We start from the raw sequence: 72,089 nt of genomic DNA, 5'->3' as shown, positions 1-72,089 counted from the left end.
GAGGCACCATTGAAAGCCTGCTGACTGGCTGCTTCACCACCTGGTACGGGAACTGTACCACCATGGACCGCAGGGCGCTACGGAGAGTGAGACGCGCGGCCCAGCGCGTAACAGGATGTGAGTTGCCAGAACTGCATGAACTGTATAAACAGCGGTGCCTCAGGAGGTCCCTGAAGATCATCAAAGACACAAACCATCCCCACAACAGCCTGTTCTCCCTGTTACCTTCAGGGAAAAGATACAGGGTTCCGAAAGCACGCACAAATCGCTTGAGGAACAGTTTCTTCCCGCAGGCCACGAGACTCCTTAACATACACAAATAGTGTAGTAGCCGTACTGTACCGCACTGTAGCTGCTACCATTACGTATGTCTAATGTTTAACTGTATGTTTAATAAGGAATATGCTATCTGCACCTGTATGTCAAATACGCCGAATTTAAAATGTTTAAGCACGTCTAAAGTATGCTCATGACATGTGCACCTATGTGCAGTGAATATGCCACTGTCTCTGACTTGTCGTATCACTATACTGCCTTATTGCTTGTTGTGTCTCTTGTTGTTTTTGCACTCATATGCCCTGTTATATTTGTACTATGTTGTAAACGGAGTCCACAGCACAAGAATTTCACACGTGATACTTGTACCATGGAGTGACAATAAAAATCTTGAATCTTGAAAAAAAAATCTTGACTCTTGAATCTTGATATATCACTGATGATGTCATAATCTGGGCTGCGTATCCACCTTATTTTTGAATGCCCTGCTGTACAAATAATTATGGGTACAAGGTCCGGTTTAACGTGACTTATTGTTGCAGCTTGCCATTTCCTAAAACGGTATTCTACTTGATTTGAAAAGATGGCCGCCTATACTCCCTTGTACCCTGGCTGAATTGAACATAACTTGGCCAAGTATGTAACATACCAAATAAAACAAACAGTAATGTTTTTTTATGTAGAATGCAGAGGACATGTAACTGTTTCGTTAAACTCGCTCGCGTTCCAGGAATATTGTATTTACTTCACTGCTCTAAAATAACGTTAGTGGCGTGCGACTCAGAGAGCCTGTTCGTCCTGGAAGCCACTCGCTTTGCGCCAGAACACAATCGATTTGGGGGTGGAACACGCCAGGATTGGCCAACGCCAACGCCCAACTGTCAAATCAAATCATCGACAGAGACGCTATGGCCCGCCTCCCAGTATTTTCAGTGTATCAGAGTTAGATAGAGAACGTGACAAATATAGCCACATTATGGTTATAAACAACAAACGCTGGTGATCCGTATGGAAACAGTGTTACTCGAAATGGTTAAGTTATATCAATTTGGTCATTCAGTGGCATTTTACTGCCATGTAAGTTATGTAACATAGCTAGCTAGCCGCTAACATTAGCCACAGTAGGCGATTACACACATGATGCACTGCGCTCTTAAAGGGATATTTATCCACGAGATTTTTGCCAAGCTGTGATTTGCTCCGTTCGCTCAGACGGGTGTCAAGCTGTCAGCAACAAGGCTGGGAGGATCACACCGGAAGAAAAACCCATAGGCATCATGGCCGCTATAAATAAGGTGGATATTACGCTCACACTCGAGCAATTGTGATGTCACCAGTGATGTCCACTTGAGCAATTGCGATGTCATCAGTGATGTCACTCAAGGAATTGGTGATAATGTCATCGGCGCATCATTTAGTAGACTATGCGGCTTGTTTATCGTCTTCTTTTGACTTTAGCCTTTTTGAGTAAAGCATTTTCTTTCATTCGTTTTTTAGCAAGGTGGATCGCCTTGCGTTCCTTCTCGGCTTTCTTCTCAAGCTCTTTGATTTTATCTTTTTTGACCTGTGTGACATGTTCTAGGATGGTCATTTCTCTATTCATAGCTGCAAAGTCCCAACGGGTCTGAAACTCATAGAGTCTGAGACACTGGTATTTGTTCATGTCAGTTTGGCTTGGTGTGTGGCTTGCCTTTGCAGCTTTCTTCATCTCTTCTATGGGTTTTCCACTGGTCTTCTGTCTACACGAGAAGGTGCTCTTCATATGAACATGGAGGCTTCTTTGGCGTTTCATCTCCTCCTTCCTCTCCTCATCTTGTTTCCCGATGAGATCCAGGACTTGGGAATCCGTGGGAATAACAAATGGTGTGACACCTTGGCCAGATGGTTTCGCAGCGTTCTGCGACTTCGGAGCTGTTTTCACTCCGGTGCTGCGAGCAGATCTGTCCAGGAGAGAGCTTGGTTTGGGTTGCAGCAGCGGTGGATCATCAACAGTCATTTTGTCCTCTGAAGTCTGAAGTCCTACTTATAGCCTCTCCAGGGAATACTTTACGACATCATGATGATGTCACAATGTCTATGACATCATCAGTGTCTGTCATAAATCACTGATGTCACTGACATCACATCGCGAAGGACATCTATGATTACATCGGCTGCTCAAGTTTATTGTGCTCAAGGATTGATGGTAGAATGGATCGGCTGGAGGGACCTAACCCCGCCTCTGACCCTAAATCCAACCAATAACTCCCCATGCCTAAACCCAACCGGGGTCCACCCCAGTATGCCGACCACCTGCAGTGCAGACAGCCCAACACATTTCTCACTCCCAACTCGTCAAACGTCCGGCGCTGCCCAGGGCGGTGTCCTCTCTCCCTACTTCTTCGGTCTGTACACCAACAGCTGCACCTCCAGTCACCAGTCCGTCAAGCTCCTGAAGTTCGCAGACGATACCACCCTCATAGGGCTCGTCACAGACGGAGATGAGGCGGAATACAGACAGGAAGTTGACCATCTGGTGACTTGGTGCAGTCAAAACAACCTGGTGTTAAATGCTCAAAAAACAATGGAGATGATTGTGGATTACAGGAGGCACAAATCCCCACCTTCCCCCATCACCCTGGGTGACTCCCCAGTCAACACTGTGAAGAGTCTTTCCGCTTCCTGAGGACCATCATCAGCCAGGACCTAAAATGGGAGCTGAACATCAGAGCTCTCACCAAGAAGGCACAGCAGAGGATGTACTTTGTGCGGCAGCTGAAGAAATTCAAAGTGCCAAAGGCCATGATGGTGCACTTCTACACCTCCATCGTTGAGTCCATCCTCACCTCCTCCATCACCGTCTGGTATGCTGCTGCCACTCTAAAAGACATCAACAGACTTCAGCGCATCATCCGCTGCGCTGAGAGGATAATCGGATGCAACCTGCCATCAGTCCAGGACCTACATGCAGCAAGGACACTGAAGCGGTCTCGCAAGGTCATGGCTGACCCCTCCCACCCTGGCCACAAACTCTTTAAGACACTCCCCCACGACAAGAGACTGAGGTCTGCCAAGACCAGAACCACCCGCCACAAGACCAGCTTCTTCCCAACCGCCATCAGCCTCACCAACAAGGCCCGGAAACCCCTTCCGCCAAGGGCCTCACCAACAACCCCCCCTCACACACACACACAAACACAAACTCACTACCTCCTCCTAAACTCAACTGAACCCCCCCCCCCCCCCATAAAACTGGAACTCATACTGTATCTAATGCCTGTCTAACTGGGACTGTAAATTCCCTGCACATTAATGCCTATTTAACTTAGCCTGTAAATTTCATGTACATTCAATGTAAACTCTTATTTAACTCCGACTGTAAATTCATGTAAATCCACTGCCTATTTAACGTCTATTTAACTCAGTCTGTAAATCTCATGTAAATCCAACGTAAATTCATATTTATCATCCACAGAACACTTCACCACTCATGTACATATTGTATATATTTACTCGATTTGATTAGATTTGATTGCACTTGGAACTTTGCGTCTTTAGTTATCTTCCTACTTCTTATCTCTGTATATTGATGCGACCGCTACGCTGCATACAGACACTAAGACAAATTCCTTGTATGTAACTTGCATACTGTGGCAATAAAAGTGATTCTGATTCTGATTCTGGTTTAGGCGTGGGGGGTGGGAGAGGTTAGGTTTAGGCGTGAGGGGTGGCGTGGGAGAGGTTAGGTTTAGGCGTTGGGGGTGGGAGAGGTTAGGTTTTTTAGGGTCTGGGGGAGGTTAGGTTTAGGCGTAGGGGGTGAGAGAGCTTAGGTTTAGGCATGGGGGGTGGGAGAGGTTAGGTTTAGGGTCTGGGGGAGGTTAGGTTTAAGCGTGGGGGCTGGGAGAGGTTAGCTCCAACCGGTCCACCGACACGCTGCACGCCGCCTCGCTCAGCTGGTTCTGCTTTTGGGCAGAACCAGCAATCGGCATTGCGGGCTGTCGGCACATAGACAGCACGGCACTTTGTAAAAATGGCGCTCTCTTACCCACCTATTCTCTCCCCCTCCCTCTAATATAAGATTGGTCAATTCTGTTTATTGATTGTGCTTAGCTAGACTTAGCGCGACATATTCAAGCCCTTTGAGACATCCTTGTGAAAATTAGGGCTACAGTACAAATAAACTTGACTTGAGAGGAGAGCAGAGGTGAGGTGTTTGTCTGTGTAGCTGGCTAGTAGCCTGTGTTTCTAAAATAATAATAATTCGTACAGAGAGCACGCTCTACTTCAAGTGTAGAGCGTCCGATTGGATTAACGAGCGCACACCAATCATTCCTCATCGGTCATGTCCCTCCGGCCGATCCATTCTAGCATCGACCCTTTGTATTGTGAAGGGCTGTGATGTTGCTGCAGAACACAACGCCTCCCATGATGCACCATGCCGTAGGACTGGAACTGAAGCTGCAGCTGAGCGGAGCGCCAGCCAATCATGGCCTGAGCGGTCTGGGGAACCGGAGGGGAGGGGCCCACATGGATGTATTTCTCTATGGGGGTCGGTGGTCGTATCACTTCCTTCACTCCCTTCAGCTTGGCACTCAGCTTGGCACTCTGGCTCTGGTGCTCCTTGTAGGCCTCAGTCAGGAAGCCCCACTTGTTGGGCCAAGTTGTGGCCAAATCCTTCTCCGACTCCACATGTGCCTTCCAGAAGTTGTCCTGTTCCACGTGGTTTTTGGGTTCAGATGCTCGCTGTGGAGCTGCCATCTGCCCTGACCAGCCTGCGTGTGTCTTTAGTGTGTTCACCTGATGATGTCACAATGTCAACAGTGACATCATCAGTGAGGGAAATCATGCTGATGTTGCTTGACACTGTTTAGTCAGTGATTATGACAGGCACTGTGACATCACCAGTGATGGATAGGTATTAGTGATGTGCGGGCCGCAGTTATAACCGTGCTGACCCCGCGGGTGGGCCGGATCATAAAAATAAACATTCTGATTAATAGCGGATGGGTTGCGGGCGGGTTGAAACAATGTATCATTATTGAGGAAAAATAATATTAATTACGTTCTCTAGTCTATGAACGTATTTTAAGCTACATTTTTCATCAGGCACATGCTTAGTCGCCTATTAACAAAACAATAGCCATGTGCTAGGTTGCTAGGCTCCACTTTTGGTCCATATATGGTCAATGATGTCACCCTCAAAGAGGAGACTCCGTTGAAGACGTGTTTGAAGAGAAGATGCGTTCGTATTTTCCCATACAATGAGGCAATCCAGTAAACTAAACTTAAAGCTATAGCGTTAGCCGAGTAAGCTACATGAGGGCAAGTGGTGGACTGGACATAATACAGCATGGAGGTTTGAGAAAAAAGTTCAAGTTGGATCCTTGTAAGTTGTAAAAGTAAAAAAAGAGAGTAGAATACAGGAAAAACTTGAAGAAAATCCAAGGCCACTCTGTTTCAGGTAGAACAGTTAAAAAGCCTTTATTGTGGCATGGCTAAATCTAACAATTAAAAAGACCAACGCGTTTCAGCTATAGCCTACAGCCTTCATCTTTTTTTACTTTTACAAGGATCCAACTTGAACTTTTTTTGAAGTTATCATAATGTCAACATTGACATAATCAAGTCAAGTCAAGTTTATTTATATAGCCCTAATTCACAAGCATCAGTGATGTCCATCACTGATGATGTCACTGTTGACATTGTGACGTCAGTAAACACACTAAAGGCACACAAGTGACTGATGACGTCATCCCTCACCTGGCTGCCTTGCAAAGACCGGCCACTGATGATGTCAGGCCTCAGGGCTGTGATCCATCCGAGTGATGTCACGAGGGGGAGAGGAGGTGAATGTAGGGATAAATCCATGGATGTATTAAAAGAACTGGATAGGGGACGAGCCACGCCCACCCATGCATTCGGACGGAGGCTGCTCACTGGCGCATGAAGCCATCATGGGGGGGTTTTCTTCCTGGTTTTACTTCCTGACCATGAGGCGAAGTGCGCATGTGTGCCATGACGTATTCCATGACGTCTCCCACCCCTCCCACCATGGATGTATTCAAAGAAAATACACCCGTATATATATGGCTCTTAGTGGCTTCTGAAGAAGAAATGCCCCATAAAAAATGATTTGATAATTAAAAGAGTCGTTTTATACTTTGAGTGACACCTGGAAAAAATTCCCCTGGGTTTACCAGCTGGCGGGGTCCCCATGCAAGTGGATGGGAATTTTCCTTTCTGGGCTGCATGGCGTCACGTGAGTTGCAATACAGAGCTTCGCCACCATGTTCAGATGGCTTCACAGCCCAGCGCTATTCCTGGGGGCTTGGATAAATCCAGAAGAAGGCAGTAATGCAACATAAAGGATGCCAACTGCCATAAAACACCATAGAAGAAGAACAAGACTTATTAACACATTGACTGCCAGCTGTTTTTTTTTGCTGTAGGTAGCTTCTGCCAAGCCGTTTTTTGAGGATTCTGGCTCATTTTACAAGAGCCGAGGATTCTTTTCTGCTTGGAGTTTGTGAACATACAATATCTCAAAAGTACTAATAGAATGTGTACTTTCTCTGTCTAAAAGAGTTCGTTTGTAGAGTTAGTAGTTATGTAAGCATTAGCAATTGAATACAGCATGGTTTCAGCATCAGAAAAAATATTCAGAGATAAACGGCTTTTTGTGAAATTCGATAGAACAGTCACTTTAACCATTCATTTTTGGCATCAGTAAGACCTAAACAATAGTTTTGAACAGTAATTTCCTCCATAACAGCAGGAAACTCCCCTCTGCTCAACTCCTCCCTCCGTGGGTGTTCTTCTTGGCTGCAGCGCCGTGTCACAAGCACTTTCCTACCTGTGCAAATGCACTTTCTCATACTCTCGACCTCTCAAATAAATTTCTGAATAGAAATTAAATTACTCTAAATTAGAGCGAAAAAGAAACAAAAAAGAACGGGTTGAAAATCCCATTCTAAAAGCCTTTTATGGCTGTTTCCAATTTGCAAAATAGCCTGCTGCACCACAAGCGTGTCACCAGTCTCACTGCCCCGCTGCCGCTGTGCGGCTGTGCCTGGCTGTGCCTGTCTGCGTGGCCGCTCCCCGAGGAAGCCCGGCTGGACTCGCCCGCCTCCCGGAGCCCTGGCCGAGAGCTCCGATGAAGCCCCTGCGACTCTGGTCATATTTACGCTGCGTGCCTCAAAGTGTGCTCCATCCGCAATCCACCATGCAAGTTTGCAATCCCGCACCGCCAGCAATCAGCACGAAACAGCAAACGAAAGCGCCTCCGCCAATCCATTTTCATGAGAATGGAAATGGATCACACTGCTTTTTGCTTGCCTTCCTACTTCCTTGTCGCCACTTAGTGGGTCGGTGGAATGGGTTGTACACGTTGTACACGTCCAATACTTATATAAGAGATGTAAAAGGGTTAGATGCACAACCCACCGTCAAAAAAAAAAAATCGATGCCAACGACGTGTTTACACGTCGCTGGCAGTCAACAGCTGGATTCTGAAAACGTGTTAACACGTCGTTGGCAGTCAACGTGTTAAGTGATGTCACACAAGCAATTGTGATGTCATCAGTGAGTGATGTCATCAGTGATGTCACTTGAGCATTATGAGGGTTGTCAGTCAGCTTCCTACCTTGACATCATCATTCCTTTATGTCACTCGAGCATCTATCTATCATCATCAGTATATAAATGGGAGCTAGGGCTCTGTCTGTTTGTTTCTCTGTTTCTCTGTCCCACTGTGATTGTCCCACTGTGATGTCATAAATCCCACTGTGACATCATCAGTGATGTCATAAATCTCAGTGATGTCATAAATCCCACTGTGACATCATCAGTGACAACATACATCCCACTGTGACATCATCAGTGATGTCATAAACCACTGTGACATCATCACACTGATGTCATAAACCACCAATGACATCAGTCTTACTGATGACATCAAAGCCACGCAACGGCCGAGCTGCAAATGCGAGCTGCAGGGCCAGCTTGACGAGCTGCAGGACGGGCGAGCAAGCCCGCGCAGTGGGCGAGCCTAGGAATCGAGCGCGCGAGATGCCTCGTTTTGGATAATTGCTCAGGGTTGTCAGTCAGCCTCAGACATAGCCAGATGTCGGCCGGCAGCCAACTGCAAAAACCACGTGGAACACAACCACTGGAAGGCATGTTGCGTCGTTAATCAAGTGATAGTGTTCCAGTGGAACACAACCGCTGGAAGGCATGTGGCATCGTTAAACAAGTGACAGAGTGTTCCAGTGGAACAAAACAACTGGAAGGCATGTGGAGTCGTTAATCAAGTGACAGAGTTTTCCGAGTGGAACAAAACAACTGGAAAGCATGTGGAGTCGTTAATCAAGTGACAGAGTTTTCCGAGTGGAACAAAACAACTGGAAGGCATGTGGAGTCATTAATCAAGTGACAGAGTGTTCCAGTGGAACAAAACAACTGGAAAGCATGTGGAGTCGTTAATCAAGTGACAGAGTGTTCCAGTGGAACAAAACAACTGGAAGGCATGTGGAGTCGTTAATCATGTGACAGAGTGTTCCAGTGGAACAAAACAACTGGAAGGCATGTGGAGTCGTTAATCATGTGACAGAGTGTTCCAGTGGAACAAAACAACTGGAAGGCATGTGGAGTCGTTAATCAAGTGACAGAGTGTTCCAGTGGAACAAAACAACTGGAAGGCATGTGGCGTCGTTAATCAAGTGACAGAGTGTTCCAGTGGAACAAAACAACTGGAAAGCATGTGGAGTCGTTAATCAAGTGACAGTGTTCCAGTGGAACACAACAACTGGAAGGCATGTGGAGTCGTTAAACAAGTGACAGAGTGTTCCAGTGGAACAAAACAACTGGAAAGCATGTGGAGTCGTTAACTCATTCACCGCCAGTTTAGGACTGCCAATATTTAGCACAGGCCAAAGATTTTCATAATTGTTGGTCATCTTTCAAGACCCACAGTAAATTATCTATTAGCACCAGAGTGATTTGCAATACCTCAAAATGAAGATGTACGTCTCTGGGTTCACCAGGAAAAAAAAAGGTGAGCTTTTAGCATGTTCTGTACTCTACTTATAGCCATTTATATACACCCTGTTTTCCCCCAAAATGTCTCTCTGAGAAAAGAAATTGCAGAAAATGGCATTTATGTATTTATGCACACAATCTCATGCAGAACTCGCTCTCAATTCTTTTATTTTGAACTGTATTGACATCAGACATGTAAATATTATTCGTTAGGACACAAATGACAAAAAAATATATATATATATATATATATACACATGAAGTGCTTTTTTTTTACATTCAACAATACAGTTTACTCGGTGTGAGTGAGTGTGCAGACAGACAGACAGACAGACAGACAGACAGACAGACAGACAGACAGACAGACACACCGACAGACAGACAGACAGACACACACACACACACACACACACACACACACACACACACACACACACGATCCCCCTTTTAGATTTCTAACCCCACATAGGATAAGCAATAACCACGCCCTGTGGCGCTGGGATTGGCCAGGAGCAACACTGGAGGGCACGCAGCCCAGCGATTACATGAACCAACTGAATAGCTCTTGAGAAAGGACAGCGGGCTGCTCTGACTCCCGCTTCTGCCTTGTGCCTTGCTGTTGTGTGTTTATTTTGCACCCGTCCTCGTCCATGTCTCCCTGTCATATCCTGCCTGCTATCTGATCGTTCCCGTTTTCCCCTCGGCTATTCAACACGTCCTCACCGCCCTCGCAAACTGATCGATCATTTCCTCATTCCTCCGATGATCAAACACATCTCTTGATTACTTTCTCCCGGCTGGCACAGAGGAAGGCGACTCCAGCTCGTGCAGCGCGCCGAGGCGCGTTTCAATGGCGTTTCTCCTGTCTGCACAAGGAAGCGTTACCAGTTTTCTGCTTTTCCTCCTGCTCAATTTCAAAACAACAGCTGTGGTATGTGTTTGTTCACGTGTTGTCTTAGATGATAGGGACCTGATACCATGTGACAGGCTGGGGAAGTGTTTAAACTACGCCCTGCAGTAATAAAAACAAAAACACGTCAAACACGTCATTGGCGGGGAGGGCTATTTCTGATAACACGTCAAAGACGTCATTGGCGGTGAATGAGTTAATCATGTGACAGAATGTTCCAGTGGAACAAAACAACTGGAAAGCATGTGGCGTCGTTAATCAAGTGACAGAGTGTTCCAGTGGAACAAAACAACTGGAAGGCATGTGGCGTCATTAATCAAGTGACAGAGTGTTCCAGTGGAACAAAACAACTGGAAGGCATGTGGCGTCGTTAATCAAGTGACAGAGTGTTCCAGTGGAACAAAACAACTGGAAGGCATGTGGAGTCGTTAAACAAGTGACAGAATGTTCCAGTGGAACAAAACAACTGGAAAGCATGTGGAGTCGTTAATCATGTGACAGAATGTTCCAGTGGAACAAAACAACTGGAAAGCATGTGGCGTCGTTAATCAAGTGACAGAGTGTTCCAGTGGAACAAAACAACTGGAAGGCATGTGGCGTCATTAATCAAGTGACAGAGTGTTCCAGTGGAACAAAACAACTGGAAGGCATGTGGCGTCGTTAATCAAGTGACAGAGTGTTCCAGTGGAACAAAACAACTGGAAAGCATGTGGAGTCGTTAATCATGTGACAGAGTGTTCCAGTGGAACAAAACAACTGGAAGGCATGTGGAGTCGTTAATCAAGTGACAGAGTGTTCCAGTGGAACAAAACAACTGGAAGGCATGTGGAGTCGTTAAACAAGTGACAGAGTGTTCCAGTGGAACAAAACAACTGGAAGGCATGTGGAGTCGTTAATCAAGTGACAGATTGTTCCAGTGGAACAAAACAACTGGAAGGCATGTGGAGTCGTTAATCATGTGACAGAGTGTTCCAGTGGAACAAAACAACTGGAAGGCATGTGGAGTCGTTAAACAAGTGACAGAGTGTTCCAGTGGAACAAAACAACTGGAAAGCATGTGGAGTCGTTAATCATGTGACAGAGTGTTCCAGTGGAACAAAACAACTGGAAGGCATGTGGAGTCGTTAAACAAGTGACAGAATGTTCCAGTGGAACAAAACAACTGGAAAGCATGTGGCGTCGTTAATCATGTGACAGAGTGTTCCAGTGGAACAAAACAACTGGAAGGCATGTGGAGTCGTTAAACAAGTGACAGAGTGTTCCAGTGGAACAAAACAACTGGAAGGCATGTGGAGTCGTTAATCAAGTGACAGAGTGTTCCAGTGGAACAAAACAACTGGAAGGCATGTGGAGTCGTTAAACAAGTGACAGAGTGTTCCAGTGGAACAAAACAACTGGAAAGCATGTGGAGTCGTTAATCATGTGACAGAGTGTTCCAGTGGAACAAAACAACTGGAAGGCATGTGGAGTTGTTAAACAAGTGACAGAGTGTTCCAGTGGAACAAAACAACTGGAAGGCATGTGGAGTCGTTAATCAAGTGACAGAGTGTTCCAGTGGAACACAACAACTGGAAAGCATGTGGAGTCGTTAATCAAGTGACAGAGTGTTCCAGTGGAACACAACAACTGGAAAGCATGTGGAGTCGTTAATCAAGTGACAGAGTGTTCCAGTGGAACAAAACAACTGGAAAGCATGTGGAGTCGTTAATCAAGTGACAGAGTGTTCCAGTGGAACACAACAACTGGAAGGCATGTGGAGTCGTTAATCAAGTGACAGTGTTCCAGTGGAACACAACAACTGGAAAGCATGTGGAGTCGTTAATCATGTGACAGAGTGTTCCAGTGGAACAAAACAACTGGAAGGCATGTGGAGTCGTTAATCAAGTGACAGAGTGTTCCAGTGGAACACAACAACTGGAAAGCATGTGGAGTCGTTAATCAAGTGACAGAGTGTTCCAGTGGAACAAAACAACTGGAAAGCATGTGGAGTCGTTAATCAAGTGACAGAGTGTTCCAGTGGAACACAACAACTGGAAAGCATGTGGAGTCGTTAATCAAGTGACAGAGTGTTCCAGTGGAACACAACAACTGGAAAGCATGTGGAGTCGTTAATCAAGTGACAGAGTGTTCCAGTGGAACAAAACAACTGGAAGGCATGTGGAGTCGTTAAACAAGTGACAGAATGTTCCAGTGGAACAAAACAACTGGAAGGCATGTGGAGTCGTTAATCAAGTGACAGTGTTCCAGTGGAACAAAACAACTGGAAAGCATGTGGAGTCGTTAATCATGTGACAGAGTGTTCCAGTGGAACAAAACAACTGGAAAGCATGTGGAGTCGTTAATCAAGTGACAGAGTGTTCCAGTGGAACAAAACAACTGGAAAGCATGTGGAGTCGTTAAACAAGTGACAGAGTGTTCCAGTGGAACAAAACAACTGGAAAGCATGTGGAGTCGTTAATCAAGTGACAGAGTGTTCCAGTGGAACAAAACAACTGGAAGGCATGTGGCGTCGTTAAACAAGTGACAGAGTGTTCCAGTGGAACAAAACAACTGGAAAGCATGTGGAGTCGTTAATCAAGTGACAGAGTGTTCAAACTCTCTGCACAAGAGCTAAAGGCTGGAGCTACTGTTGTGCGTGCATGTCTCATGTCTGGCTCAATCGTAAAGCGAAAGTGCTGAAAAAAAACACGTCGTGCATGCCCACTTCCTTCTCTCAATTACGCCACCAGAAGGCGCAAATGGGACCATAATATTCTAATCAGTCGCACCTGTCTGATTGACTTCTTTCTTTAGAAGACTGCTCAGACTACCATGGTTTACACAAACAAAACAATATTTTAAATGACATTACATTTTAAGGCATGCATTCAGTCATCTCTATACTGGAATACGTCTTAAAAGTAACCTTCCCAACACTGGAAAGCAGACAGGGGGGGCATGTGATGGAGGACACAGCCGCTGGCCAGCACCATAGAGGCCAGGAGGCCAACAAGGACCACGAGGCTGATGACTCCTCCTGCCCTCAGCAGGCGCTCGGCACACTGACGGCACCAGCTTTTGCCCGCGGGGACTTTGGACGTTAGCGTCACCACAGCTGAAGAGCCCAGTGGCTCCTCTTCCTTGTTGCTCTCCAACTGGCTTCTCGTTCTCAGATCTCGACGTGTCTGTCCGAGATGCGTTAGGACGTCGGCGCGATTTTGCAACTCACCGCAACCCAGAGCGATGCTCGATTTGTGCTTCACTATGACCTCGTTCTGATCGTTCAGGACTCGCTTGGCCTCGCCCATTTCACACCGAAGAGGCTGCAGCCGCGGCGTGGTCCTCAGGTGGTTCATCTCCACCTCCGCCTTCTCTGCCTGGACGCGGAGGCTTGCCCACTGGGCACTGAGCCTCCCCTGCTCTATTAGGATCCTCTGCAACTTTTCCAGCCTCCTCTTGTGGATGTCTTTTGTCTTGCTGATGCTCAGCTCCTCAGACAGAAGCTTCCAGCGCTTGGTCAGTTCAATCTCAGCCTGATTGCTTTTTCTGATTGACTGCCGGAGACTTTCCGCTTTTTCCGCTTTGCAGGCTTTTTCCATGCAGAGTTTCTGGATGTACAGATCCTGTGACATTTTGTTTTCCACAATTTGGGCATTTTCTTTGTTCAGCTGACTGATGCTTTTTTCCAGATGGATTTTATTATGGAGCTGCGCTTGGATTGTGATCCTTCGCTGCTCTGACGCGTACATATGGCGGCTTCATCATTTGGTTCATCTATATATATATAGAGCTATAAATTGTTTTAAAGAGTCGTAAAGAGTTTGTGTAACCGCACGTCACTCATCACCACTACTCAAGCACTTGATAATGATGTCATCGGTGATGTCACTCAAGCAATTGTGATGTCATCAGTGAGTGATGTCATTACAATGTCATCTGTGCTCACTAAAAGTGTGCTTACAATAATTGAACTAACTGTTAAAGTGACCTCAAAACACACAACACGGGCTCGTGCTTTACAGCTCTAATCAATGTCTGCCATGTCATAGACTCGAGAGTATAAAAACCAATAACTCACTAAAGAACAAGGGTCTTGATGTTTTTATTATTATTATTATTATTATTATTAATTAATTATTCACTTTATTTAATGATTCAATTGTTAACATTTAACCATTTAATATTTAACCGTTAAATGGAGCAGAAAACAGGAAAACACAAACAAAAAATAAAAGACTACTAAATTACTTACCAATCAGTCTTCTGTGCTTCTTTAAAATCTCAAGATGACATCACAATTGTTCAAGTGACATCGGAATGCTGATTGACTCACTAGGGGCCAGGGGCGTTTCTAGGGTCTGAAGACATTGGGGGCTTACCCCAGGGGCCCAGACATGCGCGCTGCAGAACGAATTTCAGGCCAAAAATTCAGGCCAAAATGATGCCTACTGTGTGTGTGTGACCTAACAGACCACTTAGAAAAAGTAACCGACATGGGCATTTACTGCCATGGTCATAAACTGTGCTGCCTGTGGGATTAGAGGGGAAGTCAGAGAGGATGGATCAAGTCTCCGATCAAGCCTACGAGGCGACATACTTGTCCCAAGGAGGAAAACATCTTTCGGCCAGGCAACCTTCACAGAAAGAGCTTCCCAATCTTGGAACACCATACCTTTAAATATACGTAATAGCTCTTATCGCTCTTTCGCACATAATTTTAAAATTTGGTTGAAGAACAACCAGACCTGCCAGCATACCTAGGCACATGCTTGTCCTGTTTACCGCCATCTGCTGGCCTGTCTCTCTCACTGCACTGTTGTTGTTGTTGTTGTTGTTGTTCTTTTTAAATGCCTGTATATGTCCCTGTTTGTCTTTGTTTGATCATAGCATGCTTATGGTTTTATCAATAATGTGGTCTGAATGTTGGCATGCTTTAACTGTCTGTGCTGGTCTGTCTGCCTGCAGCCTAGGCTATAGTCTGTTTTAACTTGCATGGTGCCAATTGCTTTGGCCTGCTACATGTTATTTTTACTTCAATTTTTATTTGCTTGTGTGTATTATTGTTGGTGTTTGAGGGTGTGGAGATATATCTGAAGAGAACTGAATAAAACAGTGCACGAGCACTGGGTGGAGGAAAACTGCACTAGTTAGCGCCTGTGAGTTTGTTTACAATCCAGTAGGGGGCGGTAATGCAACACTCGGATGCCAACCGCCATAAAACTCAAGAAGAAGAAGAAGAAGAAACCGGAAGCTCCCGTCAGCTGTTAGCAACTGACGTCATCACCCTTATCGCTTAGCATCCTCTGGGCCGATGCTAATACAATGATCCGCGGTGCTGCTGTTATTTTTAGTGGATATAACAGAACACTGTCCTGCTTTACTTCAACATATTAACTATTTACAACCCGACGGCTTCGTCCATGACTAAGTGAGTGAATGTTTTGATGGAATGTCCTGTGTTTCGCCTGTTTAGTAACGTTAGCATCATTTCCTAGCTAGCAGAACTTGCAAGGCATCTGTGGGTCCCACATAACTACATTGTCAGCTGTCATTATTCAGAGAGAAGGGTGAGGTTAGTGACGTCTGGAGGACCTAAACGTTTTTCGAAGCAAAGCTAGCGTTAACTTACAGCTAACTCCAAACTGTCGTGAAATAACGTCACAGCTTTGTGTTATGTATGAATTCTTAACGTTATGCAAGTATAGCAATCTGGACGTGCATGGTTTTCTTCATATCTGAAACAGACTTGACTATAATGTTTAAGCCAGGCTGCTATTCACGATTATTTTAATTATTGATTAATCTGTTGTTGACTATTTCTTGACTAATCGATTAGTCGTATGGTCTATAAAATGTCACAAAATGGTCAAAAATGTGGATCATTTTAAGGTATAAGATAGAATACGTGGTTCCCAACCTTTTTTTTGTCTCATGTACCCCTTGAGGTGTTTCACTGAACTGCCGGTGTTTTGGCTTGGCTTCTTTTTTTCTTGTGTCACCCGGCGGCTCCTCCATCTAAACCTGAATCTGGAGCACCTGAATGCTTTTGAGCCATTTATCAGCTGCATAACAGTGTAACAGTTGACACTTGCAGGGGGGAACTAGTTGCAGGGCGCACGTACCATTTTAACAATGGGCTTATGACTTGGAATATCTATATATATTTTTATCACTTTGGAAGTAAATTGTAATCCCCAATCTTTCCAAGTTACCCCTAGCAAGCTGCTCAAGTAGTACCCCTAGGGGTCCACGACGTACCCCTGGTTGGGAATCACTGATAGAAGACTGAAGACATCAGAAAATATTCACATGTAACAAGCTGGAGCGAAATTACGTTTATCCCCGCCCCCCCCCCCCAAAAAAGTCAAAATGATTAATGTACATTAGGGCTGCACAATTAATCGTATTTTCATCGTCATCGCAATATGAACATGCGCAATAAACTCATCGCAAAGACTGCCTGAAACGCAATGAATAACAAAAGTGGTTTTATTTACATGTGTCATGCATTCCCACTCAGCATCTGATCATTTTGTCTTGTGTTGTAAATCCAGCATACACCTTTCCCTTGCAACAGTGCGCTCCGCCCCTCTGCCAAAGCCCAAACACGCTGTGTGTAGTTTCAGCTAGAGTCAGTGTGTATTTCATTTCTTTCTATTCAGTGGGCACAGGCTATGTTTGGGGTCTATGTTAGCATTATTAAAGCAGAAAGACATAGGAACTGTATAGCTAATATGCGTACTTTAATATTTGTTTATTTATCGCAAGTTGTATCGTCATCGCTATATTGAACAATGTTATCGCACATCGCAGATTTTCCTCATATCGTGCAGGCCTAATGTACATATATATATATATTTATTAAGGTTGACGATACATCTTTTGTCGATAGACTAATTGATTAATTGACTAATCGTTGCAGCTCAACTAATGTACATAAAGATCCAGCGTTGCTGTGCTGTGCTCCCTCTATTTGCAGAAAGCAGTCCAGGTAATCCTCCTCATTATGCAGAAGTCGAAGAATGTCAGGGAGGAGGCGACGGTAGACGTCCAGTTTTGCGAGTTGGCGAACGCCCTGATAGCCTGCAAAGTACCAGAAGATCTGTTCAATGACCCCAGCCTGAAGGTAAGGACAAAGGCTAAGATACAGACCCCTAGGCCCTCGTGTGTCGAGTTCCATACGCCCAACTCTAATAAACACACCCCGTTAATTTGTCGTATCACTGTGCGATATGGACCAAAAATCATATCTCTATTTTCAGGCTGAATGTTCAGCTGAATGTTAAAGCAACTGTAGTACGAGCAACATTTTTCGCTCGTTATTATGAAACAGTCTAAATTGAATAGTGATGCCTCACATCTTACCTATAACAGCAGATGAGACCAAAGCAGAGCTAGACCAGTCTGGTGAGTTCACAAAATGACATCACTTTACTGGTAGGGCAGCCTTTAAAACCAGGAAAAGACCACACTTATGCCGTATCACCATATCCAACATATACGACCACCATAGCTATTCTCTTCTCATATCACAATATCGATAGAATATTGATATTGCCCACTTTACTGGCAAACATCTACACCTCGTAGAACGTGACTTGCAGTAGAACTTGGACCCTTTGCAAATTGTTAGGGTCCCCCGGTCACTTTGGTCTGTGATCCACCGGGCAGCGTTTTATTAAATCAAATCTCGCACTGCTCGCTTATGCCCTCCTCGTATTTTGGTGCCAGATGATTGTGAATTACACGCAGCCCAATTCTGAAAGTTCAAGTCATATTGAAATCAGTGCTGCTTGGTGTATTGGACTTGGTCACTTAGATTTCTGATATGCTCCAAGCGGCTTTTTGCATCACACCGTCGTTGTAGTTTTTTGGTATTGAGAGCCTGTTTTAGCCCACTACAGTATGTGTGCCCAGCAGTGTTGGGGGTAACTCATTACAAAAGTAACATATTACATGTAATATATTACTTTTAGCAGTAACTCAGTAATATAACTTATAGGATTTCAGTAATATTATACCAGTTACTTTGTCAAGTAACTCAAGTTACAAATTGAGTTACATTTTATTAAATGAAAGCACATATTTAAAAGAGATACAATAATTTCCTAATCAAACTCTGTGTTTTTATGCAAATAACCACTATAGATGACAATAACAAAGGAAAAGAATAACATTTAGAATTTTGGATTGTTTACACTGACTTCAAGGCGGTTGAAATTATTTTTCGGGATGGTTCCGGGGCGGCGATGTCATTCTGCTGCTGCTGTTGTTTTGGTGAAAGTAATGCAAAAGTAGTGTAATAAGTAATGAGTTACTCTACACAGAAAGTAATATTTTAAAGTAACTTATTACTTTCAAATGAAAGTAACTAGTAATATGTAGTATATTACATTTTGAAAGTAACTTGCCCAACACTGGTGCCCAGTATGTGAGACAAGGATGAGGATCGATGTCTGCGTGATTCTAAAGACGGTTTGCACGGAATTGTGTGAGGCTGTGGTTTACAATGACAACGGCTAAGAGGTGTCCACGGCACGCCGCAAACATGGCCGCTTGGGGCTTATTGCTGAATTAATTTTGAACCCTAGCTTATTTCCTGTCAGCTATTGTTTTAGCAAACGCTGTGTTGTAGAAAATGGTATTTGTATCAATAACACCATTCTTCATCCGCATGATCATCAGACAGTAGCTGGGTTTCCATCCAAATGTATCGCAACTTTTAATCGAATTTTCAAAAAGTCGGCAAAAGAAAATGCAAAATAATCCACGCGTTTCCATCCACTGCTATTTTGCGAATTCAAGAGCTGTCAATCACCTGGTGTTTGAGGCTGTCTGAGCTGCTGATCAGCTGCTAGACCCGATATACAGCTCTGTTAAACACATCTAACTTTATTCATTTAAAGTTTCTTGATGATCTACAAGTAGACAAAGGTGCCATAACGTCATTTCTGGATTACCAGGTGCGACCCGGCAAGGATAACGTTATAATCCACGGAGCAGATAGTAAGTGTGAATACAATTTCATTCAATTCTAGAAGTGAGTCGCCTTAAAGTTAATATCCCAGTCTTCTTCTGTTTACCACGGCGGGTATTGTGCTGCGTATTTACCATTATTTAACCGTGTGTAGCAGCCCTATTGTGTGTAGGCTACACACGGCATGTCATGTTTTGCAGTGATCAAGGCAAACTGTGTGGTTTTTGAATGGAGAGACAACAGAATCTGTTTCCACCGCACGTTTCGCATTTTCCTTTTATCGATACAACCGACTTTTCCGCCTCCCTCAAGCGTGAAAACTTTTTTTTGCGAAATTTGGAGGCTTTTGCGAATTAGGCAGCGTTTCCACTCCGTTTTTTAAATGCGCAAATTGAAATTTCGCATGAAAACGGGTGGATGGAAATGGAAACCCGACTAGTGTCTCAAGGCAAAATGATGAGACCGGTGAGCAGACATTGAAATAATGAAGCCAGGAGTCAGGAGGAAAGTTCTATTCAGCCAAACGTACATCTTTGCAAGTAGGTTTCCATTTGCACAGAGACTGGCTCCCTGGAGAAGCTTGCATGTTTCCAGATCAGGAGCTCAGTGCTCTCTTCTCACATATCTCAAATAGTCTTCTCACATATCTCCCATCTCTTCACAAGCTATATTTTGACCAGCTCACAGAGCCATGCAGGAGTCGAGAGAAGGGGGCGCTGTAGCCAAGACAGGAGTCCAGCAAGGCCACATCTCTGAGTGATCCTCTCACTGTGCTCCATACATAAGCTGTCTGTTTATGTGCAATGGAATTTAAGAATGGAATGAAATATGTTAACTATGTGAACCTGCGTCTGCGTCTGTCTCGACGCCGGTTTTGAAGGCAACTCTTGAGCCCTGCAAGGCCACCATGACCACCATGACCGTGCTGCACGGTGTGAGATAGAAAGAGCTGCTAATGTGCCTGATAGGTTATCTGAGTGAGGCGTCTGTATTGCCGTCTATGTGACATGCATTTATAACTCATACCAATAATTATGTGTATGCAATTATAGCTTATTGATTATTAAATGAGCCAATGGAACTTACATTTTCTACCACACACTGCAAACAGGAAGTGAGCTAGGGGCAATTTAGAATGTTCATGTTGTCAAGTTAAAACCAAAGCCATGGGGCACTGGGGCAGATTACTTTATTTAATGGTTACAAAAGCTACAGCAGACTTCAACACCCCCCCCCCCCCCCCCCTCTGTGTTTACCATGGCAGGCAGGGTAAACACAGGTGCAAGCAAAACACTAATAAGGGTTTCCAAATTCCAATCATGCAAGTTGGAAACCCTCATTAGTGTTTTGCTTGCACCTGTGTTTCCCCTGCCTTTTCGACACAAAATGGCCCCCGTGAGAAGGGTCTATCATCAAAATAGTTGACGATGAATTTAGTCGTTGACAACTAAGTGATTCATCTAGTAATCGTTGCAGTTTGTTCGTTTGTTAGTTCAGCGGTTCTCATAGTGGGGACCCCCGAGGGTTCCACGGGGTCCCCAGCAAAACGGGAGAGACGAAAAGTCATGTGACTTTTTGTGACGTTTCACAACGGGGGGATGAAAATTGGACCCCCCCCCCTTTGTTTGTTTGTTTTCTTGCTCAAAACCAAATGTTTTACGGTCACTCACGAGTGGGTAGGTCACGGGTCTGCCTCGTTCCAGCCTTAAAACTCGTTATATAATCATTTTTCGAAATGTCTATGGAGAAAATGAATGGGGGACTTACCTCCGGGGCGGGAAACGTCACGAAAAGTCACATGACTGTTGAGCTCTGTACCAAGTAACACAATGACAGAAGGTATGTCTGTTTTGGTCATGGGTTTCATACACTTTCTGTAATAAAACATCTAAAAGCAAAAATCTTATCAGATGGGGACTGTAATGTTGACTTTGTGCTGTTAGGGGGCAGCATTGACAGTGAATGGGGTAAAGCAGGTCATACAGTTAAAGTTATACTGGTGGGGGACAGCATGCTTACTATTTGCTTGTTTGTCTTAAACTTGATGCCTTATATTCAAAGACCTTCACTACAAACATCTCCAAAGACCTTCACTACAAACATCTTCAAATACCTTCACTACAAACATCTTCAAAGACCTTCACTACAAACATCTTCAAAGACCTTCACTACAAACATATGCAAAGACCTTCACATATTCAAAGACCTTCACTACAAACATCTTCAAAGACCTTCACTACAAACATCTTCAAAGACCTTCACTACAAACATCTTCAAAGACCTTCACTACAAACATCTTCAAAGACCTTCACTACAAACATCTTCAAAGACCTTCACTACAAACATCTCCAAAGACCTTCACTACAAACATATTCAAATACCTTCACTACAAACATCTCCAAAGACCTTCACTACAAACATCTCCAAAGACCTTCACTACAAACATCTTCAAAGACCTTCACTACAAACATATTCAAAGACCTTCACTACAAACATATTCAAAGACCTTCACTACAAACATCTTCAAAGACCTTCACTACAAACATATTCAAAGACCTTCACTACAAACATCTTCAAAGACCTTCACTACAAACATCTCCAAAGACCTTCACTACAAACATATTCAAAGACCTTCACTACAAACATATTCAAAGACCTTCACTACAAACATATCCAAATACCTTCACTACAAACATATCCAAATACCTTCACTACAAACATCTTCAAAGACCTTCACTACAAACATCTCCAAAGACCTTCACTACAAACATCTTCAAATACCTTCACTACAAACATCTTCAAAGACCTTCACTACAAACATCTTCAAAGACCTTCACTACAAACATATTCAAAGACCTTCACTACAAACACTTCACTACAAACATATTCAAAGACCTTCACTACAAACATATTCAAAGACCTTCACTACAAACATCTTCAAAGACCTTCACTACAAACATCTTCAAAGACCTTCACTACAAACACATTCAAAGACCTTCACTACAAACATCTTCAAAGACCTTCACTACAAACATCTTCAAAGACCTTCACTACAAACATATTCAAAGACCTTCACTACAAACATATCCAAAGACCTTCACTACAAACATCTTCAAAGACCTTCACTACAAACATATTCAAAGCCCTTCACTACAAACATATTCAAAGACCTTCACTACAAACATCTTCAAAGACCTTCACTACAAACATATTCAAAGACCTTCACTACAAACATATCCAAAGACCTTCACTACAAACATCTTCAAAGACCTTCACTACAAACATATTCAAAGCCCTTCACTACAAACATATTCAAAGCCCTTCACTACAAACATATTCAAAGACCTTCACTACAAACATCTTCAAAGACCTTCACTACAAACATCTTCAAAGACCTTCACTACAAACATATTCAAAGACCTTCACTACAAACATATTCAAAGACCTTCAGTACAAACATCTTCAAAGACCTTCACTACAAACATCTTCAAAGACCTTCACTACAAACATATTCAAAGACCTTCACTACAAACATATCCAAAGACCTTCACTACAAACATCTTCAAAGACCTTCACTACAAACATATTCAAAGCCCTTCACTACAAACATATTCAAAGACCTTCACTACAAACATATTCAAAGACCTTCACTACAAACATATTCAAAGCCCTTCACTACAAATATCTTCAAAGACCTTCACTACAAACATATTCAAAGACCTTCACTACAAATATCTTCAAAGACCTTCACTACAAACATATTCAAAGACCTTCACTACAAACATCTTCAAAGACCTTCACTACAAACATCTTCAAAGACCTTCACTACAAACATATTCAAAGACCTTCACTACAAACATATTCAAAGCCCTTCACTACAAACATCTTCAAAGACCTTCACTACAAACATCTTCAAAGACCTTCACTACAAACATATTCAAAGACCCTCACTACAAACATATTCAAAGCCCTTCACTACAAACATATTCAAAGACCTTCACTACAAACATATTCAAAGCCCTTCACTACAAACATCTTCAAAGACCTTCACTACAAACATCTTCAAAGACCTTCACTACAAACATCTTCAAAGACCTTCACTACAAACATATTCAAAGACCTTCACTACAAACATCTTCAAAGACCTTCACTACAAACATCTCCAAAGACCTTCACTACAAACATCTTCAAAGACCTTCACTACAAACATATTCAAAGACCTTCACTACAAACACTTCACTACAAACATATTCAAAGACCTTCACTACAAACATATTCAAAGACCTTCACTACAAACATCTTCAAAGACCTTCACTACAAACATCTTCAAAGACCTTCACTACAAACATATTCAAAGACCTTCACTACAAACATCTTCAAAGACCTTCACTACAAACATCTTCAAAGACCTTCACTACAAACATATTCAAAGACCTTCACTACAAACATCTTCAAAGACCTTCACTACAAACATATTCAAAGCCCTTCACTACAAACATATTCAAAGACCTTCACTACAAACATCTTCAAAGACCTTCACTACAAACATATTCAAAGACCTTCACTACAAACATATCCAAAGACCTTCACTACAAACATCTTCAAAGACCTTCACTACAAACATATTCAAAGCCCTTCACTACAAACATATTCAAAGCCCTTCACTACAAACATATTCAAAGACCTTCACTACAAACATCTTCAAAGATCTTCACTACAAACATATTCAAAGACCTTCACTACAAACATCTTCAAAGACCTTCACTACAAACATATTCAAAGACCTTCACTACAAACATATTCAAAGCCCTTCACTACAAACATATTCAAAGACCTTCACTACAAACATATTCAAAGCCCTTCACTACAAACATATTCAAAGACCTTCACTACAAACATCTTCAAAGACCTTCACTACAAACATATTCAAAGCCCTTCACTACAAACATATTCAAAGACCTTCACTACAAACATCTTCAAAGCCCTTCACTACAAACATCTTCAAACGCTTCCCTATTCACCTTATGTAGCCACGCCCATTTGACCCGGTTGTGTGATCGTGTCACAACTTCCGCTAAAAATAAAATAAAACAAAATGGCTGGCTGCTCCAATATCATCTAACTCTGAATTAACTAATAATTTGGCCAATTGTATGTAACATACCAAATAAAAGCAAACGGTAATGTCTAAAGCTGCGTTCACACGACCTATTAAAGTTTTTCGCTGGCATCGAGTTTACATACAAAGTCAATGCAAACGAGCGATTGAGCGTATATTTGCCCGGGAGACAAATCGCTGGGCGTCCGAGCGACAGAGACAGAGCGATAGGGAGAAAATTCGCTTGTCGCCCGAGATGAAATATCCCAACTCGGGCGAAATTACGCTGGCATCAGTCGCTCGCTGTTCAACGCTGATTGGCTGCCGTGTGAGAGTGAGTCAAAGATCACACTGGCTTGGAACAAACCGCTGGTTTATTGTGTGGCAACAAACCGCATTGGCAGCTGATTGACAGGCTGAGAGCTGACATGAAGTGAAGTCTGTACTACCGGTATAGAGCTCGCATTAGGAGCACGCTGATAGGCTTAGCTTGTAAACAACTACGGTGGCTCGTAGTGGACAAATATCATGACATTGCGTAACGTTATAGCCCCCAGATGTCCGTCAATTATTGTGCCTGTTGACGAGCGATTTAAACAGAGCGACAGAGCGATTCCAAAGGGTTGAATGGAGCGACAGAGAGAAAAATAAATATCTCGGTGTGAACACAGCTTAACCCTAGAACACTAACGTCGGGTGATTTTCACCCGGACAATTGAATTCACGTGATTTTCATCGTCTTGCTGCTGTCTGAGTTGGGCGGGTCCTTAGGTACCTTCAGGATGCTCACTGACGTCATTGAATGTAGGTTTGTTTCCCTGCTCCCATTCATGGTTTTTTCTACCGGCTATTCGGGTGATTTTCACCCGACGTTAGTGATAGAGGGTAAAATATCTTCGGGTTAGTTACAATCGTATTGTGGTGACTTTTTTTTTTTTTTCACCACACAAGTCCCATGAATGGGTGGACCGAAGGAGAAGTTGGGAGCTCCTTTTTTTTTGCGGGGGGGGATTTTTTATAACGATTACCTCATTTTTCCCGAATTTGACATATTTTTTATAGTGTCCCCCATAATAAACTTTTTTGTGTTTTTTGTGATATTTCACATTTAAAAACAAAAGAAGAGTACCTCAATTTGCCATGTATTGTTGTACTTTAAGATATTTTGATGAGAAGTATGTTTTATGGGGTATATTGCATCGGGTGAAATACACCCGACGTTAGTGATGGTGTGACTTTAAATCACGTTAGTGTTCTAGGGTTAAGAATGCAACGCCATGTAACTGGCTCGTTAAGTCTTGCATTCCAGGGAATTACGTTAACTTCTGCAGGTCTTATTGACGTGAGTGGCTCGAGCGCTCGGAGGAGAGAAAACTATCTGAAGCTTTCTTTGTTGGAGTCCCCCCCCAGTTTCTTCCATTTTAATTGTAGTTTAGGGGTCGGGGTCGGGATCGATATTTGTAGTTTTCCTGATGACTCGTCTCTCTCAGACAGCCTCTAATACACGTTTCTCAAAATGAAAACCAAGTTGTGAGGTGACGCAACAAACATATTTAAACTGTTGGTCTTGATCTACATACGGTAATTATGTATACTCCTATAGGTATTTCTAAACTGTTGGTCTCAGGCTTTGTTTTATTGTAATACACCCATGAGACACTTGGAGGCGCCTCTACAGCTTAGTCCCACCCTTGATGACAGCCTTTCAGCCTGACTGTGGGGTCTGGTACACCCTAGTGAGGGTCTTTAATTTTAACTTTAATTCCTACTTTTGTCTATCACATTTTGATAATGTTACTATTTGCATATGTACTCTTACTCTTGATCACACATGGTCACACGTCACCTATTTGATACATGGTATTTTATACCAAATTTGATCTATTCAAAGAACAACTTTAAAGGGGGACTAACCCCCTACATATGTATCAGAACAGTGATTTGAAAATACCTATGGAAAAAACCAAGAAATGACATATGCTCTTGTCTATACTGGACTCTTTGGCTGTGTTCAAGTCAAGATTCTTTTTAGGAAATCGACGCCATTACAGTTTGCCTACTGCCTCAAAAATAATTTATTTGAGAGGGGCAATATCTTTATAAATATCAACAACAAGCCAACGCTGTTGGTCTGTATGGAAACAGAAAATCTGAAAATGGTTTAAAGTTATATCAATTTGGTAATTCAGTGGCGAACTAGAAATTTTATTATTTTTCTGCATGTATCTCTATGGCAGGGTGTCAAATTACGTTACGAGAGCAAAGTGACATGGGCTCGTTAACAGCAGCACACCCACAATAGGACAAACCTCTCGCTCTGGGGTAACACAATGCGAGATTTCTCCACGTAATTCCCTCGTCTAACTAGAGATAAACCGCGCAATGAAATCCGTTTTTAATTTGCGTTTTGGGGCTTTTCGTGATTCTTGTTGAAAGTTACAACACCTCTGATTTTTCCTCTCAGGGCGCAGGCAGAGCAGGACAGAGCTCTTCTCCTCCTCGGAGCACACACACACAGACAGAGCCAGTTGCTCTGCTCTGCTGACTTTCATTTCCTGAGAAGTTGGCGTTGCTTGTACACAGTGATGATATTACAGTAGCGTGTTTAGACCAGCTTTGTCACGTTGTCACGTCGTAGTATAGCGTTATATTTTACATGTGCGCTATACTGCGATAAGATTTGTTTGCGGAAGGATGAAAGTGAGGCTCTCACTTTGATGCTGGGCGAGAGAGAGTGTGCTGTGCTGCTCACCCCCCCCCCCCAAGTCCCCAGTCGCTAGTCGCTCTGCTGACAGGCAGAGGGGGAGAGAGAGAGATCGGCTCCCTACAAGCAGCAGCAGAGAGAGAGAGAGAGAGAGAGAGAGAGAGAGAGAGAGAGAGAGAGAGAGAGAGAGAGAGAGAGAGAGAGAGAGAGAGAGAGAGAGAGAGAGAGAGAGAGAGAGAGACTATCTTGAAATCCCATAGTCTTTGGGGGCACTGTGACGTCAGTGTGCCCCTAATCTCCCATTCATTTGAAAAAAAAAAAAAAAGCAGTGTTCGACCCTTAGAGGGCGCTTATGCCAGATATGCTGCTGAAAAATGATACAAATGGTAAAATGGCAACAGTTTGGTGTCAAATGTGGAAATTTTGACCAGAATTCTTCACACATCACCCCCAAAGTCATATATATTGGTTAAAAGCTGAAAAAAAGTGTTTTGGGGGTTAGTTACACTTTAAGATTTGTCATTATGTATGGTCTCTAGTTGTTTTCATACATATTGTTTCCAACCAGTACTTTCAAGTATTCACCTGACCATGTAACTACAGCTGTAACCCATCTTGCTTGATTGCATTGGAATTAATTGTATCATGTGACCTGACCTGTATGTATTTAAGATGGCGTCTCACAGTCCTTTGCCAGTCTGATGAAGAGCTTTGCTCGAAACGTCACTATTTTTTTGGGTGTTTGAAATAAAAAACACAAACTAGGAGCTAGGGGTGTCACAATATATCGTCCCACGAAATTTCGCGATAGTAAAACGTCACGATATGTATCGTTGAGATGAAATCTCATATCGTGAAAAAAAAAAAAAAAAGATTTTTTTTTTTTTTTTTTTTTTTTTTTTTTAAGTAGACAAAGAAACGTCTTTGTTTGTTGAAGTTCAATGTGTGGAAAGTAGTTCAGTTGAACAAGTCTCTGAAGAGACACATGAGAAGTTATACAGGAGAGAAACCATTCAATTGAGTTTCTGGCAAAACTGTTTACTTGACAGGAAAAACTGAAGATGCATAAAAAATAGACTAAGAAAAGTCTTGTTGTTTGAGTTTGAAGAAAAACTGAAGATGCATAATGAGAATTTATACTGCTGAGAAACCTTTTAGTTCAAAGTAAATCTAAGTGACGGTGTAACTCATTCTATTTCAAGATAAGCCTTATCAACAATCTCATGTTTTTTCTAGTTGTTATTGTAATAACAATTTCCCACAACAGCATGTTTTGTATTTGTGCATTTCAAATAAAATACTACTTTTCCAGTCATATATTGTCATTATTCAAGTTTAAAAAAATATTGTTAAAATCGTATCGTATCGTATCGTTATCGTGAACCCAGTATCGTGATACGTATCGTATCGTGAACTGAGTGTATCGTGACACCCCTACTAGGAGCCCTTGCAGTGTGTGAGCGTTTTATTCATTTTTCACTTATTGTTCACCTTTGAGCTCAGCACCTGCCCAACTTGGCTTTTGGATGTGCGTGTATCCTCTCTGACGCAACAAACAGCCCAATCGAAAACGGAATTATTTTTCTAGGCCTATTTTAGCACTATGAAATCATTTAGGTTACTAGACTAATTAGGTCTTCTTTTTGATTTTGGCAATTAGGCCGACTTTTGAGCAATTTCAGTCAAAAGTATGAAAACTTCTGCGATATTCCACGTTTTACAGTTGGGTCCATTTTTATTACCACATTCCATGATTGCGTCCGTTTTTCCCGTTCAAAATCAGCATCTTTTTTTTTACCAGCCAACAGCAAGTCCATGACATTCTATTCCTGTCAGTAGACTTCCTCAATACACTATTGCAGCTGAGTCATTTATGGTGTGGCATTGTGTGTGTGTGTGTGTGTGTGTGTGTGTGTGTGTGTGTGTGTGTGTGTGTACGTATGCGTGTGCGCGCGCGTGTGTGTGTGTCTGTCTCTGTGTGTGTTCGTTCGTGCGCGCGCGTGTGTCTGTCTCTGTGTGTTCGTTCGTTCGTGCGTGCGTGTGTGTGTGTGTTGTGTGTGTTTGTGTGTGTGTATGTGGCAGGTGTCTTTGCAGTACAAAACAACAGTCCAGACAGTGGAAAAACAGAGCCAGTGGAAAGCGCTGACTGAGCGAGCTCTCAGTACGTATCATTAAGGCGATGTTGTTGATCTGTGGAAACAGTGCTACTCCTTCAAGAGGACTTGGCCGTATTGTGTTCAGCTCGATGCGCTATTTAGGACTTTTTGCCGATATCCGAGGTGCTGATAGTCTCCAACTCGTTTGGCCGGCTGCCGATAACCGATAGATGTGCACATTCTTTCCACCTCATTTCAGAGAACATCAAGTCTCTCCTGTAGCTGAATGAAGACATTTATTATGGCCTGCTCTTATGGTGATGGCCCACTGGCAGATAAATATACAATGCTTTTCAAAATGGACACATGAATTAAATATGAAAACGACTTCATCTTAGGTTATAGAAAACATGACATACTTTCATATATGTAAGCAATGGAACATTTGGGTTAGCGGAAATGTTTGTTTTTCCAGCCGATATTTCATTTTAAAACCTTTATCGGCCAATACAGATGGCGTGCCGATATCAAGTGCATCCCTAGTAGCACAAAAGGTGTGCCTCAGTCATGATTTGCATCACGTTTGTCACGAATATGACTGCAGGGTTTGTGATGTCGGGTCGGGCCCAAAATACACACACACACACACACCGAGGTCCACTGCTGGAGTGGTGAAGAAAGGCCCTGCTTGGCCAGACCACAAGGGGGCGTCGGAGCAGACCACCGCGACAACGCGCACGTCTGAGAGGGCAGGATGCCTGCCTGGCAACTAGGGCTGCACGATTTGGCCTAAAAATAAAATCTCCAATTTTTTCTCTCTCTCAAAATTTGATTTTCGATTTTGATTTGATTTTTTTTAATACTATTATACTAATCTAACCATTTGTTGCCCTGCACAGCTCAAAACATTTTCCTCATAAGTGACACAATTTGTCATTTTACTCTGAAGGCAGGACAACCCAACTTCCTGTTTTAGCTTGCCGCTGCTACGCCTAACTTCCTGGCTGTTGCTTGCTAACCTGCAGTCACTTGACACGGGTATGTGGGTAACTGCATAGCAGTAGGAGGAAATTCAGACAGACAGGGTGAAATGGTAAATGGCCTGCATTTATATAGCGCTTTTATCCAAAGCGCTTTACAGTCAGTAGGTACATTCACCCATTCACACACCGATGGCGGCAGGCTACCACGCAGGGTGCTGGCACACCAACGGGAGCAATTTGGGGTTCAGTGTCTTGCCCAAGGACACTTCGACATGCAGACTGGAGGAGGCGGGAATCGAACCACCGACCTCTTTTATCCAAAGCGATTAGTGGACGACCCGCTCTACCTCCTGAGCTACAGCCGCCCTCGGCTACTCGGTGGCCCCACGTGTTATTTTGTTGTTATGTGTCATTTCACCGTCCAGTGATAACGTGTTCGTGAAAAGTGTGTGCGCATGCGTAGGGCTGGGCGATATGACCAAAATCTCATATCCCGATATAAGTCATTTCATATCCCGATACCGATATATATCACGATATAGCATATTTTCTGTAAATTCTATTTATAGTTTATATAAAATGACCACATGGCCATTTATTTATGTAGCAGTTGAACCATTTAACATGTCAAACCTCACAAAGGATACATGCATTCAGAATACAGATAAGCATGGCTATTCTTTACAACACAAATAATAATAATTAGTTGCAGGGCAGTAGAATGAAACACAAACTGAACCACGCCACCAGTTCAATTTTCAAAGAGGACACTAGCATTTGATGTGTTTGATTTAAGCACTAATTTGGAATCATATCTAAAAGCTGACGACACTAGGCGGCAGTATTTCTTTAGTCAATGTCAAAATACCTACATGTTCAGTAGAAGAAGAATAAAACGGTAGAAGAAGAAGAACAACGTGAACCAACACAACTCACCCAGGGAAAGCTAAAAGCTAAATGACGGACAATATTGCCGTAAAGAGTGTGATTTGCAACACAACGATATAAACGATAGAGCATCATATCATACATTTTCTATCGTCCAGATGAAATATATCGTCATATCGCCCAGCCCTACGCATGCGTGTGTGTGTGTTGTGGCTCTAGTTATCTTGTGCAGCACGCTGCTCGCATTCCTGTGCTTTCTTGGAGGTGTTCTGAAGCTCACGCGTACATGAGAGAGAGAGCCGCCCTACCATCATTACCATAGTTAGAGTGAAAATCGATTTGACGATTTGATTTTTACCATCGTCCCAACTAATGAACTCGAATTACGATTCAAAATGGATTTATCGTGCAGCGCCCTGCCCGGCCCCAAACATCAACCACGGTGTATCCGGACGAGGCGGCCGCCTGACTGCCGGCGCTCGCGACCCTGCGCCTTTGCAATGGGGCGGCCTGGTCAATCGATTGATCATTGATTTTTAGATCTACCTTATTGACTTCATTCACTCGATCTAAAGAGGACCGTCTCCTGGACGAGAAAACAAATTGGCACGAATTGACAATGAGCTGAAGCATGCACACTGTGCTAGGTGGACTGAAGCATGCACACTGTGCTAGGTGGACTGGGTGTGGTGGAGCTTTGTCCTTCTAGCAGATGAAGGAAAAACGCCGCTGCTCTTAGTCCCCCCTCTATAGGCACGTTGGTGCTCTTAGTCCCCCCTCTATAGGCACGTTGGTGCTCTTAGTCCCCCCTCTATAGGCACGTTGGTGCTCTTAGTCCCCCCTCTATAGGCACGTTGGTGCTCTTAGTCCCCCCTCTATAGGCACGTTGGTGCTCTTAGTCCCCCCTCTATAGGCACGTTGGTCTTAGTCCCCCCTCTATAGGCACGTTGGTGCTCTTAGTCCCCCCTCTATAGGCACGTTGGTGTAGAACAACTCAATGTCCATGGTGGCCAGCAGATGATTTTGTTTTAGCGGGGGGTTCCTATCTGGAGGAAACCACAGGGGAGCACGACCCTGTACATATTCTGTAAACAGCCAACTTAAGCTACCTCACCTAGCTGACAAGTCTGTTTATACTGTTTATATATGTTAATACTATCTATATCTTCATATCTGAATCCTTTTCTAATGTTTTATAATCTCTTTAGATCCTTTATATCGTATTTGTTTATGACTTGTATATTTGTTCTTTTCTTTTTTTCTCCCCGATTTTGTTTTATCCTATTTTTATCCCCCATTAGTGCTAATTTTAATTTATTTATCCTGGTTGCTGCTCCACCCTCTGCCGATCTGGGGAGAGCCGAAACTGGCTCCATGCTTCCTCCGAGACATGGGCAGTTAGCCAGCCGCTTCTTTTCACCTGACAGGGGAAGCTTCACCGGTAGGGACATAGCACGTGGGAGGATCGCGCTATTCCAACGAGTTGCCCTCCCTCCAAACAGACGCCCTTAATGACCAGAGGAGGCACCACTTCAGCAACCAGGATATTGCATGTTTTGGTGTGGAGTTCCTATATGAAGGAAACCCCCAAGGGGCACGGGGAGAACATGCAAACTCCACACAGACACAGAAAGGCCCTTTTGACGACCCCACCCGGGCGGTGGGCACTCGAGGACATGCGGACGGGCACGCACTCCTTCAGCGCTCACAGCGTCCCAGGTGGGAATTGAACCCAGGACCTTCTTACTGTGAGGCGACAGCGCTTACCACTGCACCAAAGTGTGCCGTATGGTTTGAATGAAATCCATAGTCTTTGGTGTAAGAGGGTAATGATGCGACACAGGGCTATTCTCTGTAAGGGACCCTATTGCACCTACAATGTGTCGGCCTGGTGGAGTGTCACTATTCACCTTATTCTTTGCCCATACAAGGACGCTTCTGCATGACGTCATTTCGTAATCGTCTTTCCGGTTTTAAACACGGAAGTAGAGTACGCCTACCGCAGTCATTTAGACGTGCCAAAAAGCTGTTTTCAAGCAAAAAAAACCCCAAACTGTTTTAAAGTTTTTATATATGTCGGGTGAGAACGTAACATATATGTGACCAGTTTATCAGAATAACGCCTATTGGAAATCCTTAACGAGCAGCGAGGACCGGGAGCCACCGGTCGGACTAGCTATCTGTCAATGGTCAAACCCTACTTACTGGCGGTGAGAAAAACACTGTCAACGTTCTTTTGTAACTAACGTTAAATGCCGACCGGGTACAGCCATCGGCTCCTCGCAGCAGTAACGTTATGAACATGTAACTGAAGTTGGCCGCAGTGTAGCTTAATTCTGAATGTTGCCAAACTTCCTTCATACCGATACCGACCATGGCTGTATTAAAAGATACTGACGTTTTATTTTGAAAATGGCCACCAACTAGCGTTGAACCGGAAGAACAAATACGTTGCGTCGAACGCGGAAGAGAGAAAAAGTGGGCGTGGTGAATAAGGTGAATAGACTTTGTGTATTTTGGGGGAGCGTGTAGTGGACACGATTACACGCGCGCGGCGCACACACACACACACAAACACACACACACACACACACACACACACACACACACACACACACACACAAACACACACACACACACAAACACACACACACACAAACACACACACACACAAACACACACACACACACACACACACACACACAAACAAACACACACACACACACACACACACACACACACACACACACACAAGCGTGTGAGCTAAGCCGTGCAGTGTTTGGTGGCTATAGGGGTTTGCTGACGTTGACGGAAAAGGAAAAACAAAAGAGGCGAAAGGCCAAAGAGCAAACAAGTGACAAGATGACTCTCCGCCCGTCCTGCTGCTTTTCCACTGCTCGTCTGCAAGGAAGTCCGGCTCAGCTGACGGCTCATATGACACAACATTCCACTGTGTGTGTGTGTGTGAACCATCTGTGTATTCCTGACATTTACTTCTACTAAGGGCTTTGTTAAGGAATGAATGGAGCTCATTGGAGTGTGTGTGTGTGCGTGCGTGTGTGTGCGTGCGTGCGTGCGTGCGCGCACACACCTTGGTTTCATTGTCTGTGACTATGTGCCAAGACTATTTTGACCTCCAGCATGGTGCTTGTCAGGCTTTCTTCGTTCATACCAGATTGAACAGTCATCTCCAGAGGCAATAGAAAGCGGCAAGTTTGCAGACTTTTAGGGAGGAGCTAATTTCAACCACATTTTCCCCAAAACCTAAATTTAAGTTTGTATTTTCACCGGTTTCACAGTCCCTCTTTTTTTTTTATGCTACCGAAATGTGTTTTTGTTCATTATTTTTAGAATATCCGTTTTGTATCCATGGATCGTCATCGGGATTTACATTCCAGTAGTTTGTGAACTTTCATTCTTTCCCTTTCTTGTCTGTCCGGAAAGTTGGGGAATTGATGCTGTGGAGAAGTCAGGGAGGGCTGTGAGGGATTTTATGTTTTATTCATTTTTGGACAAAATGGGTCACTTTACAGAAATCTAGCAGCAACTTGTTTCACACATGCATTACATTATCAGGGTTGGCCAAACTTTCTTGGTTGTGAGCCGCATACAGAAAAATATAAGGAGTTGCGGGCCAAACAATATTAAGCGCGGCTGTTTTCAACCTGTTTAGACTGAAAGGGGGGGGGGGAATAGACCAGAAAACCCTTGTGCCATAAAAAATGTAATTTCCACCTAAATAAATATATGACACATAGTTTATTGATGTGCTCACCTATTACAATGGGTATTTAATAAGCATTTTGATTCATCTCCTCATCATACGAGCTCGGCAACAAGCGCGAGCGATTGATTCATTGATTGATTCGCCCGATGTAGGCTGTCAATTTAGCAGAGGTTAAAAGACGCTTTTTACCTCCGCTAAATTGACGACTGCATTCCATTCCACTCCAGTCATGTTTGGTAGCCTAGACGGGAGAGCCAGAATGAAACAGCCTCACAAAGCACTCGTGTTAGCCAGCTGCACACCAAAACACACATGATAACTATTATCTCCTCATATATACTGTATCATACGAGTGTCGGCAACAAGTGCGAGCGATTGATTCATTGATTGATTCGCCCGACGTTCGGCTGTCAATTTATCTCCGCTAAATTGACGACTGCATTTCATTCCAGAGTCACGTTTGGTAGCCTATACGGGAGAGCTAGAATGAAACAGCCTCAGGAAGCACTCATGTTAGCCGGCTACACACAGTTTTAATATTACATGACGACTATTTTGGGACCCGCTACGTGGTGGACAGACGCCAAACCTAACTCGCCAAACCTAAAATCTGCCCGCCATTGGCGGGTGGCGGGTTCTAATTTCGGGCCCCCCCCAACCCCCCGGCACCCATATAACCCTACACCACAAATTAATAGAATAAAAAGGATGTACAATTAATTGCTTTTAATTAGTCTCAAATTCATAACTCGCAGTAAATTAATAAATGATAGAACAAAATAAACACAAAGCACATGTACAAAACATGTGATCAAAAAGTCAGCATCTAAAATTTGACATCGCAAAAGATATCGAGTGCAAACATTGTGTCAGTGAATGAGGAATAATTCTAAGTTCACCCCTGCTTCCATGGCGTGTTTGTATTTTGGCATGTTTAGCATGTTTGCTAACGTCATTTTCCCCACTGTGTTCGACGCTAAAGCCGGCCCGACATAGCTTGCAATACTAGAATACTTAGGGTTTGCTAATGTGGCTACTGGCTAGGAAACGGTAAGGTCTTCATCTCGTTTCATTCATCATCATCATCATCCTCCTCCACCGAGAGCTTGTTGCGAGTGCAGTGACGCGGTGACGCAGCGTGCCTCACTCGCCACTGCCTCTGGGTTGGGTTGCCAGGTAACACGACACATATCCTACAAACCAGGAGATTAGCGGGAGAACTTACCAATCGGGAGCACAGCGGGAGGAAGGGTTAAAAATTCGGGAGACTCCCCCATAAACCATTGGCAGTTATGCAATTTTCCAATGGAACGATTGGGATCATTCATTTTTAGCCATAATATTACAGCGCTGCACTGAATCTTTCCAGCTCCAGCACTATGACTAAGAACATATAAACCACATTTCCCAGGTCACCACTCACCAGCCCAAGAGCAACAAACTCAATGAGCCAATAGGAAAGTCTGAATGTTCTTCAATGAGCCAATAGAGTTACTGTATTTGGGTTAGGTTAGGTGTGTAAGGTTTAAGGCCCAGAAACACACGATCTAAAAATCACATAAAAAAAATAAAAAATGCATTACGTTTCAAAAGTCATAAAAGTGATGCGCGTTTGTGAAGATTATCCTGCTGAACACAAATGACCGCTCACATAAACCTTTGTTAACCACAGACCTTATTTCATGCATTTAAGTGAAATCCCCATTCTGAAACCCCATAGACTTTTCCTCGTAAAATCCAGGAATTCCGGGACTTCTGCCTTCCGGCTCCAAAAACACGTCATCCCTGTGGTACTCCACACCATCTCTCAAGTCCAATCAGCCTTAGACATACATGAATCACAAATCACAACTTGGAAAAACAATCTGTAACAACAAATAGTTCCTACATGAAACCGCTCATCACAACGTCTGTGGATTATCTTGAGTAACCGGCTCATGATTTCTGCAAAGAGTCATTGCTGTTGAGTTTTTCAAATGTATTTTTGTTGGGTGCTTCGAGCACCACAAGCCGAGTGCCATCTAGTTCCGTTGTATTGGAGAGAAGGCAGACGTCGCTATGGCCGATATCTCCAAAACTCAGGCAACTATCCCAAAACGATACAGATGGATAAATAGCACTACATGTGAGAGGGAAAATATGTATTTTGGATTTTAGAGTGAGCTGTCCCTTTAAGGTGCAATAATATGGACATGTTTGTTTCCCTATCTATATTCAATTTGCGAGCATGATTTATTCATTTCATGTTCAGATTTTGTAAGGCTGTCCCTCAAACCCCGCCCCCGCGCTCACATAGTGTGTGCTTAGATTAGCTTGTGCCTGTGCTCAAACTGTATGCTTCTTGTCAAACTTCTGCGCCTATTGGATTTCTTCTCTGAGCTCGGATTTCTTTACAAGCACAGAGTCTGACAGGGTTCCCACGGTCATTGTTCTGGTCCCGCCCCGGCTTCACGGGCCTGAACACACGCAGAATGGTTTTTTTGTAACACCTGTATGGTGGAGAAATTAGAAAGATCATGTAGTTTGTCAATTAGAAAAATAAAAAATCTGGGCATCGAGAGTCTTTGAAGGTAGAGATTTTCGAACAAGCGTTGCAGTCGGTCGGATTTAGTCAAATCCACTTGAAATCATTTCGGTCATTCGCAATAGAGAGGCAAAGTGACCGCCTACTTCCTGCTTCAGCAGCACTGCACCAGAGATCTTTATCCGCCATTTATTTTCCCATAGACATTTTGTAAAATGCTTATAAAAATAGTTGTACTGGGTCAAACGAAACGGTACAGATATATTTAGAAACGGGAGAGACCACATAACATTTCACCCGGACAAAACGTAACAAAATTGCGGCTTTAAAGAAAATGTTTTTTCCGATGTCGTTTTTTTGTTGGTCCGAATGAAATGTTCTATGGTCGCTCCCGATTCTAAATATATCTGAACCGTTTGGTTTGAACAAGTAAAACTATTTTTATAAGCATTTTAGGGAAATGTCTATGGGAAGATAAACGGCGGATCAAAATCTCTGGTACAGTGCTGACTGCTGAAGCAGGAAGTAGGCGGTCACTTTGCCTCTCTATTGCAACCAACACAGCACAGGTGAGAAAGTGTTCACACATTCAAGCCTCCCTCTTTTTAACTGTCTGTGAGCTTCTGCTAGTTTTCATGATAAGTAATGAACCTTGATCCAGCCGTGTTGGCTCCTTGAATTTGAGGAATCGGGCCTGGAAAATCCTTGAAAATTCCTTGAATTTGATATTGAAGAAGGTGTGGGAAGCAGAGCAAATCTAAGCACAAGCAGGGGCTATTTTACAGCAGATATATATATATTATATATGTATATATATATGTATATATACGATATATATATATATATATATATATATATATACACATATATATATACATGGTATATATATATATATATACCATGTATATATATGTGTATATATATATATATATATATATATATATATATATCGTATATACCATATATATATGTATATATATATACCATGTATATATATGTGTATATATGTATATATACATATATATATATACATATATAATTTGCAGCTGTCTATATGCTCTCTGAGGGGAGGCTCACCCTCCCACACTTTGAAAACCCCTGCCTTAGTACATTCTTGTGAACCTTTTGTGTGTGTGTGGTGTGTGTGTAGTGTGTGTGTAGTGTGTGTGTGTGTCTGTGTGTGTCTGTGTGTGTGTGTGTGTGTGTGTGTGTCGCCTGTCTATCTAGTGAGGGAATGGAAAAAATTGGAAGATGAAACAAAAACATAGGGATGGAAAAAAGGCATGGCTGAGCGCTCCCTCTCCCCTCTGTCTCTCTCCTCTCTCCCCCTCTGTCTCTCTGTCTCCCACTCTCTCTCCTCTCTCCCCCTCTGTCTCCCACTCTCTCTCCTCTCTCCTCTCTCCCTCCCCCCTCTGTCTCTCTCTCAGTCTCCCTCTCTCACTCCCCCCTCTCTCTCTCCCCCTCTGTCTCCCACTCTCTCTCCTCTATCACTCCCCCCCTCTCTCTCTCTCTCGGTCTCCCTCTCTCACTCCCCCCTCTCTCTCTCCCCCTCTGTCTCCCACTCTCTCTCCTCTCTCACTCCCCCCTCTGTCTCTCTCCTCCTCTCTCCCTCTCTGTCTCTCTTTCTCCCTCTCTCACTCCCTCGTCTCTCTCTCCCCCTCTGTCTCTCTTTCTCCCTCTCTCTCTCCCCATCTGTCTCTGTCTCCACCTCCCTCTCTCTCCCTTTGTCTCCCCCTCTGTCTCCCCCTTTCTTTCTCTCTCCCTCTCTCCCCCCCCCCCCCCCCACTCTCTCTCTCTCTCTCTCTCACACACACACACACACACACACACACACACACACACACACACACACACACACACACACACACACACACACACACAGGGCTGCAGTGGGGTGAGATAGAGGTCTGGAGATGATTAGCACCTACACACACATCCTCACACGCTAATGTTTAACATCAACAAACAACATGAGAGCATCAGGGAGGCTCCTCACCATTACACCATTACACACACTGTGTTTTCCACACACACACACACACACACACACACACACACACACACACACACACACACACACACTCATTTTCCATCACTCACTCATACACACACACTCACACGTATGCACACACACACACACACACAACACCACACTATTCGTCATTTCACTGTGCATCGACACCTGCCGTCAGTGTGCCGTACAGATCACATGGGCCTGATATAGAGCACATGGGCCTGATATAGATCACATGGGCCTGATATAGATCACATAGATCACATAGAGCACATGGGCCTGATATAGAGCACATGGGCCTGATATAGATCACATGGGCCTGATATAGATCACATAGATCACATAGAGCACATGGGCCTGATATAGAGCACATGGGCCTGATATAGATCACATGGGCCTGATATAGCTCACATAGATCACATAGAGCACATGGGCCTGATATAGAGCACATGGGCCTGATATAGATCACATGGGCCTGATATAGATCACATAGATCACATAGAGCACATGGGCCTGATATAGATCACATGGGCCTGATATAGATCACATGGGCCTGATATAGAGCACATGGGCCTGATATAGATCACATGGGCATGATATAGATCACATGGGCCTGATATAGATCACATGGGCCTGATATAGATCACATGGGCATGATATAGATCACATGGGCATGATATAGATCACATGGGCCTGATATAGATCACATGGGCATGATATAGATCACATGGGCCTGATATAGATCACATGGGCCTGATATAGGGCACATGGGCCTGATATAGAGCACATGGGCCTGATATAGGGCCATTATGATTTCCGCAAAACGGGGGAAAAAATGGACGCCATCGAGAAAAGTGGGCCTGATTATCAAAATCAAAAGTAGTATTGTAGGAACCTAAATGATTTCATCATTGTAAAATAAACCTAGAGAAATGATTCCGTTTTCAATTGGGGTGTTTTGAGAGGGAGGTTGGTCTTACATGGGACCCTTACGTCACCTCACAACTAGTGCTGCACGATTTGGGGGAAAGGTGCGATTAGCGATTAGGGTGGACAATATTGCGATTTGCGATTGTGATTGCGATATAATAAACAAATGGTATCTAGGGATGTGCGGGCATGAGTTTTTGACGGTATGATAACTTTGGACAAAAATACCACGGTTTCACATATCACAGACTAAAGTGCATGAAATATGTTACAATTTAAAATATATTAAAAATAAAAAAATAAAACAATTTGAAATAAAATTATCTTTACAAAAAAATAAAACATTTTGAGATATTTGCCTGTCCCAAACATGTAAAAAAGAAACACCAGACAAATGGAAACTGCACTGTGTTACAGCACATAGAAGATGGCTCAGCAAAGTTGCAAAGTTAGTTACATGTCTGTCCAGTAATACTAATGATACACCCCGTTTATTTATTTTGTAGCGACAGATGGCCTTAAACGCCACACTCACGTGACGCTTCTTGAGAGAGAGGTGAGGTAACGTGCATCTGCAGACTTTAACGAGGGACCATGAAGGCATCATGTGACAGGCTAGTTAGCTAGCCTGCTGGAGGTGATGCTGTCAGTGCTGGCAGCTGCGACAATGTTTTGCTGCTATCAACCTTGTTAATCTCGTTATATTCTTCATCACAGCGGGTCATTACCCACTGTGCACTTAATCGCGCACTAGTTCCGCATAAGCACCTGCAGCTCTCTCCTTATTTTACTGACGTTCTCACTAATCACACGGCTGTTTACATGCGTTTCTGAACAGGCTAGCTAGTTATTAGCATAGCTTGCTGTTAGCGATCATGGATGTTCTCTCTCTGCCTCTCGGTAAGATAATGTAACCTTGCTGCGCATAACGTTACTTATTTGCGGGAGTGCATGGGAGAAGTCTCCCGCTAGTGTTGATGCCCAGTGTGATGGCAGAGAAACGTGTGTTTGCTGCGTCGCGTGTAACGTTAGTTTAGAGGAGGCTCACACACACACACACACACACACTCAAAAAGACATGAAAAAAATAAAATAATCGCACACTTTTGCGGTTATGTAATCGCACGTGCTGACATCGCGATTGCGATTGCGATTTGATTAATCGTGCAGCACTACTCACAACTTTGTGTTCACTTTGAGAAGCCTGTCCAAGCAGCTGTCTGAGAGAGACGAGTCATAACAAAGCATTCCTAACACCTAAATAGAGAGCCATAGTGAACGTCACTTAGCGCTGCGAAAAATATGAATGGCGGTGAGCGGAGAATAACGTTACTTTTTTGATCCCGTTTGAACTGTGCCACGGGGGTGCCAACGCTAATTTTGTCCATTTAAAATATAACTTTGCATGTCAAGAAAGTCGCAGTTTGTCGTCAAACTGAAACGTAGGGGTTAGTTTCGTATAAAAACTACATCTCGTCACGACAGCTCGTGGCATGATGTCGCCGGTCTTCAGCTTTGCCGGTAGAGAAAGTGACGTCACTTATGCGACAGTGTGTGTAGTCTGTAGTCTTTCTGATTTATATCTTACAGTGCAACAGTTTGGCGACAAACTGCGACTTTCTCGACATGCAAAGTTATGGACAAAATTTGCATTGGCACCCCGTGGCCCAATTCATACGGGATCAAAAAAGTTACCTCATTCTCCGTCCACCGCCCTTCATATTTTTCGCAGCGCTGGTACAGGGAGAAAAGCAGGAAGTGACGTTTCACATTGCCTCTCTATTGAAATGAGGGGAAAAAACATAAATTGAAAAAAATAAATGGATTTCATATATGACAGTGCATGTTGTCTTAGCACAGCGGTCGTCTCTTCATAAGCCCGTATGAACTCTGCTTCACATCTTCTTTCCTTGACCTCATGACCTTTACCATCCAGGTCAAGGACACGTGGTTAGGAATAGTCAGGACGTACCCCCCCTCTTCCCACCCCAAAACACACACACACAAACACACACACACACACACACACACACACACACACACACACACACACACACACACACACACACACACACACACACACACACACACACACACACACACACACACACACACACATACATACAGTACACACACACACACACACACACACACAGGTGCAAGTGTTTGGCCGCACAGTCTGGTCTTGTTTTTTTCCGAGTGCAGGCGAACACCACCCCCCTCCCCTCCCCCCCTCCCCCCTCCCAGCTTTCTTCTATTAATACCTCATAAAAGGCTGTTATCAACCTGCATACTTTCCATGAGCGCCACCTCTCTTTCACCTCTCTCTATCCTTTCATCCCTCCATCCTGCATTCTTCCACCCAGAGTCATGTCTCTCTCCCTCTCTCTCTCTCCATCTCCCCCTTGCTCTCTCTCTCTCCCTTTCCCCCTTGCTCTCTCTCTCTCCCTCTCCCCCTTGCTCTCTCTCTCTCTCTCTCTCTCCCCCTTGCTCTCTCTCTCCCTCTCCCCCTCGCTCTCTCTCTCTCCCTCTCCCCCTCGCTCTCTCTCTCTCTCCCCCTTGCTCTCTCTCGCTCTCTCTCTCCCCCTCCGTCTCGCTCTCTCTCCCCCTCCCTCTCCCCCTCGCTCTCTCTCTCTCTCCCCCTTGCTCTCTCTCGCTCTCTCTCTCCCCCTCCGTCTCCCTCTCCCCCTTGCTCTCTCTCTCCCTCTCTCTCCCCCTCCCTCTGTCTACCCCTCCCTCTCTCTCTGCCTACCCCCCCTCTCTCTCTCCCTCTCTCTCACTCTTCCCCTCCCTCTCTCTCTCTGCCTACCCCCCCTCTCCCCCTCACTCTCTCTCTCACTTTCTCTCACTCTTCCCCTCCCTCTCTCTCTCTGCCTACCCTACCCTCTCCCCCTCCCTCTCTCTCTCACTCTCTCTGCCTAGTGCCTACCTATACAATCCATGTGCCTACCCCTCTCTCTCTCTCTCTCTCTCTCTCTCTCCATGTCCATCCCCTATCTCTCCTTTTTGCCTTAGTGTCTCCCCCCCCCCCTCTCTCTCTCTCTCTCTCTGCCCCCCCCCCCCCCTCTCTCTCTCTCTCTGGGGATGTTAATGATTAATTGACAATCCATAGAGTGTTGCTTGGCTTTCTTCTTCCTCTGTAGAAACGGTGAAAGTTCAGTTTCGCCTTTGTGGTGTTCAATTATTTCAGCAAAACATGAGAAATGATGTGCAGAAAATAGACGTTTTATTTGCAAGAGGAGCGATCCTTTGCTTACTATTAAATACACATACGTAAGCTATGACTAAATAAATACATTCAGTATATTTGATATAATCAATACCCTTTTTAAGTGGTGCAGCCACTTCTATAGCTGACTTTGTGTGTCTGTCCGTCCGTCTGTTACAGTATGGCACGTTATGTCCGTCTGTCACTTACAGAAGCAGTGGTGACTGATGATGTCATAATAGTAAAAAACACAATTCATCAACTATGTCATTGGTGGCCAGAGCCATGACGTCATTGTCATCATTGTTGAATGCTGGCCAGTACTGAGTGATGATGTCATATTAGTGAACAAGATATCCCACTGATGATGTCATAGACATTGTGCCCCACACAATCATCGACTGATGTGACTCATGATGTCACGTCCCACAGTCATCAAGTGAGCCACTGGTGACTGATGATGTCATGCGGCATGCCAACTGATGATGTCCCGCTGTTGATGTCATAGACATTGTGACATTATCAGGGATGTCATAGACATTGTGACATCATCAGTGATGTCTTATGCTATGTCATCAGTCAGAGTCAGAGTCAGTTTATTTACCATTTGCAGTCGAAACTACATTGGAATTGAGGTGCAAGAGCTTAAAACATAGACACATATATGACAAGTCATGACAACATAAAAGAGCATATAAAAAGACAGACAATAAAAAGGTTTAAAAAGTAAATAAGATAAAATAAGAGAATAAAACAATAAAAGGAGACAGGTACATCTGTGGATAAAGTCATCCAGCTCACTTATTAAAGTGCAGGAACAAACAAAGTGCACAATCACACATAAAGTGCACGGTAGTAAAGTGCCTAAGCAAGGATCAAATGCATGAGAAACCAGTATAAGACATCTTATACAAAAGAAAATAACAGAAAAAAAGAAAAGTCTAGGTGTCTAGGTGGTCTAGACAAAACAGAGATCTACCGTTTAGATTTGTGATCGTTCAGACTACGCACAGCACTCGGGTAGAAGCTTCTCGCAAAGCGAGTGGTGGAGCACTTAATGGAGCGGTAGCGTCTACCCAGAGGGAGTAACTCAAAAAGACTGGCGGCCGGGTGACCTGCAGGGTCCCTGATAATACTGGAGGCCCGGGACAGAAGTCTGGAGCTATAGAGCTCTTCTAGAGCCGGCAGGTTGGCACCAGTTATCTTGCGGGCAAGGCGCACTACCCTATTTAAGGATGTTCGCTCCTTAACTGTAAGATTACCAAACCATACAGTGAAGGAACTAGTGAGAATGCTCTCAATAATACAGCGATAAAAGTTAACAAGGATCTGGCTGTTGTGGGTGAACTCCTTAAGTCTTCTTAAGAAGAAAAGACGTTGCCGAGACTTTTTAACAATCGCTTTGGTATTTGAGTGCCAGCTAAGATCATCCGAAATAGTGACACCAAGAAATTTGATACTTTTTACCATCTCAACCTCTGTACCATTGATTATTATAGGGTGGAGAGGTGCCTTTTTACGGCGGAAGTCGACGACGAGCCCTCGCTCCACCTGTTTTTCAACCTCAGATCCGTAGTTAGACTTCGTCATTTGAGCTAATGAGCCCAATGACAGTGGTGTCATCCGCGTATTTAACTCTCAGGTTGTTGAGGTAGTGAGCGATGCAGTCATGGGTAAAAAGAGTAAACAAGAAAGAGCTAAGAATGCATCCTTGCGGCGAGCCAGTGCTCAGAACAAGTATATCAGACAGATTATTTCCGATGTGATGCCACTTACAGAGTAACTTGTAGAGCTGCTGGCCATGCGTCCATCATCGGAGGGGAAAGGGGTACAGAATGTAGGGAAACAGTGGATGTATAAGAGCCCAACCGATATATCAGTCCACCGATATTGGCCGATAACCGATATATTGGTATCACGATTTCAGACGGACAAGCCCGTCTTTATTGTCACACGATTACAATCAACACATGCACGGAGGGCCACAACACACACATGCTGACGGTGGCCGGTGAAATTTGTCCTCTGCATTTAACCCATCCTGGCTTTGTCCTTTCCTCCGGGGGGCAGGCCAGGAGCAGTGGTCGCTTTCTCGTACAGCGCCCGGGGACCAACTTCGGATGTTGTCGTCACTGGTCGGATGACGATGACGATCTGATCTTCTGCATGTTTTTAATGGGGGGGGGGGGGGGTTATATACGGAGGAACCCCCCTGGGGGAGCACGGGGAGAACATGCAAACTCCACACAGACAGAAAGGCCCTTACGACGAGATACCCCACCTGGGCAGTAGGCACTGAAGATATGGGGGGGAACACAACCACAGCGCCCACAGTGTCCCAGGCGAGAATCGAACTCAGGACCTTCTGACTGCGAGGCGACAGCTCTACCACTGAGCCACCGTGCCCCCCGATATCGGCCGATATGTTGGCCGATATTGCAGATATCTTTTTATTTTGTATTTTTTAAGTTATCGACAGCATGTTGTGTATTTTTGATCTTTTTTCTTAACTCAAGTTATATTTTATATTTGTTCTATTTGCGTTTTTGTTATCGTCTAGTTATTTATAATTCTTAAATTCCCAGTGAAGTTTACCATTTCATTGCATTGATGTCATTTTGGTCAATAAAGTTCATTGATAAGCTATAAAATGTCCTGTCGACATTACATATGTCAAGTCATATGATATATTTGTCAAGTGTTTGATATTTGACAATCATTGTGTAAAACAAAACAATTGTGTAATATAATGTGTATACTAGGGATGTCAACGGTTAACCGTTAATCGATTAACCGTCGCTAACGTCGTTGTTCGGTTATTGCTGTCGGTCTATCAGTTAATATTAATTTTTTTTTTTTTTTTTTTTTTTTTGTGGTCTATTTACTCAATGAGCTCATGCCCAAACAAGGCGTGTCTATTTAGATGCTGAAATGTTAATGCTTTTTGTGTTAGAAATTCTAACACAAAAAGAATTTGTGTTGAAATGTTGATGCTTTTTGTTAATGCTTGTTAATGCTTTTTGTGTTAGAAATTCTAACACAAAAAGCATTAACATTTCAGCATCTAAATAGACACGCCTTGTTTGGGCATGAGTTCATTGAGTAAATAGACAAAAAAAAAAAAAAAACATTTTTTTTTTTTTTTTTTTTTTTTATTAAAAAATTATGAATTAACCGATAGGTTAATCGATTATTAGCGTCGGTTAATCGAAAGTGAAATTAACCGAAAATTGACATCCCTAGTGTATACATAATAAGAATATCGGCCGATAGATCGATATCGGAATTTTTTTACTCCCTAATATCGGTATCGGCATCAGCCTCAAAAATCCAGTATCGGTCGGGCTCTGAATCCAGAAGGAGGCGGTAATGCAACATAAAGGATGCCAACTGCCATAAAACACCACAGAAGAAGAAGAATCCATCATCGCACATCCAACATTGTGACATCATCAGTGATATATCGGCCCCAAAAATCCAGTATTGGTCGGGCTGTAGTAGCTACAGTACGCTCCTCGTTAGTTTATTTCTACGTTTGGATTATGATCTTCAGAATGAATGAAGGAGGAAGTGGGAGTGCGCTCATATGAAGGTCAGATGTCACCAATAGACCCTTCTCACGGGGGCCATTTTGTGTCGAGAAGCCAGGGTAAACACAGGTGCAAGCGAAACACTAATGAGGGTTTCCAACTTCCATAATTGGGATTTGGAAACCCTCATTAGTGTTTTGCTTGCACCTGTGTTTACCCTGGCTTCTCGACACAAAATGGCCCCCGTGAGAAGGGTCTATTGGCGGAGAGGAAACCAGGCCAGGTGACGTCACTTAATCAGAACATGTAACATGTAATTTGCAGTGGCTAGTAGAGTGCATTTTGCGTCAAAATTCAGAATACAAAACCCAACTGATCAACATAAATATGCAATCCCAAGAAAGAAAATATCTTGTATTTCCCATTTCAAATGTACTTACCGTAAATTCCGGACTATAAGACGCACCGGTCTATAAGCCGCGGGACCAAAATTGACTATTTTTTTCTTCTATAAGCCGCACCGGTCTATAAGCCGCGGGTGTTTTGATGTTTAATTACCATATGAAAGGGTTCGTGCACAGAGAGGAATGTCGGGAAAGAGATGGCTGTTTTGGGGAAGCTCCCATTTATTAACATTTCAACAAAACAAAACAAAAGTCAGGTCACTAATCCCCAGACAAAATCACACAACAATAGGCTATATGTGCAGCAAACCTGTAACCAGAGAAGTCAAGTCACTAATCCTCGTCTTCCTCTTCTTCCTGCGTACTGAAACCACCAAAGTCCTCATCTTCAGTGTCGGAAACGAACAGGTTCAGGGTGGCTTCGTCAACCACTCTCCTCTCTCCTTCATTGTCACTCAAAACCAACGAACTCCTCTTCATCACTGTCGGCATCGAACAGCCTCTGAAGCCTCTGACGGCCCTCAGCGCCAGCTGTGGCGGCGTCATCCTCTTCATCCCGCAGCAGTCCAGCGTTTTGGAACCCGTTGGTGATTGTGGATGTTTTCACACTCCTATAATATTCCGTGATCTTCCTTTGTGTGAATTCGCCGAAGTTTGTGATTTTCTCCTGGTAGTCGGGAGGGAGTTGTTCAGTAGTTCTCCCCCGGACGGACAGTCCCTTTCGTCTCATGAATCGGAAGCACCAAGATGGCCCACCTCTGAAATGTTCAATTTTCATCTCGGTGGCGACTGTTTTGGCCTTCAGTCGGATCTGCACCGTGGAAACGCCTCGGCCGTCTGCTCTCTGGGTCAACACCCAGTCCTCAAGGGAATCTTCAAGTTCCGGCCATCTGCTTTTGTGGCCTCTGAAGGACTTTTTTGTCTTATTACACTGAGACAGTTCCTCCTGCTGCTTCTTCCAACGTCTCACCATTGACTCATCGATGCCCAGGGTACGCGCTGCTGCTCTGTTTGTTTCTTTTAGTGCGAGTTCGACTGCTTTCAGCTTGAAAGCTGCGTCGTGTGAATTTCTGCGTACCTTCCCCATGGTAAGTGAGAGAGAGACTGCTCGTCTTGTTGTGATTCCGGGCTGATGAACTTTGCTTACCGTAATTACCATATGTAAGGGTTCACGCACAGAGGGGATTGTTGGCTGTTTGAGGAAGCTCCCATTTACCGTATTACCGTAACATTTCAACAAAACAACATAACACAACACCTTTGTTTATTTCGACAGTGCACACAGTGTCCGCGGTGTGGTGAAAAGAGGGCAACAGAGGAAATTAAAACAGAAGTGGATTTATAGGTAGAAAGAGTGCTAAAAAAGAGAGATTTTATTTGTATTTGAAATTTTTTTTCTGAAAAAATCCATAGATAAGCCGCACCGTTATATAAGCCGCAGGGGCCAAAAAACGGGAAAAAAGCCGCGGCTTATAGTCCGGAATTTACGGTAATTGAAGTCAGTGTGGGAAATGTATTGGGGCGAGCAGAAGAAATAGCCAATAACAAACTAACCTTTTCTCCAAATTTGACGACCGCAAGGGACAAAGCTGCCCCCCGGAAACACTACAGTCTGAGAAATGCATCAGAATGTAATCCATCAACCATTTTACATTTAAAGCATAGCATATTTTTGTTGAACTATGAAGCTTTTGCCAAAGAAAAAAAAAAGTTTTTAGTTTTATTTTCCTGAAAACTTTTTGCGGACCCCCTGGCAAAGTGCCACGGACCCCTGGGGGTCCCTGGACGCCCATTTGAGAACCGCTGCTCCATCCAGTAAAAACGAATAAAACTCATATCAAAATCACAAGCCATGATAGGTGTGTGAATAACTATTACTCAGCATCTGTTTGTTTGATGGAAGATGGACCTCATACATACATACAGTCACCAAAAGAGTCTGTTTGCTCAGTGGTGAGGTCATTATTTTCCAACCTCTCCCTCTCCCTCCCTCAGCTCTCTCTCTCTCTCTCTCTCTCTCTCTCTTTACGCACTGCCTGTCCCTCTTTCTGTCTGATTAGTCAGCATTGGGTAGTATCTGACGGTAGAGGAATAGAAACGGGGAGGAGGGGGAGGGGCTTAGACCCACCCCCTTTCACACGCACATTGGCTTTGAGTGAAGGAAGGCATGAATGGGATGCGGGAGACTGGAGGGAGGAGCCTGTGGCCACTGCGTCATCAGCTGGCACAGGCTCATATAAGCAGCTGGAAGTCAGAGACAGAGAGAGGGAGAGAGAGCTTAGAGAGGCTGGGACAGCTTTTCCTCCACACACCCAAAGCTCGGGAACATTCCTTCGGTTTGCGGAGGCGGTTGAATAAGAAAGGGGTTATAACACCGGCTGGAGAGGAGACGAGGCGGTTGGATAACGAAGCCTTGACAGTTGCATCTCGTCATTGAATTTCAAGCGTCCACAGTGAGGAGATAACCTTGGAATCTGGGTTAGGAGACCAAGGAGACCGGAGTCTGCCAGTGAGGACGAGAAGATACCAGAGGAAGGAAGGACGCAAGTGAATTAAAGCAGGAAGCGGCGGTTGGCCAAGACAGACCTATTTCGTGTTTGGACATTTTTTTTTCCAAGTTCGTCATTTTATACTTGACACGAAGGAGACAAACTTGTATTTTTTTGTATTGCTTGATCCAGTCCATTCCTACCCTGATTACAGACCCACACAGCACTCCTACTAGGTCCGCTGTTTTCTTCGAGCCTGTTTCTTGTTTGGGAGCAGCTGTTACTTCCTGGTTGCCCGTCACCCTGGGGAAAGCAACACCTCCCCGACCCCCCCCTTCCTCTTCCTCTTCATCATCAGCGTTGTCGTCGTCGTCGTCGTCTCTGAGCTCGGGCAGCAGGTGCAGAAGGCTCCGCCTTCCGGGACGGCCCGTCATGCACATCAAGACCACCAAGTGTAACCGCTTCTGCCTGGTCGCCACGGTGACCAACCAGGAAGTGTTCGCCCGGCCCGAGGCACAGGTAAGGGAGAGAAGAAGGTGTGCTCTATAAAACCAGCTTGTTCACCGGATCGTGGTTGCTTCATCGCAGATGATTCCAGCTTAGCACTAGGGAAATGATTGGAAACTGTCACCCCAGTGCATTGCGTTTAGGGTTCAAGCGATATGGGTTTTCTCAAGGCCAATGCACTATATATATATATATATTTATATTTATATTTATATATACTAGTGCAGTGCCCGTTCCCCCATGCACCACCCCGTGGGCGCTTCCCCCCCCCCTGCACACACTGCACTCTGTCAGGTCCCCCTAAGCGCAAGTTTGAAGTCGTGATCAAGACCGTCTGCAAGTAGTTAACGTTATGCTAACGTTTTAAACGAACAACATAACGGAATGAAATAGAATAGTGAGAAGGTCTACTGATGCAGAATCATTCACAGCTGACATCTAATGCTAGGCTACTTCACGCACACTTCAGACAGCGTTATTGATGTCCATGTCTCTGCATGTTGTCACCGACGCTATTGCTGGAATGCTTGGAATGCGCTTGTTAATGCTCTCGTTTAACGTTACTGCAGATGAGTCCGCTGTATAAGGGCAGGCATGCGTGTGTGTGTGGAAGAGGGGGAGAGAGACTGTGTGTGACTTCACCTTATTAACATTATATATTGAATTTCAGCCCAATTATGGCAGTATTCCACGTTTTACAGTAGATTCCATTTTTATTGGTCAATTCCGAGATTCCGTCCGCGATTCTGTTAACGCAGATTTCGTATGGCTCTACATAAGACTGATGATGTCATCAGTGATGTCATAAGAGCAAAATCATCTTATGACATCACTGATGATGTCATAGGCACTGATGATGTCATAGGCAGAATAAGCCGACCTGCATGTGAGCCCGCACAGCGGTCGAGCTGCAGGGCGGGCGACTGGGAATATAAAAGGGAGCAAGTGGGCACCGTTTGTTTCAAGAGGGCACTGTTTTGTTTCAATTTTTCTCTCACTGATGATGTCACAATGACTATGACATCATCAGTGATGTCATCAGTGACATCATTATTGACCAAAATCATCTTACGACATCACTCATAGGGTTAGGGTTAGCCGAGCTGTGTATGCGAGCTGAAGGGCCAGCTCGGCGAGTTGCAGGGCGAGCGAGCGAACCTAGTGGATAAAAAAAAAGTTGTATTATTAAATGGCTAATTTATAAAAAAATATATATTATTAGGTTTATAAATAGTTTTATCAAACCTAAGTAAATTACTGAGAAAACCCTGCTTGGATAAAGCCGAGGAAACAGGACACAAGTAAAAACGCACAGGAGATTGTGCACAGAAGAAATCCATGCAGTCAGCAGAGAAATCCTTATCCAAGGCAAACGATTCCCAGAAGGAATCAAACAACTGAAATTATTAGACACCAAACTGGGCAGACAATCAAATGTTGTCGTCACCTTGAAAATGTTCTTGGATGAACGATGAAGCAGGACTTTGCTGCATCGGAGGCTCCATGAAATCATGCATAACCCCCCCCCCCCCCCCCGCTCTCTCGCTCTATCCCCTCCCCTCTCTCTCTCTGTCGTCACGCATGTAAAAGCAGCTGCCAATTAACCAGTAATTAAGCCGACACGGCTTTGCACAACAGAAGCCTCAAGTTAAAATTGTGAATCTAAACTGTCAGTATCTCCATAATTACAAAGTGAACATTCATGAGAACTATGAGCATTAAAACGACTGACATGGTTTCATGAAGGCACACTTGGGCCATGTTCACATTACAGGCAAATCTGATTTGCTGCTTAAGTCGTTCATCATCATTATCTTGATTGGTTTCCCAAATCTGATTTGGGAGTGTGTCCGCACTGCCACAAATCTGATTTGGCCAAGTGTTCAAATCGGATCCGTGTGTGTCCAGATACAATGAGCCAATGAGCCAACATACAATGTTTCTGGCAGTGTTTGCATGTCTGCTCTTTGCTCTTCAAGTCCCCCGCCCCCTGCAAAAGACACTCTCAAATCTGATTTGGGTGATCAGCGCGTCCACATTGAAGTCACATCAGTCGAAAGCAGATTGGAAACTACCTCCATAGGTGGTTTGGGACAAGTGACACAAATCAGACTCGGAGCGTCCAGATTTGGCTTGCTAGTCTGAACATGGCCTTAGGGTAGGTGTCTCACTGCACACTGTAAGTAAGTAAAACTTTATTTATAGTTTTAGCTTTCAAGGGGCGTTACGTGCTGCCGGGAACGCCCGCCCACCAGACGGTCAAAAAAAAAATTGTTCATTCCGCTGCCCGCCGAGTCGACTAGTTTCTCACGCTGTGTTTGTTCAGCCGTTTGTACACACGTCTTTGCGGCCAACATTTCATCAAAGGTAAGCTCAAGTAACATTACAATAATGATTAAAATACCCCGTTAACGTTACTTGAGCTTACCTTTGATGAAATGTTGGCCGCAAAAATGTGTGTACTTTGATGGTAGAAAAAAAGCCATTTGCCCTCCCCAGCGACTGAACCACGTCTAATCGCACAAATCCACAACCTCCTCCTGTCTGAGTTTTCTTTCTCCGACGGGATTCTGTAAAAGCACAAGCCAGGCGTGTCTCCTCGTCGGTTAGTGCAACCGATAGCACAACAGGTATCCGGCATTTTGGCTGAACAAACACAGCGTGAGAAACTAGTCGACTCGGCGGGCAGCGGAATGAACAAGTTTTTTTTTTGACCGTCAGGTGGGCGTTCCCGGCAGCACGTAACGCCCCTTGAAAGCTATGAATAGGGGTGGATGAGGTCAGAGATATAGGCGGGGGCTTGGCCATGGAGGGATTTTAATGCAATTACAAGGATTTTAAAATGGATCCTGTGTTGTACCGGGAGCCAGTGCAGTGAGGCTAGGATGGGGGTGGTATGGCATGACTTTTTTGACCTGGTGAGGAGTCTGGCAGCAGCGTTTTGGATCAACTGGAGTTTAACCACCGATGATTTATTGATATATGAATAAAGGGAGTTACAGTAGTCTAGTCTAGATGAAATGAATGCATGGATGGACATTTCCAGTTCGGCGTGTGAAACAATGGTCCGGAGTTTGGCAATATTTCTAAGGTGTAAGAAACCGGTGCGGGTCACGGGTTTTATGTGCTTGTCTAGGTGCATGGACTGCATGGGGGTTAAGGCTTTTGACTTGAGTTAAGTTGAGCACCAGTGATGTCATCAGTGGACTGTGCATCATTCACTTCCTTTTGATGACATCACTGGTCCACAACTTAACTCAAATCAACTCTCAATAACTGTCAAACTAAACGAATGTCTGCAAAACTGTTTTACAGTTTTCAGATGTGTGTGAGATCATGTGCAAAATAAATCTGCATTGTTGTGCGGTGAAGTGCCCCTTTAAGTGTGTGTGTGTGTGTGTGTGTGTGTAGGTGTGTGTGTGTGTGTGTGTGTGTGTGTGTGTGTGTGTGTTTAAATAGCCTATTTTCAGACACTGCTATTTCAAGGTGGCCTCTTCCATTTCAAATATGTTATCTCATGTATGTCTATGTAAAAAGCCTGTTTTCAGCTACTGCTGTGTGTGTGTGTGTGTGTGTGTGTGTGTGTGTGTGTGTGTGTGTGTGTGTGTGTGATCTTGGGAGTGGTAGCCAAGGTCAACTGTCTGGTTGATGTTTCTCTCTTAATTAGGTTCTCTAACGATAATTGGTCATCTCAAATTGAGGCCATAACTCTCCCTCTCTGACGCACAACGTACGCACGCACGCGCATGCACGCACACACACACACACACACACACACACACACACACACACACACACACACACACAGGCTACAGACTCCTGAGCTGAGAGGAGGGACAGTTATAGTGTCTGCTAATGTAGAGCTATAATTTCCATTAATTTTATTCATATTCATATATTTGTTCGAAGCTCAAATGCATTCATCAAGATGTTGAGAGATTATGTAAATTTATAGTGTGTGTGTGTGTGTGTGTGTGTGTGTGTGTGTGTGTGTGTGTGTGTGTGTGTGTGTGTATGTATGTATGTATATATATATAGATATGTACATAGATATAGATATAGATATATAGACATATAAGCGCGTGCATTTTTAAGTTTTATTATTATTACAGCTGTATACTACTAAACCTGTATGGATGCGGTATGATATGATTGCTTTCTGTCATTGTACTGTATGACCTGGCTCAGGTTATATACATACAGGTTTAGTAGTATACAGCTATAGTAATGATAATAAAGCTTAAAAATGAATGCACCTTTATATATATATATATATTATATATATATATATATATATATATTATATATATATATATATATATAATATATATATATATATATATATATATATAATATATATATACATATATATATATATATATATATAAAAATATATATACATATATACATATATATATATACACAATATATATATGTATAGGAGAGGAGAGGACACACCCAAAACGCTCTGCTCATTTTCCAACTTCATACCATCTGATCATTACAAAACAGGGATATTTTCACGACGACGTGTCTTTGTGAAACTCCATTGAGCCTATTTTGAGCATAATATCACCCCTTTAGTGCCGTCTCTTTCTCATTTTTCACCTCCGCCTCTTCCCACGAGCAAAAGACAACAACTTTTACAACTAACAACTTTTTACTGCTTTTCTACTACTTAACTTGACTTAAAGCTACACTGCGGTTTTGGTAGTATATGGCAGTGATTGATAACTTTGTTCTGATCAGTTCTCTCCCTCTCTGTCTCTCTGTCTCCCTCCCCTCCCTTTCTCCTTCCCTTCTCGTCCTCCTCTCTCTGTCGTCTCCCCCGTGTCTCTGCTCCTCTTCTCTCTCCTCTTCTCTTCTCTCCCCTCCATTCCTCTCGTCTCCTCCCCTCCTCCTCTCTCCTCTCTCCTCTCTCTCCAGGCCCGTTTCGAGGCTCTGTTCCGCTCCTGCCACCCGGAGGTGCAGTTCCAGTACTTCAAGTCTTTCCGTCGGGTGCGGATCAGTTTTGACGATGCCCTGGCAGCGGCTGAGGCCAGACTGAGGCTGCACAAGACCGACTTCAGCGGCAAGGAGATGAGACTGTATTTCGCCCAGGTACCTTTACATTACATTACATTACATTACAGGTACCTTTACGCTGCTCTACAAGAAGCAACTTCGGTTCGTTCCGTTTGACTTTTTGAGTCCAACTGTTACCTGTAGCAGCATCCGGGTAGTGCAGCGGTCTATTCCCTGCCTACCGACACGAGTCTCGCAGGTTCAAGCCCCTGCCTACCAAGGGTCGCAGGTTCGAGCCCCCAGGTGTTACCTCCGGCTTGGTCGGCCGTCCGTACAGGCACAATTGGCCATGGCTGCGGGTGGGAAGCCGGATTAAGGGTGCGTGTCCTGGTCACTGTGCACTAGTGCCTCCTCTGCTCGGTCGCGGGGGCGCCTGTTCTGGGGGGGGGAGGGGAACTGGGGGAAATAGCATGATCCTCCTCGCTACCGTCCTGTCGGTGAAACGCCTCGCTGTCAGGTGAAAAGAAACGGCTGGCGACTGCACATGTATCAGAGGGAGCGTGTGCTAGTCTACAACTCTCCCCAGATCGCAGAGGGGGGTGGAGCAACGACCGAGACAGCTTAGGCAGGGGAGGAGTTAATTAGCCATGACCAATTGGGAGAAGGGGGGGGGGGCGATGTTACACTCCCAGTGTAGCTCTAAGCACCGCCTTCTTTCTACTCTGCACTCGCCAACACTCCGTGCTCCTCTCAAGAAATGAAACTCCATGGAGGCCTCCGCCAAACGCTGCCGTCAGTTCTGGGACTGATTTACTCGTGGTTACTAGTTAGTTTGTTGCTAGGGAAGAAGGGATGTTTTTTATAACTTTATAACTTCCGGGTAGAAAACGACTGCCTCACATACACAATTTAATGGCGCAGCGCAAACAAAGGCAAGGAACAACTGAGCTAAAGAGGAAACGGTTAAGTCTAAAATGCATCTTTGATGCTTTCATATCTCGTTAATAACAAAAACGACCGCTTGTTTTTACCCAAAACTAGCAGTTGGTCCGACCGGCCTGTCACTGTTGGGTCGATTTGGTTGATCAAAGGACGCTAACACGGTGATGGAGAACATTTAACTTCCATTGATTTCATTTCATAATCAACAAGCTATAACCGATACAAATAGTTATTAGTATGAGTTATTAATCACAGGTTAAAGCAGATTTCACCCTCTGCCCACAGTAACAGGGTCATTCATGTCGTTGGTCAGCCTCTCTCTGCAGCAACATGTTGTGTTGCTCCACAGTAGAAGATCTCTCTGCAGCAACATGTTGTGTTGCTCCACAGTAGAAGATCTCTCTGCAGCAACATGTTGTGTTGCTCCACAGTAGAAGATCTTTGTCCGTGTGATAAATCCTCACTGTCCTCATGACGCCTGAAGCAACTATGAATTTCTATATTTCTGTCATGAGGCGGTCTCTTTATACCTCTTGATATTTACAAAGATATGTTTGGCTACAATACATTTTCAAACGTTGCTGGACTCCTGGCTTTATTCACTGGTTTCATATTGGCTTGAAATGCTCTGGTTAAGGCTGGAGAAGAATGACGATTATTGATACAAATTCCATTCTACGACACGTCAGATAGGTCAGACCACGTGTTTTACTACGGTATTATATCTTTTAACGTTAACAATTATAGCTGAAAATTGCAACAGAAATAAACAAACTAATTTGTGATATCTCCGCAATTCAAATAAGTCACCAGGTGTCTTACCCAGCAGTGACGGTTGTTAGCGCTACCGGTACCGATACCGGTACGGTGCCGGTCCCTGAAATTCAATACGGTACTGAAAACGGTACCTTTTTCGGTACTTTACACACTGCAATAACAAAAATGTACAGTTGTAAAAAAATAAATAATAATAAATCCAAACTTCTCAATTCAAACATTGTTCTTTATTTAGAACATAATTGATTTAGCACCAGACAAAATAAAACTCCTCCCTACCTCCCCAACTCCCAAACCAAGAGTTGTAGCAGCAAGGTTAGTTTAGTGGGGTTGGGAAAAATACTACTTATAGTACTTATGGGCCACTGATGTCCACCACAGCTTCCAGCAGGGCCTGGTCTTCATCGTCGAAGAGCTCCCCAAGTGCTGAAAGTTTCTTCTGCTTATGTTAGTGGTTAGGGGTGCACAGATCGATCGGCACGCAATCTGTATCGGCCGATTTTGACCTCAAATATGTGATCGGCTGATTGCACATATTACTTTATTGTCGCCGATCGCATAGCCGATCATGCTGCATGTGAGAAACATGAGGCAGCCCATTTTCATGTCTTCAATGTCTATCGTTTAACTTTCATATTGTGCTCTAACGTTTATATCATTGTGTTGCAAAGCACACGCTTTGCTTTCGTCAGTGTACTCACCTCCGCACACCACACCAGACTGTCAACACACCTCTTGCGTCTTTGAATCACACAAATCAGCTGGTGATTAGAGCAGACTCAGCAGAGAAGTTACCTCCAGTCCTCCCGCCTACCGAGGCATTTGCATGCTGTTAAGTCCGTGTTTGATCCATATTTGCGGGTATTCTCCTAACGTTAATAGCTCCGGTTAGCTTTAGCCGCTTTAGCTTAATCGATCAAATAGTTTCCTTGGGTCGAAGTTATTTTTCTTGTGTAACAGGGAAATCCCGGAAAATGGAGTATTTTTGTTGAGTGAACTGAACTGCATTGAACTGGTAACATGGAAATCCCGAAGTGGAACGATTTTTGTTCTTTTATAAACTGAACTGAGGGAACTGGACTGAACTACTAGCCATTTAGTTCAACACAGTCTTGTGCTCCAATTATCTCACACACAAAAAATCATGTTGGCGGTTTCCTTTAGCCTACACAGTATAAAATATTGATGTAGAAAAAAAGAAAATGTGCTGCACTTTCAATTTGATGCATGAAATGTAGGCCTATATGTAAAATGGAAACTGTTCTATAATAGACTGCTATAGCTGCTTACAAAATAAATAAATAAATATATATATATATATATATATATATATATATATATCGGTGATCGGTGATCGGTCGATGATCGGTTGGGCAGATATTTCTCATAGGTAATCGGTGATCGGTGGCAAAAAACGTGATCGGTGCACCCCTAGTAGTGGTATCTGAAAGTAGAAAAAGACGTCATGATTCAACAAGCATTATGTTATCAATAGAACGTGCCGGTGCTATGCACATCTTAGGGGACATTCACACCCAAAGCGCTTTTGGAGCTGCCAGCGTCTTTCTGCAATTAATTCTCTATGTAAGGACGCGCTAAACGTGCTCCTCTTTTAATGAACGCACCTGGCGTTTAGCGCTGGTGGCGTCTGTTGTTTTTAGGGGGGGCGCTGTGGCCGTTTTTAAGCTGAAAAAAGTTGAACATTAGAGGAAAAGCGCGCTGCTCGTCTTTTCCACTCCTCCTACCTTTTCTCCTCCCGAGGGATCCTCAACCTCCGCTGCTGCCAGAATTGACAATAATCTGGCTTTCATGTTGACAGTGAACAACACCGTTGAGAAGGGCAACATCCCGTTTACAATGAATGCGGCCATTGCCCTGTTGCACTCGTTGACGTTCCCGCGGGGTGAAGAAGCTTTCTTCGCCAGAGTGAACGGTGTCTCCTGTGCGGCTGTCACTGTCACATGGTGACCTAGCAATGAAAGCAAGAGTGTAACGTTAAATAACACGTCTCACGGTGACACGAGCGGAGGATAATTATAACGTTAACAAGCTAAGCGCTAAGCTAACTCAGCCAAGACAGTGAAAAAGCCCCGTTATCTAACAAGCAACAACAACGTGGCAGTTAAACAACTTATCCAGATAACTAACGTTAGCTAATTAACGCATCGGAATTTCTATATAACTCGCTCTCTTTCTATCACTCAGATGCGTTTAGGTACCGAAATTTGGCACCGTTTGATTTGATGTGAACTGGTACTCGGTAGTACCGACCTCATTCGGGTCGCTACCTGTAAAAGTACAGAGTTCGGTACTCAATCCTACTGTGAACAACACCGCGCTGATACCGCATTTACCATGAAACACTGTGCCTCTGCAGGAGAGAAGGGTCTGTCATGAACACACCCCCAGTAACCATAACTCCTCCCCCTCCCTCCTCCAGTCTGTCCACATAGGAAGTCCTCGGCTGGAGCCTCCCAAGCCGGACAAACAGTTCCTGATCTCCCCCCCCGCCTCGCCTCCCGTCGGCTGGGAACAGTCGCAGGACGCCATGCCGGTTATCAACTATGACCTGCTGTGTGCCATCTCCAAACTAGGACCAGGTACACACACGCATACACACACACACACACACACACACACACACACACACACACAGCTGAAAACAGCCGTTTTACATAGACATACTTGAGATGGCAGCATATTTTAAATTGAAGAGGCTACTGAAATACACACCTTGAAATAGTAGCAATACTGGTAATAGCTAGCACCTAGCTAGCGGGTGTAGTTTGGTCCACAGAAAATAGTTCATACTTTTTTGGGTGCTTTGAGCACCATAAGCCGAGTGCCATCCAGTTCCATTGTATGTCAGAGAAGGCAGACATCTCTACAGCCGATATCTCCAAAACTCAGCATCTCACACCAAAATTATCTAGATGGATAAATAGCACTAGAGGTGAGAGGGAAAATATGGACGTTTGATTTCGGGTGAAATGTCCTTTAAAGTCCCTGGAAACCAACTTCAGAGATTTGTTTCAGAATCAGAATTATTTTATTCGGCCAGAGTACAAGGAAATCGTCTTGATGTAGTTGCTGCACACGTTACATGAGATAAAGACAACACAATAACGCAATAAATACACATCAATTTGTATATGTATACACAATATGGACAGCAAAGTGTGGCAGAGTACAAAGTTGTCAAGGCCAAGTGGTTCTAAACACGTTAGAAATTAGTTGCTGAAAACGTGAAAAGTCTTAGCACCGTCAAAAGTTAAAACAGATTTTTCACATTTCTCTGATCAGCATTTTTTTGGGGGCCCATCAGAGGTCTTGCATGACATCATGTGGAGAGCACTGGCAGCACTTCAGCAGACACGTCTCCACAGTTTCAGAGCAGAGAATACGGCTTAGCTTTTTTCACGATTTTGAAACCTAGTCATTTTATATACTTGGCGGCATTTTTAATCGTTCAAATTTGCCTCCGTGGTTAACAACACATTTTTCTGTTGTGTGGAAAAACTGCCCACGGACTTAAAGGTTGGATTTTAGCAGTTGTAGGGAAATGTTCAGTGAGCAAGAATCTACCGGACTAACGGACTAAAAAAACTCCTTTTTGTCTTTCCCAGGCGACAAGTACGAGCTGCACACGGCCACACCCACCACGCCCAGCGTGGTCGTGCACGTGTGCGAGGACGAGCGCAGCGACAGCTCGGGCCCCGACGACAGTTGCCCCGACGACAAGCCCCGCCCCTCCAGGCCCAAAATCATCCAGACGCGCCGCCCCGACTACACGGCCGGCCTGGAGCAGTGAGCACGAGCCGCTTACAGCTGGTTAAGGGCTTCAGCCTCATCCACAAGTGATTCACTGTCGAGAGCTAAAACACCAAGCAAAACATGCTCTCGCAGCTCCGGAGAAGGTTTTGGGACTTGTGACGCGCCTGAACACTAGAGGGCGCCGTGCTGTCCCGTAGACGTGCATTTCATAAGTAAAATGATGGAGAGAGAGAGAGAACATAGTGTCTAATGCTGCATTCATGTCCCATCGGGGGGGGGGGGGAACTAAAGTGTGAAACCGTTGATTGGCGATAAAGGAAAGGCTACAGATAAATGAAAGGCTACAGATAAAGGAAAGGCTACAGATTGTCTTGACCGTTTCAAACCCGCTCGAACGCACAAACGCTTTCCGAGCCGCCGAGTCGTTCCCACGGGTTATTCCCGCGTGGCGTGAATGCAGCATCGTTACATCGAGTCATGTTTGCCCCCCCAAAACCCCCGCCCCCATCTATAGTTTTGGACTAAAACGGACGGACTGAAGAGGGAAAAGTTGACGAGAGGATAACTTTTTTGATCTGATTTATTTGGATTTTTGCTAGGGTGCTATATTTATGTGTGTCAGTTGTACGCGGTTCAGGAGGTGTGTTTTTTTTTTTACACTCTTGTGTCGAACACTCTGTTCATGGCTGCAGCTAGCCATGCCGTCTGTTTTCACTTGACCCCGTTCATATTTTGAATAGTGACAACACACTTTGCATGTGTATTTACATAGCGCGCTCTGTCTGTCTTCTTCTGTGGCCAGTATTGTCTGTTGTCTTGGCTTGAAAACCAATTTTCCATTTTGGGGCTACTTGTAGCAATGGATAATGTTGTACGTGTCAGATACTGTAATACAGTAAGAGAGTTTTGCAGCATAACTTGTCAAACTGTAATAAAAACGTCCCTCTAATAGGGTTGAAAAGGGAATAAAACCTCTTATTTTTGCCAGATTTCGAACATCGTCAAACTGATACTGTGTTCATTCAAAGTGACATCGCTTGTAAATAATTGTTATGATTACTGTTCAAATGTAAACAAACAAAGATACATTGTGGGGTTTTATTATGTTTGTGCTCATTTATAGGGACATTTTAATGACATTTTGATTAGTCCTGATATTATTTGACAGTTTATTTGATTGTCAATTGCTTCTAGGCCTTTTGTCGTTTGTGATGCTTGACTGAATTGTGGTCATGCTCCAAGTCCAAGAGGACTTCAGTGCAGGTGTTGAGAGAAGGACTGCTCCATGCGTTAGCAGCACTGTGTTAGCTGGTGTTAGCAGCACTGTGTTAGCTGGCGTTAGCAGCACTGTGTTAGCTGGTGTAAGCAGCAGCACTGTGTTAGCTGGCGTTAGCAGCAGCACTGTGTTAGCTGGTGTTAGCAGCAGCACTGTGTTAGCTGGTGTTAGCAGCACTGTGTTAGCTTGCGTTAGCAGCACTGTGTTAGCTGGTGTTAGCAGCAGCACTGTGTTAGCCGGTGTTAGCAGCACTGTGTTAGCTGGTGTTAGCAGCAGCGCTGTGTTAGCTGGTGTTAGCAGCACTGTGTTAGCTGGTGTTAGCAGCAGCACTGTGTTAGCAGCACTGTGTTAGCTGGTGTTAGCAGCACTGTGTTAGCTGGTGTTAGCAGCACTGTGTTAGCTGGTGTTAGCAGCACTGTGAAATGCATGATGCACTGCCAGCACGCTGAAATGCTCTGTCCCAGAGCAGAGGATCGCAGGCTGCACCAGGCTAGGTCAATTTAGCTACTTTTTTTTACTACTGGTATTTTTGGTTCATATTTTGATCCAGTAATTAACCTTATTGAGTAACCGTTGAATAAAAATGTGACCATCTACTAAGTTGTGTGTGTCCTTGTGATTTGTAACAGTCAATTCTTCACCTATTCTATTTGAATATTTCTGCATGGGGTCAACAGTCTTGGAATTGCATAAATTGTGTATGACTGGAAAGCTGAGACTCTTGTGGATTCAATGAGCCCAATTGTATTCATGTGTGATGATGTTAGTCCCCATAGTAGCCATTTAACTGTAGTGAAACAATTTGTTTTGAAATATGTCCTCACTGTATGAAATGACATCTTTTTTCAGTTACTGTAGTACATTGTGTCTTGCATTTTTCTGTAGGCTGGTATGTGTGTTGAGCCTGTACTTTAGCAATAAGTTCATGTAAATCTGTGGTATTGCCATCATTTAAAAAAAAATACAGTTGGAGGGGGCACCACACTGTTAACCCAGGCCTGACTGTATGTAGCTTTATTTTTTTTTAGTAATTATTAGGGGTGGGGGAAAAAATCGATTCACCTAAGTATCGCGATTTTTAATGTCACGATTTTTTGGATCGATCTTTTATTCCAGAATCGATAATCGCAAATTAAAAAAAAAAAAAAAAATTTTTTTTTTTTTTGGGTGCTTGCAGTCAGGCCACTCACTGAACAGCAGACCAGGCGCCGCCTACTGGTTTACTAGTGGTTTTATTACTTTATTAGTTAGTCTGAAGTAATAATTACACTTCAGGGTTAAAGTGGGTGCATCTCATTGTAAAATTGGACTTCAAACGACCCAAATCTGGCTTCAAACGGCCCAAATTTCACGCGCGTTGGCCCATATCACCCTGGCCTGCTTGGTATCTAATGCCCGGCCTGAATTATGATCCCAGTCCGCCCCTGTTTTTAACTATATCGCCCAGCCCTACTCATGATATATAATATACAGTCTCTAGTGTATGATTCAACTTTTCCCATGTTCTAATCTAGTGTAAAAAAGCAAACAAACTGAAAAAAGAAAAGAAAAAAATAAACAAAAATCGCAATAAATCGTAATATCGAATCGCAATAATCGTAGAATCGCAATACTTAAGAATCGCAATATAAATCGAATCGGCACCCAAGAATCGTGATAGTATCGAATCGGGAGATAAGTGAATCGCCACAGCCCTAGTAATTATGAGGGGTGCCCTTTTTTTCACTTGACCACCTGCCCAAAATGTCTGTGCACGTGACTGGTTATCATTCTATGGGCCTTTAGCATGGAGCAGGATGGGAGCCAATGGACGCAGATGATTTTCATGTCCATGTATGGTAAATTGACCATTGGAATTATACCCAAAAAAGAAGTGTTATATTCCTTTACGCCTGGTGGGTGCAGCATCGTGCTGGGCAGGGGCTCTTGAGTACAAACATTATGTTGTGTAAATGGCTGGAAAACGGAGGACTCGGACCCCGATCCTAATAGAAAACCTTTCAACTGACCTTAAGGGGATGGTACATGAGAGGTTCCCTTGCAATTTAAGTGAGTGATAAGCTAAGTTTGTAGACACATAACCAACGGCTGTTATCAGAGCAAAATGTGTTTCACCAGGGTTTCCACACCTTAACCTCCAATTCAAGGACTTTCAAGGCTTAATTCCCTGAAATTCAAGGACCCAACACGACCTAGTTTGAGACACGGGTCAATTCCTTCTATTCTTGCACAAAATATAAAAATTGATGAGCACTTTCAAATAGCCCGTGTCTGTAGAAACGTGATTTTTATGAGAAAATATAGATTTCTGCCGTTTTGGGGTTTCACCCAATTTGAGTCAAATAAAGCCTCGTCTTTTATTCTGTCACTGTGTAAAGATTATTGTGAAATTAGGGTGACAAGCAGAGCTAGCTTGCTTTGTCAAACTTTGAGGCTCTTTTTCCTCCCAATTGAACATAGTTTGGAAACAGTCAAGAAAGTAACTCCATCTTTGGAGTTCAAAGATCATCAGATCACCAGAAAGGTTACATTCTCCCCTTTCCAAGAGTGTATAAAAACTCAATGTGTTTGTTTTTTTCCCCCCAAATCCACAAACATTCAAGGATCGCTTCACTCAGACATATGTAAGCATTCTTTTTAAGATAAATGTGCACTTGAGGTCCTCCTTACGGTATAGCAGCTAAAATTAAGCCAGTCCAAAAAGCATTATTCAGAATGTGATCTTCAGAATATTTTAAGGCACAATCTTTTGCAAACTCTGATATCACAGATGTGCAATCATTCAAATGCAAAATGATAGAATTTTTTGCTTCTTCAAAACCTCAACAAAAAAAGATAAGTTGAGCTGTCCCTGTCACAATTCAACCCATTCACTGTGTCCCACTGGCGCCATCTAGTGACGCTTCCTGGGTCATGACATGCACAGTCGGATTCCATCACTAAGCTCCTCAAGCAGAAAGCGGTCATCACTGAGGTCATCAGTAAACTCTGGTAGACAAAGTAACCAAGTGCACACAGACAGACTTTATTCATTTTCCTTTCTTTATCTACAAACAGTGGTGATGCGTTACATCTTAAATTCAAAATTTGTATCAAAAAGAACTTGAATATGAAAGATACAAGTTAATGCGTTGTGGAGAGAATAATTTTTTTTCTTCCTCTTTGCAGCAACTGGGTTGGTTTTCCAAAATCATCTTAGCTGGATTTACACAAACATAAAAGCTATGGTTTTTATTTTTCCTATGTAGCACAAATCAGACAAACCACACAATCTGTTTTCCCCCCATGTACACAGTCTGCCAAGAGTCTCCTGCTAAACCATCCTGATGACGTGAACTCACATTCTGTTTGGTTATTGCAGAACTAGACTCAATAAAAACGATTAACCAAGAACAGGAGTATGCACCAACGGACTTTCTCGGTGGGGAAAAGACGTTTTCGCCGCTCTTCCAAGTGGATTTGGATTGGACTGGATCCGACACTGATTGACTGCCGATTGGCTGAAGGACTGGATTTGGCAATGCTGATAGGCTGAAGGAGTTGTCTTCAAGGCAACTACTCCCACTGTCTCAACCATGTCCAGGGGCCCCTGTCCCCTGGACACAGAAATGTGTCCAGGCCAGGGTCAGGTAAAACCTGTCCATTTCCACCACTGGTTAAACCACGTCAGATTGTTCCATGTTCTTGAGTGAATCGAGCCTTAAAGATTACAATAATGATATATAATATATAATAATTCTTTAATTACACTCAGTCAAAAATAGGGCTAGGCGATATGGTTGAAATTATGAGAAGGATTTTTCTCGATATCATTCTATAGCCTATCATGTTATGCTTTGTGTAAAATCACATTAATCAAATGCATGTTCATCTCATTGAACCGCATGGTATCGGTAGGTTTGATGCCAAACAAAAAATGAAATATCCAACTAGTGTTCCTACATCATACCTCATTTGATCCGTTTTTAAGTCAAATTTGCTTTGTCGTCGTCAAATTAAGACAGCAGAAATGTGTCACGATTTATTTAAAATATCTTCGCATCGTCACAATACGATTCCACTGAAAGACGATAAACGGTCATATTGAATTATCGCCCAGCCCTCGCCAAAAACCTCCAAAATTTCAAATAATGGCCTCGTTGCGCACCTGGAATAAACCTGCAGTTTCCGCAGTGAAGTCAAAAAGCATTTCAGAACAGACAGCAGAACTAATTCAAGCTGTTCGTAGTGAAAATAAATAAGCGTGACGCGATTATGTGCAGAGGAACGAGCGTGGGCGAGTGAGCCTTTTGGTCTTCTTACTTCTGGCCGCTTCCATGTTGGCCATTCAAAAGCGAGTCCACTGTGGCACGGTGGCATTAATAAGAAGAGCAGTATGCAGTATGTGCAGAGTGGCTTCGTTTCCCCGCGCGTGCTTTACTGTAAGTTGCTTCTAAAAACAGTCAAAACCTGCTTTTATCAAAACCTGCTTTTATCAAATGAAAACGACACGACACTAAAGTGCCTTGGTTGGACAGTCCTGATCGGCAGCAGTCATGGAACGGCAACCAACTTCCTGAAACAGAGCGGCTTCCTCTCACCTCCACCAGCCGGTCCACAGCAGCGTGCTTCCCTAGACGGAGGAGAGGAATAAGCAGGAAAGTCATTATGACATCATCGATAATAACCTGATGCAGACAGCGGAACGTAGCCTATTTGCTAACGTTAAGTTCAAGAAAATATCAAACGAACTTCAATTTCTATTCTTGCAGAAAATATCTCAAACCCTTTCAATGAACCATGTCTATTTTCAATAGCTTTCAAGGCCTTTCAAGAACCCTGGTACTAGAGAGCCCCAGGGATGACATATTTTTGTAGTCGGAACGCGGAAGTCCCGGACTTCCTGGTTCTTCACTGTTCCTGCCTATGGGATTTTTGAATGGGTTTTTGCCGCGATGCTTCAAATAAGGTCTCTGGGCAACGCAAGCTTAGTCAAACGCGAACCAGTGTTCAGCCAGATAATCTTCACACATGAGGACCACTTTCATGAGTTTTGAAGCGTAAATGCGAGCCCTAGAAGTAAAAAGCTCATGCTAAGCTAATCCAGAACTACACACAGTGTCGCATAGGCTTCCACGTCACGTCAGCACTCAACCTGGACTGTTGTTGATGTGTGCACTGCTGTGCACTGATTACCCCGGGCTGAACCAGGTGAGGGAAAGAGAATTTCCGTGTTCATCCTTTGAAGTGATGACGTTATTGACGTATAATATCCCCGTCGACTCAACAGTGTAGTCTCATTTAGCCGTGTGCTAGCTAGCCGCCCTTTTATAACGGCACGTAAAATCTTAAAAACTCATGAAAGTGGTCCTCATGTGTGAAGATTATCCTACTGAACCTACTGGTTCGCGTTTGATTAAGCTTGCGTTGCCCAGAGACCTTATTAGAAGCATCGCGCCAAAAACCCATTCAAAAATCCCATAGGCGAAAACAGTGAAGAACCCGGAAGTGTTAGCATCGATGTTTTCCGGACTGGTTCCTGGGGCTCTCTATAGTAAACTAAACGTCACGCATCAACACATATTACAGCTACGTTACGTCAACGGCTACAGAAAACACATTTGCCCTTACATTGCATTACGTGGCATGTCATCCAGCGAATATTACTGTAACCATTTCATTACACACAACACAATTCCATGACTTTTCCAACACTTTCAAGGATTTGTCTAATTCCATGACTTTTCCAGGTTTTCCATGACCGTGGCAACCCTGTAGAAACCTCATTCAAGAGTAACTTGAGGAAACACATTGTATAGGTAGGGAATATTTAGACAGGTCTTGAGACTAGCTCTATCAATCGTGCCGATCCAGATATATCCTATTAAAGTTACGGTAATTCAACCTTCCAATGCTTCTTTTGAGTGAGTCTTGTGTAACGTACACACCTGCTTTCCTCTCCGCCCCTCCTCGTCTCTCTCTCCTCTCCTCAGTCGTCCTTCTTGTTGTCGAGCAGGTCCTGGGTCTGCTGTGCCAGGCGTCTCTTGTCCTCCTGCTCCTTCCTCAGAGCCTGGTCGACCTTCCTGCTCTGGTACATCTTCACGCCGGCGAAGCCCAGACACAGCAGCAGCGTCTTCAGGGCCAGGATGTAGAAGAGCAGGGGCACGTTGTCCAGAGCCTGAGGACAGAGGACGTTAGAAACACTTTTCAACACTACGTCTCTCCACCTATAATCAGCGGTTCCCAAACTGGGGGTGCGCGTACCCCTAGGGGTACGTGGAGGTACTCAAGCCAAAAAAGTTTGGGAACTTACTGCCCTATATCGTGGCTGACCAATTTGGGGCCCGCGGGCCAAGTTTGGTCGCGCTCCGTTTGTTTTGGCCCACCGTGGATTTGAGAAAAAATTAAATACAAAATAAAATAAATAAAACCTCTGCTTTCAGAGGCTGTAGCAGGCTCATGTCAACTTAGCTTGTCAAGAAGGGGGCTAAATAACGCTCCAAAGTTAGGCTAAATCGGTTTTTATTGTTTTGAAATTTTATTTTAAGATTTTGAATATACATCGTCTATAAAATATAATACATTTTAACGTAATGTAATTCCACATAACATCAACATTTATTTTTGTCCCACGACCCTCCATCCAGATTAATCTTTGCCCCTTCATAGGAAAAAAATTGGGCACGTCTGCCCTATGCAGGGGAGGTACCCCGCTGCTGAAATATGACCCCCGCTGCCGACTTTTTGAGAGGAGAGGAGAAGAGAAGAAGAAGAGAAGAAGAAGAGAAGAGAAGAGAAGAGAAGAGAAGAGAAGAGAAGAGAAGAGAAGAGAAGAGAAGAGGAGAGAAGAACGTTATATTATTTTGTGCTATGGATGCTTCAGGTCAATTCACATACCTGTGAGTAAAGCATACCTGATCAGATCAGCACAATGCATAGGTGTAGGAAGCATGGGGAACTGGGGGACATGTCCCCTCCAATATTAAAAGGGGTTTAAAATGCCACCCCCCCACCCCTCCCCCTCAAAAAACAAGGCACTAAAATTGTGTTATTTGGCCGCTGCATTGAAAAATTAACCATTGGACTTAGTTAGGCCTCGAGAGCCCTTCTGGTCCTCGATGAGATATAGAAACCTCCCAGCACTGCACGCTCTGCGAACAAAGACCATGCTTCACCCCCACTGCTACAACTCCAGAAATAAAATAAAATAAAAATCGTATCGTTATTTTAAATTTTAGCTAAATGTTCAGTTGTAAGTCAAAGTGCAATGTGGACTCTTGTCTGTTTCTTCTTTTTCTGTTTCAAGAATTTTGTTGGGCCACAGCTCTGCCGTTTTACGTGCGGTCGGGTTGAAACCTTCAGGGTGTGTAAAGAGCACCCGTGCGAATGGCCTGAGAGAGATTTCTTTAAATTAGGGCAGATTAAATGCCCTAATTGACCTAAGGCTGATTGCCATAAGGCTGAGTCTATAGTTCAGTGATGATGTCACTGTGTCACTGATGACATCAGTGATGATGACATCAGTGATGATGTCATCAGTTATTATTTCATCAGTGATGTCATCACTGTAGTATTCTAGTATTCATTCATATATTGCCCAGTCCTAATTGCAATTGTAAAATCAAGAATGCTGGACTAATTGGTGAGAGAGAATTTTGAATTCCCAGTTTCCCCATCGAGGAGACACCGAAGGACTTCTTCCATTGGCTGGAGGATGCAGAAGACATTTTCACATCGACTGGTGGAGAGACAGAAGAACTTGACCAAGAGACAAGAAAGAAAACTCTGGAACATTCAGGGACACCCCCCCCCCCACACCCCCCAAGTCCCCCACACCCAGCTGCTCAGAGGTGGAAGTTAATTTAGTCACGGGGAAGGGGGCGGGTGGGAGTGAGAGAGAGAAGCAGCTGCAAGCTGCAAGGGGTTGTAGTCTTGTGTCATTGTCATTCATACAAAAATCCAAAGGTTTTTCCCTGCTCAAACAGGGCCAAACTGCACTACAGAATTACAGAGAACTAAACGCCACTGACTTCAGATATTTTCTAAGTCGATAGGCACCGCTATTCAATTCGGCATACATACAATACACCAAGCAGTGTTTTTATTTCAATAAAGTGTAAACTTGTACAACTGCTTTGCCTGTTACTGTATTGCCCCAACCTTGTAGCATATGCAGTGTCAAACAATTCTAAAACATGTGATTGATTGATTGATTGATTGATTTATGTAAGTAAATAAGTAACTAAGTAATTAAGTAAGTAAGTTAAGTAAAGTATAGGTAAGTGCTGCTGCTGCTGATGGTGATGATCCACCAAGCAGCAGTATGCCGAATCCAAGAGTGCCTCCTAACGATTCAATAATGTCTGGACTCACATGTTTAGCTAAACGTTAGGCTATGTTGTTTTACAAGCAAGACAATTACATTTTGTAAGCTTTCTGAACAGAGTTTGGCGTGACTGTCGCCAAGTGAAAAAGACACGTATTGAAACCATAGACCGTAGATTGTCTTTTAAACATGTCATCAGTGTCTGTATTCCCTTGACTTGGGAATTGAAATTGAAATTGATCAGCAGAAAGGCAGCAGCTCTACAGCAGAACGTATGGGTTGATTTCTAAATGCGAAGTGTACGTAGCATGGTGGCTATTAGTGGTCTCATTACATGCTAATGCCAACTTCCTCAGTCAAGTAGTTACTACAGTAACTACGGTCAATAAGCAAACATACATAAAGCATTAGGTCTATGGATTAGAGCCTGTTTACCTGGTAGTTGATCATTGTAGCGGTGTAGCAACGACGGGACAGGACAGTGCAGTATAGGACAGGAGGCTACTGTTTTTGACTGGATCCTGACTGGATGAAGTGAGCAGCAGAATCATTTGGACTTCCGGTCATGATTCTTCAAAATAAAGGTTCGATAAAATACACTAATTGAAGTGGTGTCGCAATCTCTCGCTGGAATTTTTGTCCCGGAAGTGATATCATAGGCATTGTGACATCATCAGTGATGTCATAAGAGCATGATGATAAGAGCAACATCAGTGTTGCGGAGGGGAGGAAGTGGGCAATGTTTGTTTCAAGTGGGCACTGTTTGTTTCAATTTTTGTCCCACTGATGATGTCACAATGTCTATGACATCATCAGTTATGTCATCAGTGACATCATTATTGACCGAAATCATCTTATCTTATCTGACTGATGATGTCATAGGCACTGATTATGCCATAGGCAGCAATTGTGGCATCACTGATGATGTCATAGACATTGTGACATCATTGTGATGTCATCAGTGAGGGATGTGATCAGTGATGCAAAGTTGAGCAATTGTGCGCGCATGCCAATAGGGCAGACGAGGCCACACAGTAGCCGAGCATGTGGGCGAGGCCGCATAGCGGCCGAGCTGCGTATGCAAACTCAAGCGTGCGAGATGCCTAGTCTATTAGAAAATAGCGACGGCGGTTGGCGTTACACGGCTGTAGTATTTTTTTTTATATATTTTATTTTCTATTTTAACAATGTACGTACAAACAAAACAAAACAAACGAACAAGCTCAGACACAGGAAAGGAAAACAAAGAAAAGCATACATATAATATTGACAATTATAATATGGTGCTACCACCCATATAAGGGTGCTTACGTGCTGATAAAAGATGCCGTGCCCAAGACAAACCAGCCGAGCAAGTCACCCACCGCCCCAAACCTCATCAAGGTAGGGCAGAAATGGGTCCCAAATAGTTTGAAACTTTACAAGCGAGTTGGTTCTCAGGGATCTGAACCTCTCCATCCTTATAACAGAGATCATGTCCATCAACCACAGTTGGAAAGAAGGTGAAGAGGGGGACTTCCATTCTTTCAGAATCAGTTTTTTGGCGACAGTGGTCCCCAGTGTCAGAGACTGTTGTGCACAATTGTGGGGAAGCCCAGAGAGGTGTCTGAGCAGCCAAAGATGGCGAGTTCTGCCTCCGGCTGAAGGGTTATTTTGTAACTCTAGTTATAACTTTGCCAGCTCCTCACAGCAACCCTCATGTTCAGGTGACAGTGAGAGATGTGTGGAGTAGCCTAACTTACTTGCTTCTGC

At 43.8% G+C, this 72,089-nt stretch overlaps 1 protein-coding gene across 2 annotated transcripts; it reads left to right on the top strand.

The window, feature by feature from the left end:
• Nucleotides 1-15,481: 15,481 nt before the first annotated feature.
• LOC310773761 (calcipressin-1-like) lies at nt 15,482-62,618 on the top strand. Of its 2 annotated transcripts, XM_083633706.1 has the most exons (5): nt 15,482-15,608; nt 17,160-17,306; nt 55,186-55,359; nt 59,423-59,582; nt 60,609-62,618. In XM_083633706.1, the coding sequence occupies exons 2-5, from the start codon at nt 17,187-17,189 to the stop codon at nt 60,791-60,793; spliced, it is 639 nt and encodes a 212-aa protein (XP_083489832.1). In that variant the 5' UTR covers nt 15,482-15,608; nt 17,160-17,186; the 3' UTR covers nt 60,794-62,618. The 2 variants fall into 2 exon arrangements, with proteins under 2 accessions (XP_083489832.1, XP_083489833.1); XM_083633707.1 differs by lacking the exons at nt 15,482-15,608; nt 17,160-17,306 and adding an exon at nt 50,069-50,271.
• Nucleotides 62,619-72,089: the final 9,471 nt, after the last annotated feature.

This window comes from Poromitra crassiceps (assembly GCF_964638095.1).
Source record: "Poromitra crassiceps genome assembly, chromosome: 3".
NCBI classification, from domain to species: Eukaryota; Metazoa; Chordata; class Actinopteri; order Beryciformes; family Melamphaidae; genus Poromitra; species Poromitra crassiceps.
This window is presented reverse-complemented; position numbering and strand designations above follow the sequence as displayed.

What these genes read in the sequence shown, in the direction of transcription:
- LOC310773761 (XM_083633706.1), top strand. Translation starts at nt 17,187, where the DNA reads ATGCAGAAGTCGAAGAATGTCAGGGAGGAGGCGACGGTAGACGTCCAG. An exon ending in TCAATGACCCCAGCCTGAAG is followed by an intron (nt 17,307 to 55,185) that starts GTAAGGACAAAG and finishes CTCTCTCTCCAG; the next exon opens with GCCCGTTTCGAGGCTCTGTT. An exon ending in TGAGACTGTATTTCGCCCAG is followed by an intron (nt 55,360 to 59,422) that starts GTACCTTTACAT and finishes TCCCTCCTCCAG; the next exon opens with TCTGTCCACATAGGAAGTCC.